Consider the following 68160-nt stretch of genomic DNA (forward strand, 5'->3'; position numbering starts at 1 on the left):
TTTATCTTCCATTAGTTTCCCTCATATATTCACCTTTCCACAGTCTACCACCCCGAAGTCCAAACCCCTTTTACTTCGTCTTGTCATTTCTCAATAATTTATCACCCTTGGGGCACCTGGGTGGCTCAGTGGGTTAAAGCCTCTGCCTTCAGCTCAGGTCATGATCCCGGAGACCTGGGATCGAGCCCTACATCAGGCTCTCTGCTCGGCAGAGAGCCTGCTTTCCCCCCCTCTCTCTGCCTGCCTCTCTGCCTGCCTCTCTGCCTACTTGTAATCTCTGTCTGTTAAATAAATAAATAAATAAATAAAATCTTAAAAAAAAAAAGAATAATTTATCACCCTTTGTTAAGACAGTATGTAAGCCCCCAAGTTCAACCACTTCTTTCAGTTTTTACTTCATATTTATGAAGGCATCCGTGCACATAAAAATTAATAATAAATACAATTTGTATTCCTTTTCTCTTGTCAATCTATCTTTCTTTCAGTTGGATTCACAGGTCCCAATTAATGAACCTAAGAGGGTAGAGTATAATTTTTTTCTTCCCCTACACATACAAAAAGAAGCCAAAACCTCCACAAAGCATCCATTTATTTGCTCATTCAAGAAACATTTACTGATTCCATACTATGTACCATGCATCTCATCAGATACAGGAGAGAGCGAGCTAGACAGGTTCTGAGTAAGATGGACAAGGCCTTGACCTCAGAGAACTTTGATTTACTGCGGGAAACAAACAGTTGAAAATAACGATGCATCGTAACTGCTGGGGGCAAAAAGAGAGACAAGTCCGTTTGACCTTGGAGTGAAGATGCTCATAAAAATTTCTCTGTAACCTTCCTTATTGTTAAGGGATACTCACAAGACAAAAGAAATAACAATGAACCAGCAGTAGATCTTGTAAGTGTAAGAAGAACCCTAAAGCAAATTTCCTGCAATGATTTTGAGTCACAGGGCAGCTGGCACTATGTTGCTTGACGGTAAACAGATCAGCCAGGGAGTCTTCGCTGGAGGGAATGGTTGGACCAGTTAGAAAGCCCCTTTTCTTTCTGTAAGCTACTAAAAATTCAAGCCCTTCAAGTCATTTACGCAACTCTGAGGGAACAATCAGGCTTTTGCCCACTTCACGGAAACCATGTTACAGAGAAGCATTCTGTTGGGGGAAGAGAGGAAATGACATACTGATGAGGTTATTTATAAAGATGCAAGACAATGACGACTCCAGTCACTCAGTCTGAGAGGCACATTCATGGTAAAATCTTAATGGTGGGGCACCTGTCCTCTTGTAGTGTGGAAGTTCTGGAAGCCAGAGTGGAGAGAGCTGCTGGGAAGGCCACACCACCTGTAACCAGTGTGGCTCTGTGTTTTCTATAAGCAAGAATACTACAAAATCCCTCAAGGAGAAATAGAGGCCGTGTGATCGTGAGAAAGTCATAGTAAAACGTGTAGAGGTCAAAAAATACAAATGGGGAATGAGGCTGGGAGGCTCTCGGCTTACCTGAGCTCACAGAAAATACTAGAATGATCTGTCATTTACTTGGCAGCCGAGAATGGCAGAGGGAGGCAGAGTTGGGAAAATGTGTTATGTTGTCCGACTCCTTGCATGGAGCAAACTATGAGACTAAAAATTCAAGTCATTTGATGTAGAATCTACAGCCTACAGATTATAGAAATGTCCTGATACTTTTTCTTTAAAGATTCTTTTCCATCTCAGGAGATTAAAATCATTCGATCAGTCTTTGGGTATCTAGAGTCAGGATTTAAAACACCACAGAAACACCACAATGATTATGCCTAATTTTTTAAGTTAGAACAGGTCATTACTTCAAGGCAAGAAAATAACTTTTCAGTTAATCATCTTATTTCTAAAATAGTTTGCCATATTTTAAAATTAAAGCTATTAATACTCAGGAATATAATATAAAATGAAAGACTGATTCTCCAAGCTGCAGTACAAAATACAACAAGATGCATCCACGGGACGCGGTCCCCTTCATACTATCCCCAGAAAAGGCAATGTGACACTTCGGCTCTGAAAAAGGACAGAGGCAAGGCTTCTCTCACATGCACGGTCTGAGTTTGTGAGCAAACCTCATCCTCCTGGCTCACAGCGGAATGTTCTCAGGTTGACCACACATTCAGATGACACACTGTGAAATACAAAATATCTCCTCATTCCACACAGGAAATTTTCACAGCTAAAAGCCAACCAAGTGCATATGCGTCCACCACCTCAAACCAGGTCAGGAGCAGACGACCAGTTCTATGGCTACTTGGCTCAACGTCAGGAGTTCAAGCCACACTCCTTGGGCTGCCGCGCCCATCGTGGCAGCTCTGGAGATACTAACACAATGCCATTCCCCAGCCTAAGGTGTTTCTGGCTATACACCTGAGACATGCTCATGTTCTTCTCTATCTTCTCAGACAGGTAACTACTCTGAAGACCAGGTCCTGAACCTGAAAGAGAGGGCCCCAGCCCGTCCAGACCATGCCCTCTCTCCTAGATCCTATCTGCTGCAGGAATGACCTTTCAATCAAGGTGACCCCGTCTTAACTAAATCCAGGCCCCTGGGTCCACCCAGGCCTAGATGAATTCCACACAGAATGTACAGAGTTCTACCATGTCTATCAATATCATCTATTAGACGTTGTACACACAATTTGCCTACTTGATGGTGCATTTGTATTTCATGATAGTGTTGGGAAAAGCAGCCTGAAAGGAAAATTGTGCCCATTTTACAGAAGATAGTGAGTCCTAGAAGAGATGTGGAATCAACTCTAGCCCTTCTGAAAGCCCCATTGTGACGGATTATGAATCCACTGAGCCCCAGAGCAGAAAATGGAGCAAAGAGGCCACACTAGTGGAAGCTCATGTCCTGGTTCCTGGGTTCCCTTCTATTTCCTACTCCTCTTTTACCAGCACCACCTTCTCCCAGGGTTTGCTCTTTCTCTTCAGCCTGGTGTTCCCACAGGGTTTCCCACCCACCTCTGCCAACCCTGGTCCCAGCGTCCGACCTGTCCAGGCTTCTCTGTTCCACCTTCTGCTCTTTCCTAACCAACTTCGAAAGTTCCCTCATCAGCTGCTTTGAGAAGCTCACCCCCTCCATTTCCTACTAAAGGATAAAGGATGGAAAGCCCTCAGTGATGAAGACAGAATCTAAATGTGTTCTTAATTGGCAGATTACCCACATAAAGCAGCAAAATGACATGCGACAGAGAATATTCCAGACAGTAGGCAGAGGGGAGTCTTTTCATAAACACGGAGTTGGAAGGCGTAATTTTCCAATATCCCTTCTGTCCTCTCAACATAACGCCATACCCACGTTTTGACTGGCTATCTGGGTCCCGAGAATAAAGGTCTGGGGGCGCCTGGCCGTCTGAGTCAGTAGAGCGTGCAACCTTTGATCTCAGGGTGGTGAGTTAAAGCATAGTGATTACTTCGAGGAAAAAAAAAAGAATTAAAGGTTTCTCAACCTCTCATTGGTTGTGTCTGCTGTGTGATTAGGTTCTATGTCTGTAATGTGAGTGGAGAGGACATGTGCAGTTTCTGGGTCACACGCTTCAACAGAAGGGCGCCTTCCTTACCCTAACGAGCTGAGATGTGGGGTGGCAATGACCCACCTTTCACTACGTGGAACAACAAAGAAGCCTAAGGCCTGGACCCTGTGGGTCACTGACCCACCCTGGACTATTTACACCTGAACTCTTAAATCAGAGAAAACTATTCTGTTTAGCCTTTCCTCTCTGTAGTCTCTGCTCAAGTAGCTAAAATAACATTCTTAATAATGCCAGGGTCCTGCCTTAAGTCTAGGTAAGCTTCTCACTCTTGGTGGAAAAGCTGTGCTTAGCCAAGGGCTTTTTGAAGCATGCTTAATTCATCAGAGCTGAAAGAATAAAGCCACTGAGGCCCTGGGTGGGAAGAAAACGTGTGAAGCTGGGTAAGATCACGGTTGTGGCCAACCGCGGTGAATTAGAGTGCACCACCTATGCTTCCAAAAAATTTTAATTTGAGTTTTATAAAAGCTAAATTCCAAACAGGGGTGCCTGGGTGGCTCAGCAGTTAAGCCGCTGCCTTTGGCTCAGGTCATGATCTCAGGGTCCTGGGATCCAGCCCCGCGTCGGGCTCTCTGCTCAGCGGGGAGCCTGCTTCCTTCCCCTCTCTCTGCCTGCCTCTCTGCCTACTTGTGATCTCTGTCAAATAAATTAAAAAAAAAAAAATCTTTAAATTCCAAACAAAACAGGCACTGGGCCAATTCTGGCCCACAAGGCACTATTTTCCAGCCTATTCACTTCACACGCAAGAGTTAGGGCCAGAGAGATCAGGGGATTCCTCAGAGCCTTCACCCCACTAGAAACAGAGCTGTCCCTAGACATGGACCTTCCACTTCCAGAGCTTACTTCCCTATTCGTCCAGCTGAAGCCCCAGGCATCTCTGCTCCCTGGCAGGCAGGCAGGGTGGGGGGCACCTAAATACCATTTGGAATTAGACTCGAAACTGCCCATTTAAGAAGAGGTCAGGTCCTCTTTGTCTCTCTTCCTCAACAGTGCAATCCTAAAGCCATTCGATGGGTAAGAAGGATGTCCTTATGTGGGAGGTAGCTGTGGACAGGTGTCTCAGGCTGAGCTGGGTGAGGGCAAGTCCAGTGCCCTGAGAACCAGGATGAGGTGAGCAGGATGTCCTTGGGGGAAGAGGGGATTGGTGAAATCAACCAGAACAAGGATCGAGGGTCCTAGGAAGCAGGTTTCTAACTATCAGAGACAAAAGCAGCAAATCCTGGAAGGGCAAAAACTGAACAAGCACTGATGTTGGACTGGATTTGTGAAGTTCTGATGTGACCCCATGGTTGTCCAGATGTAGAAATGTTGTACGTCCGTGTATGTCCCATCTCTGTCCACTGTGAGGACCTGACAGCACTGAAATCTTCATGCTGATACGTCTTGGCTTCTAAATAGGATTCTTGACTAAATGGCTTGAAAAAATGGCTGATTCCAGGGCTGGGGCAGGTAAGTATAAGAACCACCCAGAACATCTTGCTTCAAAAAGGCAGGCAGGGGGGCACCTGGGTGGCTCAGTGGATTAAGCCGCTGGGATCAAGTCCCACATTGGGCTCTCTGCTCAGCGGGGAGCCTGCCTCCCCCACCCTCTCTGCTTGCCTCTCTGCCTACTTGTGATCTCTCTCTGTCAAATAAATAAATAAAATCTTGAAAAAAAAAAAAAAGCAGGCAGGGACTGAAGAAGAATGAGAACACATCAAGAGGACACAGAAGCCAGTGTCACGGGTATCCTGCTGGCCAAATCAGATATCAAAATTTATTCTGAGCATGTAACTTATTGGCTAAAAGAGGAAAACATAAAAACATACAAATGTAAGTAAATAAACATAAAGTCTGAGGGAAAAACAGGCTGTGTACGTAGTTTCAAAGTACCTCCTCACAAAAGACATTCATGTACAAAGGATAAAACAAATGTCTTACAATGGAGAATGCCAGCAGGCAACACCCTGAGAGCTACATGAACATCCTCTGTAATGAATAAATGGCAACCACACCCCACCTATTAAGATGTAGGGAGGTCACTACTGGGTATTTACCCCAAGATACAAATGTAGTGATCCGAAAGGGCACGTGCACCCAAATGTTTACAGCAGCAATGTCCACAATAGCTAAACTATGGAAAGAACCTAGATGTCCATCAACAGATGAATGGATAAAGAAGATATGGTATATATATACTAATGGAATACTATGCAGCCATCAAAAGAAATGAAATCTTGCCATTCCCAACGGCGTGGATGAACTAGAAGGTATTATTTTGAGCAAAATAAGTCAATCAGAGAAACTAATTGACTATCAACTATTATATGATCTCCCTGATATCAGGAATTTGAGAGGCAGGGCAGCGGGTAGTGGGGGTTAGGGAAGGAAAAAAATGAAATAAGATGGGATTGGGAGGGAGACAACCGTAAGAGACTCTTAATCCCACAAAACAGAGAGTTGCTGGGGCGAGGTGGGTATGGAGAGGGTGGCTGGGTTATGGACATTGGGGAAGGTATGTTATATGGTGAGTGCTGTGAAATGTGTAAGCCTGACAATTCACAGACCTGTAACCCTGGGGCAAATAATACATTACATGTTAATAAAAGTAATTTAAAAAGAAAGATGCAGTGAGGCAAACATAGTATCACTTCTGTGATTGTGCTGCTCTACCACAGTTTTTTTGTATGATTTTATTTATTTGTGCGTAAGAGAGAGAGTGCATGAGCAGGGGGAGAGGCAGAGGGAGAAGCAGACGCCCTGCTGAGCAAGGAGCCCAATGTGGGGCTTAATTCCAGGACCCTGAGATCATGATCTGAGCCAAAGCAAATGCTTAACCCACTGAGCCACCTAGGTGCCCCTTACAACACAAACCTTAAACCCGAATATTCTCATAAGCAAACATTAAGTTCAGGGGCATTCTACCAGGTAAGTTGTAACTTCTTTTTTTTTTTTTTTTTTTTTTTTTTTTAAAGATTTTTATTTATTTGACAGAGAGAGAGAGATCACAAGTAGGCAGAGAGGCAGGCAGAGAGAGGAGGAAGCATGCTCCCCGCGGAGCAGAGAGCCCGATGCGGGGCTCGATCCCAGGACCCTGAGATCATGACCTGAGCCGAAGGCAGCGGCTTAATCCACTGAGCCACCCAGGCGCCCCTAAGTTGTAACTTCTAAAGTGTCATGGTTGAGGCGGCTGGGTGGCTCAGTCAGTCAAGTGCCTATCTTCAGCTCCAGTCATAATCTCAGGGTCCCACAATTGAGCCCCATGTGGGGCTCTCTGCTCAATGGGAATCTGCTTCTCCTTCTGTGCTCTTCCTCTCAAATAAATAAAATCTTTAGGGGCATCTGAGTGGCTCAGTGGGTTAAGCCTCTGCCTTCAGCTCAGGTCATGATCCCAGGGTCCTGGGATTGAGCCCCGTATCGGGCTCTCTGCTCAGTGGGGAGCCTGCTTCCTCTCTCTCTCTACCTGTCTCTCGGCCTACTTGTGATCTCTGGCTGTCAAATAAATTAAAAATAAATAAATAAATAAATAAAATCTTAAAAAAAAAAAGTCATGGTTATAACGGCCAAAAAAAAAAAAAAAAAAAAAACCCAAGGAAAAGTAGATAGAATAACACAGTTCCTTTGGGTACAAAGGAGATTACTGATACAACGGGCTAAAGCTGAATAGTATCTGAGAACAAGATGTAATATATCAGTAGTTCCCTGATTTTGATGGTATGTAACAGTTACATAGGAAAATGTCATTTGTAAGAAATGTACATTCAAGGATTTGGGGCAATGGGAGGGGTCAACTACATAGTCTCAAATAGTGAAGGGGAAAAAAGTTCTTTGTATTGTACGCCAATTTTGAAGTTTGTGATAATGTCAAAATAAAAAATAAAGAAAATCATAGAAGAAAAAAATGAAGGGACAGCGATTAAAAAGAGGTAGGTAAGGAAGGAGAGCATTAATTTTAGATGACTCGTTACTAGAGCACTAACTCTGGAGCCAGACTGCTTGGGTTCAAATTTCACCCCCACCATTTATCAACTGGTAGAGTTGGGGAAAAGTTACTCAACCCCCCTGTTCCTCCATTTCCATGTTAATAAAATGTGGATTATCAGAGTACCTATTTCATGACTTGTTATGAGAATTAAACCGGTTTCTATTTGTTAAGTGCTTTGAAAAGTGCCTGGAACATAGTAAGTATCATAAAAGTTCATAAAAGTGTAAGTAAAAGAAATAAAATGTCCCCTGGAGTAGTTCAAACTGGAGTAACTTTACACGTAGGCTCCACGAGGGACAGCGGGGGAGTGGATGGAAAATGAAATTTAATAATGTTTCTTAACTTAAAACAAAAGATACTCTTGTGCAATTACAGCCCAAATACTATTTTTTCACTGACATTCTGGTGCTTAGATTTTACCCCAAGTCAATCACCCACGGAAGCTCAGGTGATCTGCGTCGTTAGCCGACCAGAGGTAGGAAATGCGGGTTACCAATGGTGCTGGAATGTAAAGCATCTCATACAAGCAGGGCATGGTGCTTAGCACATCTGTCTTCAGAATACAAAACCTTTTCCATGGTGACCTCCTGGATCGACAGTCAACACAACTTCCTTCCCTGCCAAACTTGGGCATTTGCTCTGAGCAGCAGCACCACCTACAGCTCAACACCGTAAAGACAACTCCATAGTATGAATCCTGGTCAAACCTCCCCAACTCTAGAGTTAAGGGGCTAAAGACCTTCACCAGCCAAGAGCAAATGTAAAGTACTGACAGGATCTGTGTTTCCATTTTTTAAAATAAAGACTTAATTTATCTGACACAGAGAGAGAGCGAGCGCGCGCACACGCACAAGCAGGGGAAGGACAGAGAGAGGGAGCAGCAGACTCCCCACTGAGCAGGAAGCCCCATGTGGGGCTCGATCCCAGGACCCTGGAATCACAACCCGAGCTGAAGGCAGACGCTTAACGGACTGAGCCACCCAGGTGCCCCCGTGTTTACATTTTCAAACCTAATCCACCTTAGAAAGTCAATTCTATGTAATAACTTACACATAAGCAAAGGGAAATCTCACCTACAACTGGAATCTTAAAATATATAGGAATAAACTTAAAAAAGACAGATGAAATGCACTGCAAAATTTTGTGAGGAGTCATAAATATTTGAACAAACATATACATAAGAAGATTGCCTGGGTGGCTCAGTGGGTTAAAGCCTCTGCCTTCGGCTCAGGTCATGATCTCAGGGTCCTGGGATCAAGCCCTGCATCGGGCTCTCTGCTCAGCAGGGAACCTGCTTCCTCCTCTCTCTCTCTCTCTGCCTGCCTCTTTCCCAATTGTGATTTCTGTCAAATAAATAAATAAAATCATAAAAAAAAGACAAGATCAATAAAATCTGAGTACTATGAAGTTGCTCTCTATTTTATTGATAAATTTAGTTCCAACGAAAAGCCCCCCAGAACATCCTTTTTCAAAAACATGAAATATCCTTCTACATTTCTTTTAGGAAAATATGGAAAACACTCTAATAACAGCAGTCAATATCTATGGAGCCCTCACCATGTGCCAGGCAGTGTTACTTCTGTAATTTTTTTTCCTTAAAAATTATGGCAGGTATTATTACCGCCCTGTTGAGTAGAACATATTATTTTAGCAGACCATCACTCACATTTCATTCCAGGATAATATCATTATTTCCAAATCCTGGGAATTACACGTCCTTGATTTCAGCATTCAATTAACACAGTGATTATGCTCTTCCTCAAAACGATGAGCAGGTCACATACCTGACAGGCAAAGGATCCACGCCAGCCCAACCGCCTGCTGCTTCAAGATTTTAATTTTTTTTTAAAGATTTTTTTTATTTGACAGACAGAGATCACAAGTAGGCAGAGAGGCAGGCAGAGAGAGAGGGGGAAGCTGGCACCCTGTTGAGCCAAGAGCCCGATGTGGGGCTCGATCCCAGGACCCTGAGATCATGACTTAACAGTTGAAGTTCATTCATTTTGGCAGAATGACAAGATAGTTCATTATTATCTGCTTCCCAGCTATGTCTGGGGAATAAGGAACTGAGGAAGATGACAAACCCAGGAAGCACCAACACAATGCCATTTGCACCCGGAGAACGAAGGACAAGAAATAGGCACGGTGTTGCCAGAATCCTGTGTCACCACAGCAGAGGGGACACGACAAGGTCTGTAGTCACAGAAATAGGATTAAAACCACTGAGAATAACTACCAAAGGCTGGCAGAGAGTGGGGAAATGGATACTCTGACCTCTAAGCTTTGATTTTCTACCACTGGCCAAACAGTCAAAAACCAGAACACAAAGAAAGCCCAGGTGAAGGAGTCCAGAGGTCAGCCCTGAAAGACACACTGCCAGGACAATGTTGGAAAATGAATCTGCAGGAGCAAAGTGAGTGTGACCACCGTCCTTTCTAATTTTTGCTAAAGGCAAAATTGTTTTCTGCAGCTTATAACAAAGCAGCCAAACTGGCAGACCCCAGATTATAGTTAAGAAAATTAAGTTCAAATAGGTTAGCTGCTTGCTGAAGGTCACACAGGTCATCTGTATGGGACTCTACAAATAAAACAAAAAAACCTTTAATAACAGGAATTTAAAGGCCTGGCCACAGCCAGAATTGGGCACCTGGATGGCTCAGTTGATTAAGCAACCGACTCTTGATTTCAACTCAGATCATGCGTAGATCTCAGCGTAGAGATCAAGCCTGACCTTGGTCTCTGCACTCGGTGGGCTCAGGGGCCTGCTTGAGATTCTCTCCCTTTGCCCCTCTCTCTCCTCCTCTAAAAGTAGATAAAGGCCATAAGAATTAAACGTATCCTGTTATAAAAGGCAACAGTGAGGAAAGGGAAATTCGTTCATCAAATCTGGGGGGAGTATTAAATATCTGAAGGGGAAATCAATTTTGATCAAGTCATAACATACACCCTAAGGCCAATGGGTTAAACGCCAATAGGCCAATCCCACAAAAACATTTATGGGCCTTTTCCAACGGAAAAAAAAAAAGTCTCTGTATTTTTAATCCAAGACACTAGACTGAACCTTCCATTCAACATGGGGAATGCCCTAATGCCCTTCCCAAGACTCTGCAAAAACTACCTCCAAGGGACGCCTGGCTGGCTCAGTGGGTTAAGCTTCTGCCTTTGGCCCAGGTCATGATCCCAGGTCCTGGGATTAAGCCTGGCACTGGGGGGTGGGTGTCGGTCCCTGCTCAGCAGGGAGTCTGCTTCTCCTTCTCCTTGCCCCTCCCCCCACTCATGCTCTTGCTCAAATAAATAAAAATCTTAAAAAAAAAAAAAAATTCTCTTGGGGAACCTGGGTGACTTAGTGGATAAAGCCTATGCCTTTGGCTCAGGTCATGGTCTCAGGGTCCTGGGAACAAGCCCCGCATTGGGAATCTGTGCTTAGCAGATTGCTCCCCCCACCCCCTGCCTGCATCTCTGCCTACTTGTGATCTGTCAAATAAATAAATAAAATCTTAAAAAAAAAAATTCTCCTCTCTAAAAACAAAAACAAAACAAAACAAAAAACCATCTCCAAAACTACCAGTTGGGAAGTTTCCACAGGATGTGCTCCAGCAAGACTAGAGTATAAAGCAATCAGACAAAATACATGGGAGCCAGGAAGATGGAGAGTCTCTAATGCAGAAGAGCAGCAAAGGAAGGGGAAATCTGCAGATGTCACTTGTATGCTAGCCAAGAGCAGCCCATGTCACTGAAGAGGAGAACAAAGAGCACTGGGACAGGGGATCCCAGGAAGAATAAAAACAGCTTCCTGAGTAACTGGAAAATATTAACAGGCATGTGACAGAATCCAGGCATTTTGAAATAACTAGTAATGGTCTATTTTTATGAAATATCCAGAATAGGCAAACCCAGAGACAAAAGCAGACTGGTTGACAAAAGGGACTGGACAATAGGGTGAAAGAAAAGGGGAGAGTACTGGTCAATGGGTAATGGGGTTTCCTCTGGGGACGATGAAAATGTTCTGGAACCAGTCAGTGGTGACTGCTGCACCAATGAATGAATGTACCAAATGCCACTGAGCTGCACACTTCAAAAATGGTTATGCCGTAGTTTAACACAATTAGAAAAACAAAACAAAACAGATGCAGAGCACGTTAAGCAGTAAGGGCAATTACAAACTCCAGGAAAAAGACAACAAGAAAGCAGGCATGATCTGTTGCCTTTTGCACAGTTGTAATTAAGTCATGACTATAGACTATGACTACAGACTTCACATACACATGTATGTATGAAGAGATGAGAGGAATGCAGGGAAAGCAGCTTTATGTCTGGGGAAATGCTAATAAAAAAGTTAATCCTCACCTACTGCACTGAGAACTCTGCATTTAATATCTGAACTGATTTACTGAAAAATCACAGTAGGGGCTTATTACTTAGGAATAAGCAACAGCAAAAAAGGTGAGGATGGTCGTTCCAGTAAAGCATGGGGGGAGAAGAAGAGGGAAGAAGAGGGAATATTCTAGGCTCATTGTATTTTTAACTGTGTACAAGTATTTAAAATACACTTAACAACAACAAAAAAAAAACAAAAAAAACAAAAAAGAGGAAAAATTTATAACCTAACTTTGTAAACTTAAAGTAGGAAAAGATCAAGAGATTTGGGGCATCTAGCTGACTCCGTCAGTAGAGCATGTCTCTTGTTCTTGGAGTTATGAAGTTTGAGCCCCACCTTGGGTACACAGACTACTTAAAATTATTTTTAAAAATTCAACAGATTTGATTGCATGAGAACTCCAAAACTTCAGTACATCAGAACGTATCAACACTTTCTGGGACTCAAATGCTGTGGCACCTAATGTCTTCATACATCCCCTTAAAAACCTTGAAGGCCAACAAACACCTAGAAGAAAACCAAACATGAGTAATTAAGTGCAAGACAAGAGAAGTGTGAAAAGGGTAGAAATTGCCAACAGTTACCCATGCAAATGTCTACAGCAAATAGGCAGATAAATAAAATTACAGCAAAGCCAACAGGAGAAAAGATCTGAAGTGCTAGGGAAGGGGAGAAGAGCAATCACATGGATTCCTCAGTCCCTTCAGCATTACCAGGGACAAAGAATGCCATTAAGAATATTATGTAGTTGCACAGCATGGAAGAGAGAAGTGAAAAAAGTAACAGTACCCCTATTTCCTTTGAGAAAACTGCCTCATCTCTATTGTGTGAGGTCTTCATCATGAGTGCTTGCCTCCCAAAATGGAGGCCAGGACAATCAAGTATTCCAATGCCTGCCTATGGAACTCCAAGAGTCAGGATCCTAGGGTCAGCCATTGGGATGCTCTCTCCAGAGACTGGAGAAGTACAGGAAGATGCCAAGACACTTAGGGTTCACTGTAGCAGTGAAGCTGGCATGCTGACCGCAGCTCCCAACGGGGGGCTGGGAAATGGCAGTATGGCTACAGTACCAGATGCAAGCAGTCAGGAGGGGCTCGACGGAAACAGTGATCACAAGAAGCAGTACAGGACCCCTAGTGTCTTAAAATACACGACCTTAACATCACCCACAAATGTGCATTTCAACTTCCTTGGTTAAAAAGACTAACAAGCGATGTTCATTTTTTGATTCACTAAAAAAGAAGAGAGGGACAACTGTAGCACAAAATTTTTTAATTAAGCATTATGACAAAAATAGGTCCTCATAATTGTTAGAAACACGTAGAAAAATTATGAATTAGTCTCAAAAAAAAAAAAAGGGCAATCAGAATCAATTTTACTCGATTTCTGTATTTAAGACTAGATCTGCCAGTCACCCCAGCATGCTCGATAACTGGCCACTGTATCATGGCATTACCAGATACACAGAAGGATGGAGAGCCTCCTTAAAAACCTAAAAGAAAGAAATTACAAATGTAAAAAACTTTAAGTTAAAATAAACACAGTGATATAGCTTATGTCTTAGAACATTTGTTTAAAAATAAGATGCTAGCAAAACCCAGGATATAAGAAAATATTTCAATCCAAAATTACTTTGCACGATTTCACAAATAATGGCCTATCAGTATGTGATTCCTAAAGTGTTTTAAATGGTGCTTTACTTTCTCTAGATAGGAATATAGTGCCTAAGATAGGGCTAAAATACTTAAACAATGAGACCTTAAAAAAAAAAGGGCAAAACAAAGCCATAGCAAGATTTTTAAAGTTAATGTGCAAATTCCATGATTTTCTTAAGTAACCACTTATTTTAAAAGGAAAAATATCTCAATATGGCATAATCCAGTCTATGATAAACTTTAAAAAACGGAGAAAACTTGGTCTTCAGCAGGACCATTTCATGAGATGTTTCAAGGTGACCTAGGTCAATAGAGAGTATACAAGTGTGTGTGTGTGCTCTAGGCATGGCGATGGAGGAAAAAGGTCTGGAAATGAATGATTCCAAGCACCTCATTCTCCAACATCATTTTTTTTTTTTTTGGTGGGTTTTAATTTTTATCAAAGTTATATATTTTCTTGACTTGAAGAATCAAACAGTTCTCTAAGACATGTTCTGAGAAACAGCCATCCCTCCTATCTCCACACCTGACCTCCCACTTACCCTTCTGAGACAATGTTTCTTTCAGAATTTACCTCCCTACCTCCGTCAACCTTTGTTACTATTTCTTACTTCCAGGACATATTATGAATACCTTTCCCACCCTGATAAATTTTCAACTGCTTCATTTTTTTCATTTGCTTACTTCTTTGTCATAACTCAACCCAGTCTTGACCAGTTGTCCAAATCTCTCCACACATCCGATTATCTACAAATACAGTCTTCTTGGAAGGCTTCTGCCCAGGTCTAACCCAGCCAGGCAGTATAGATGGCCAGGAAGACAGGAGACCTTCAAGAGCCAATGTGGGCTCAACAGGCAACCTTGGGCTGAAATGAACCACTCCAAAGGGCTCAGTTTCCCAAGAGAAGGAAGCAGATTCTCCTTTCAAGTTCTACATGTGAACTTTCTTTCCTCCTTTCACAAAAACCACATGCTGCCACATACATAGTGGTCATTCTCCCAGAACAAATCCAAGGGCAACCGCACAAATAAAATAATTATAAAGAAAATGCCCTAAGATTGTATAAGAAACCCAGAAGACACTCTCCATAAACACAGGCAGTGCAAAACCCATGTCCACCGTACTGTATCTTTTTTGTGGTGACACAAAGCCAGTACGAGCAAGAGAAGTCATAATGGTGATGAACACCCTTAGTCATTTCAAACACAGCAAGTCATACCACATCGATGCTGTTCTATGCTCATTTACAGGCAAGGAACACAAACACACTCCCTGCAAACACGTGCTAGAGGCTAATGTCAGTCAATACTAAAGCAATCTCTACTCACACTCAGATGTTCCTGCATCTACCGAGACTTCCATTTTTTTCCTTTTTCTATTCTGTTTTTCCAATTTCCTCCTATTGCATCTACTCCTTTTTAAAAAAAGCTGTAATAAAAAATTCTCAAACTCATGAACTACTAGTAAAAAATTCATCCTACCTTTTACTAAATATGGCTATATCATGACAATTTAGTTTTATTTTTTAAAAAATTAAGTCTCGGGTGCCTGGGTGGCTCAGTGGGTTAAACCGCTGCCTTCGGCTCAGGTCATGATCTCAGGGTCCTGGGATCGAGTCCCGCATCGGGCTCTCTGCTCAGCAGCGAGCCTGCTTCTCTCTCTCTCTCTCTGCCTGCCTCTCTGCCTACTTGTGATCTCTCTCTGCCAAATAAATAAATAAAAATCTTTAAAAAAAAAAAAAAAAAAAAAAAAATTAAGTCTCTTGTGCTTGCTTCGGCAGCACATATACTAAAAAATTAAGTCTCTTGATTTAAGTGGGAACTCAGGGTTAAGAGACTAGCCACCGTCATAATCAAAATGATGCATTTATTCAGGACAAATCTTAACTTTCTTCATCTTCTTCAGAAGAAAGAGGTCCAAGAATACCTGTATGATCTGAAGTAATATCAATTTACTGTCACCTTTACTGAAACTTGATTCCTTGAGCCAGAGGAAGGTCCTTACTGTAGTTGATGGTACTAGAAGGGAAAAAAAAAAAATTCAATGAAGGGCAGTATATACATAATATAGAATATTTAATGTCATTAAGAAAACCTAGCGCATCTGTGATATAACAAGGTGAAATGTCCCAAGATACAAGTTAATAAAGAAAAAAAGTTAAGATACAAAACAAGGTTAGTACAGATCCAGTTTCATGAGAGAGAAAAGACAAAGGAGAGAAGAGAATCCGGAAAAACACCTTTCAAATACATTATTCATAGTCTTTGGGGCACAATATGGGGATCCACTCTAAATCTCAGGTGCACAAGAAAAGTAAAAGGTACATAACTGACTTTGAAGAACAGGTACCAGGGAACAAACAAAACCCACAACAAAGAATGGGAACCAGGGGGCGCCTGGGTGGCTCAGTGGGTTAAAGCCTGCCTTCGGCTCAGGTCATGATCCCAGGGTCCTGGGATCGAGCCCCGCATCGGGCTCTCTGCTCTGCCGGGAGCCTGTTTCCTCCTCTCTCTCTCTCTGCGATCTCTGTCAAATAAATAAATAAAATCTTAAAAAAAAAAAAAAAAAAAAGAATGGGAACCAGGAGAGGGTGCACGTGTCTGAGACTTAAAGCACAGTCGAAAGCTCCTCAGAATTTCCAGACAGACATCAAGTCACTGAGGCTCTAAGGGACTAAGGTTGAGAATCCACCTGAGGTTACAGGGCTAGTGAGAAGCAATAAATGAGACCAAGATGAGCATCCTGGGATCCTCAACCTTTGCTCTGTGATATCACATGGGCCTGACCCACATATTGTTTTAATACACTTGGTAAAATCATTTCTATCTAAGGGGGAGAAAAAACAGCATACAAGCAGGGCGCTTGTGGCTCAGTTGGTCAAGTGTCCGACTCTTGATTTCGGCTCAGGTCGGGATCTCGGGGTCATGAGATCCAGCCCCACATTGGGCTCTGTGCTCAGCTGGAGTCTGCTGGAGACTCTCTCTCTCCTTCTCTCTCTGCTCCTCCCCCAGCTCGTGTACCCTCTGCCCCCCAAGTAAGTATTTTTTTTAAAAACATACAAAAAAATAAAAAATAGCATACAAGTAGAAGAACCAACTCCTAGTAAAATCCTCCCTGAAGGAGGCTCTGGCACCAGCCACCAGTGTGTGCTGGGTAAACAAGCTAAGGTACCGTCAAGAGCCATGCTCACTATTCTGGCCTGCAAGGGCCCTACACACTTCCCCTCTGCTGCTGCCCCTACCACCTGCAGGGGTGGTGGTCATACCCAAGGAGAAAACCGCAAGTACAGCTTCTCCCACTTTCTCCTACTGGCTGACCCCCCAATGTCCTGCTCCTCTGGTGTCTCCAGACAGAAACCACAACTGAGATGGTTTCACGGTCGAGCCCTGGGCACTAGCTGAGGGGGGACAACAAAGGGAGAAAAGTAACAGTACAGGACAGATGCCCTGGGAGGGGACAGCTGCGCTTCATTACAAAACCAAACTGAAGTGAAGCAGTACGAAGAAAGAGCATACGGGAGAAAAGCAGAAAAGCCTGTATCAATGGCGTAAAGCTCAAGTCCACCCTCCCAAAGCCTTTTTTTACCAAGTGGATCTTCTCATGTACTGTTTCCAGGCATCGCTACCGGACTCCCGGCCACCTCCAGTGTGCTTTTCTCCTCCTAGAGAGATACACAAGAAGCTCAGTTTTTCTGGGTGCAGCACCAGCTTGGTAGCATGGAGAGAAATACACCAAAATGAGACTAGAGCTACCAGACCAATGAGTTCACATTTAGCTCAGAGTATACGCCTCCTCTAGAAAAAAAGACAAGAGGGGCACCTGGGTGGCTCAGTGGGTTAAGCCCCTGCCTTCAACTCAGGTTGTGATCCCAGGGTCCTGGGATTGAGCCCTGAGCAGGGAGCCTGCTTCCCCTCTCTCTCTCTCTGCCTGCCTCTCTGCCTACTTGTGATCTCTCTCTCTCTGTCAAATACATAAATAAAATCTTAAAAAATAAAAAATAAAAAAAGACAAGAGACCAAATAAACAGCAAAAAAGAACTAAGGTGGCGGGGGGGATGACACACAAAAGGCATATAGAGGCAACAAATCTGCCAGAAGCAAAAGAAAACCAACCTTACCACTGGATCAGATATTAAGATGGAAAATTTCTGGACAGTGGAAATATAATTTCACACTAAAGCTCAGCTATATGTAATTTTCAATAACAACTATACATGTCTTTGACAATATTCTGAAATGTTACATTAATGTCCTTATAACATAAGAAGGTAATGATCCCATAAAATAAGAGAAGGGTATTATGTACAAGTGTGCTATCAAAGCACAAGAAGTAAGTCTTGGTAGTGTTTTTAGTAACAGCAGAGGAGAAAACACTTAGCAGAAGAGCTACAAGAAAGATCTGAGCGGGTGCCCAGCTGGCTCAGTCGGTGGAGTGTTTGATTCCTGATCTCAGGATTATGAGTTCAAGACCCGTGCTGGGGATAAAGATTACTGGGTGGCTCAGTGGTTTAAGCTGCTGCCTTCGACTCAGGTCATGATCTCAGGGTCCTAGGATCGAGTCCCACATCGGGCTCTCTGCTCGGCGGGGGGCCTGCTTCCCTCTCACTCTCTCTGCCTGCCTCTCTGCCTGTGATCTCTCTCTGTCAAATAAATAAATAAAATCTTTAAAAAAGAATAAAATAAAATTCTATGGGCACCTGGATAGACCTGCCAGTTAAGCATCTAACTCTTGATTTTTGGCTCAGATCATGATCTCAAGGTGTTGAGATCAAGCCCTGTGTTGGGCTCTGTGCTCAGCGGGGAGTCTCCTTGAGTCTCTCTCTCTCCCTCTCCCTCTGCCCTTCACCCAGTACACATATACTCTCTAAAATAAATAGATATTTTTATAAAAATTAAAATATGTGAAAATCTGTGGAAATCGCCCATATTAAAAAAAAAGATGGAAAATAGAAGGGAAAAGATAACAAAATTAGATGATTCTTAAAGAGATAAGATATTATTAAAATAATAGTTCTAGTCATTAGAAAAAGAGAATAGGCGCGCCTGGGTAGCTCAGTGGGTTAAAGCCTCTGCCTTCGGCCCAGGTCATGATCCCAGGTCCTGGGATCGAGCCCCGCATCGGGCTCTCTGCTCAGCAGGGAGCCTGCTTCCTCCTCCTCTCTCTCTCTCTCTCTCTGCCTACTTGTGATCTCTCTCTGTCAAATAAATCAATAAAATCTTTAAAAAAAAAAAGAAAAAGAAAAAGAGAATAACTGCGGCACCTGGCTGGCTCAGTCCACAGAGCACGTGACTCCTGATCTCAGGACTTTAAGTTTAAGCCGCATACTGGGTACAAAGAGTACTTTAAAAAAAGGTGGGGGAGGGTACCTCACTGGCTCAGTCAGTTAAGCATCTGACTCTTGGTTTTGGCTCAGGTCATGATCTCCAGATTGTGAGACTAAGTCCCGAGTCAGGCTCAGCATGGAGTAGAGATTCTCCCTCTCCCTCTCCCTAACTCCCTCCACACACACTAAGTAAATAAAACCTTAAAAAGAGAGAGAGAAAGGGAAAATTATAAGCCCCAATACTCTAAAGCTAATCAGTGGCCCAATGTCTAAGAAAATTTTTTACAAAGATCTCAAACCTAGGAAACCTCGTATTTTTTGAAATAGGGAAAAAAAGAGATCGGAAAACGAAGTGGACTGGGCTCTTCAATCACGACACCAGAAGACGCCATAATGCAAATGAATTAGTAACTTCAAAAGTCTGAGGAAAAACTGCTGCAAACTGTGCAGGACAGGCACAGAAGGTCTGCCGGCAACACTGCAGCATGTAGGAACCCAGCTGCTGAAGAGTGCCCTCCATGGATAGCAAACTGCCCCTCAATAATTAAACTGTCTTACTGGGCCTCAGCTGTTCTGGTACAGTGTGGTTTATGCGAAACCCCTCCTTTCCTTCAGGGAGTCTGGAGTTTCAGTATGTGCCAGGGAAAGGAGGCCTCAGCGACCAGCCTCCAACAAAAGCCTGGGATGCAGAGTCTCTCTCCTGAGTTTTCCTAGTAGATGACATTTCATGTTTGTCATCCCAACCCACTGCTGGAAGAAGGAAGCACATCCTGTGTGACAGTGAGGGGGAGAACACAGAAGTGTGGTTGCTTCCTCTGGTTTCCTCCTGACCTCCCCCACCATAACCTCACACCACACACACAGAAGAGGGAGGCTTAAGAATGTTCATCTATGCTAACAGAAGATCAACAAACAATGTCTAAAACGGAGAAGAGTAAGCAGCTGAAGCACACTACTTTGAAAGACTGAAGGAGGGGCGCCTGGCTGGCTCAGTCAGGGAATCACGAGGCATGGGGCACAGGGCTATGAATTCCAGCCCCATGGTGGATGGAGACTATTTAAAACTAATTAAAAAAAAAAAAAAAAAAACTACAGTAAATTCAAAGGTAAATTTCCTTTTAGTAATTTCCAAGTAGCTGCCTCTGGGAATGAAGCCAGAAGAGAAAAGTGGGAGAACCCCCTTTCCCATTTAAAAATTAACTTGTGGGGCGCCTGGGTGGCTCAGTGTGTTAAGCCTCTGCCTTCGGCTCAGGTCATGATCTCAGGGTCCTGGGATCGAGCCCCACGTTGGGCTCTCTGCTCGACGGGGAGCCTGCTTCCCTCTCTCTCTCTTCTCTCTCTTTGCCTGCCTCTCTGCCTACTTGTGATCTCTGTCTGTCAAATAAATAAATAAAAATAAAATCTTTGAAGAAAATTTAAAAAATAAAAATTAACTTGTGTGGGCTTGTTCTGGTACAGTGTGCTGTACCAAACAGGCACTAAAGCCCTGCAGGGGGAGAGCTGGACATGGGGCACACAGCCTACTCAAGAGCACAGCGCGGGGGTGAGCCTGAAGGAAAGCAGGAACCTCTCCTCAAAATTGATGCAATGAATAGTAAGCGCAGCAAACACTGGTATGAAAACACTAAAATGTGCCGCAAATTATTTACAATGTTGGAGGTATTAACACATGTGTGTTCTACTCTATACATACACAGATGTTTATGTAAGTATAAACAAGGTAATCTGTTTTTACTATACTTCCGCTCATTTTTAGTTGAAATGCTTAAAACACAACTGCTGGTGGGGATGACTTTAGGAAAAAAACAAAACTACTACTTAATTTAAGCATTAAGAACTCAAGGCTTATTAAGAGAAAATACAAGCAGAACCCAGTGGAAGAAAACACATTAGTGCTTTATCTAAAATAAAAACTAATGTTTAACACCATACCCCTTTGCAACTAAAAACCAGAATTTTTTGTGTGACAAAATCTGGCTTATCTCTAAAGCCAGGGGTTCTTAAATGTTCTTTGGGTCACTGACCGTCTTCCCAAAAAAAGAGAGTCACTGCTTCAAGGGATCACATATCCTAGGCTAAGGGCCCTGGCTCCAACGTAATGCAGCGTTTGAGAATCTTAAAGAGTCAGATTCTGGATCATCACTCTGAATACGGCAGTAAGCTCCTCTCAAGCACATTAGACCAGACTCTTACCAGGTTCTATTATTTGGTTTCTTGGTCACACTTTTCTAACAGCTACTACTCCTTTTCCTTTGCTGCCTGAACTGCGTCCCCAAATACCTATGTTGAAAACCTAACTTCCAATACTTAGAATGTGGCTGTATTTGGCAAAAGATCCTTTTAAAGAGGTAATTAAGGTTGAATGAAGTCATAAGCCAAAGAAAGATGTCACAAAGGTGCAGGCCTGTAACAAAAGGACTGGTGTCCTAGGAAAGGAAGAGGCACCAGGCATGTACAGGCAGGCATGGAGAAAAGGCCATGGAAGGACTCTAAGTCATGAAAGAGGGGCCTCAGGAGAAACCAGCACTGCCAACACCTTAATCTTGGACTTGCAGCCTCCACAACTGTGAGAACATCAATTTCTGTTGTTCAAGCCACCCACACCATGGCGTTTGTTATGGTACCCCAACCATCTAACTGCCCCTGACGTAGAAAAGGGATTCTCTACATACCAAATGCACCTCCAATCTCAGCCCCGCTTGTGGGGATGTTGACATTCACAATCCCACAGTCTGATCCTTTCGGTCTGTGTGTAGAAAGGGAAGCAAGGTTGAGAGCAACAGATAGGAATTAAGAAATAAAACAAACTAAAAAAAATCCAAACAAAACCTCTAAGTCTCTTCATGTTCAAAAACGGGATTTTCGGGCTCCTGGGTGGCTCAGTGGGTTAAGCCACTGCCTTGGGCTCAGGTCATGATCTCAGGGTCCTGGGATCGAGTCCCACATCAGGCTCTCTGCTCGGCAGGGAGCCTGCTTCCTCCTCTCTCTCTGCCTGCCTCTCTGCCTGCTTGTGATCTTTCTCTGTCAAATAAATAAATAAAATCTTTAAAAAACAAAAACAAAAACAAAAACGGGATTTTCAACTACAATGGTTTTTCTTTCTTTCTTTCTTTCTTTCTTTTTAAGCCCATTCAGAACACAAACTAGGCTTATGTAAATTCTCAGAACAGAAAAAGTTATACCCAAGCCAGCGGAAGATTCTGCCCAAATCCTTGGTAAAGATGCTACTGGAAAGTCCCTGTTTTACTTCGTTATTCCAGGCGAAGACTTCCTCTTCATTCTAAAAGGACAGTGGAAGCTGTTAGAGGATGCAGCAGAATTGCGTCAGAATTCACGAGAATTCACGAGAGTCCATTTCATGAGCTGTACCAATGTAATTTCCATGCACAGAAGTTAACTAAAGCCTCGGTGTCTTACTAATTCTGTTTCTCGGGTGCCTGGGTGGCTCAGTGGTTTAAGCCGCTGCCTTCGGCTCAGGTCATGATCTCAGGGTCCTGGGATCGAGTCCCACGTCAGGCTCTCTGCTCTGAAGGGAGCCTGCTTCCCTCTCACTCTCTCTGCCTGCCTCTTTACCTACTTGTGATCTCTGTCTGTCAAATAAATAAATAAAATCTTTAAAAAAAAAAAAAAACTAACTAATTCTGTTTCTCTCATGCACAGCTTTGTGGGGGTTTTCCCTGAATTGTACTCTGAGAAACAGAGATGAGGACATGCTTCCATTCAAGCTGCTACATCTAAGACCTATTACTTACTGAGCTCCTCTTATATGCAACCCACTGACCGAAGCACTTGGCACACATTTAAGTATCTAATCCTCATCCAACGATACAGGTTTTGTATTACCCCCAATTTACAGATTAGGCAAGACACACTAAATAATTTACTCAAGAATTCACTCACATACACAAAATACAAAACATGAAATTATCCTCTGTCACAAGGCATGAAACTAGATGACGATTTAAATCAAGATTTTTGAAAAGCAATCCTTTAAGGGGCACCTGGGTGGCTCAGTCAGTTAAGCATCTGTTTAGGCTCAGGTCACGATCCCAGAGTCCTGGGATCAAACCCTGCATCAGGCTCCCTGCTAAGGGGGAAGCCTGCTTCTCCCTCTCCCACTCCCCCTGCTTGTGTTTCCTCTCTCACTGTCTCTCTCTGTGTCAAATAAATAAAATCTTTAAAATAAGTAAGCAAAAATAAAAAGTAATCCTTTAACTGCAGTAAGATACAATTCTTGTTAATATTTTCTTAAACTGTTAATCATGGCATATTCAAACCTTGATTTGATCACTAAGTATTGGCTGGCATGGCTCCGGTCTGTCTCATGGTGGGAAAGGAGACCCTCCAGCTCTTACCATCTGCTAAAACCTCCACAGACTGTCCACAGATACAGGTTACAACTGTACGTCTTAAGACTGCACGCGGCTTCTCGCTTGTCTGCTGATGCTCAGCACTGAGGCTATAGGACTAACTGGTCCCTTCCATGTGGAAGCTAACCACAAGGCCTACACAGCTCAGAGCAGATGACACACTAAGGCAGCCATTCTCCATCAATTCCAATCTGGTCCTCAGCCTGCCTTAGTTGTCCTGCAGCGAGCCTGACAGGCTCTATAGTATAAAATGCTCATGTCTCCATGGTTTAGCCTTCACCTTCAAACTCCTACTAACAGAGTGACTTTCCAGGACCTCCCAAAAGGCTAATAGAGTATAAATCTTGTATACCCTCATTTGCTTTAGATAGATCAGAGGTGTTTCAACATCAAACTCGAGAAATGGGAAACAGAATCCATTTTTACCTTGAATTTAAAGACATAAAGAATCGGAGCAAACGTCTCTGTGTGTGCAATGGACGCGTTGTGCCCCAGACCTGTCACAATTGTTGGTTCTACATAATTGCCAGGGCGATCCATGACCTTCAGTAGAGAAATAAAGTAGAATGAGGTGTTTTGTTTTTTGGTACTTCGGGTCAGAGGACACAACCTTTCCCTATACTTTGGAGAAAAAAAACAAACACCATTTATACAGATGAATCATTTCCCCAAAGTAACTTCCCATCATGAACAAAAATAACCTCTGTCTCCTGCTGACACTAACTTAGGTGGTCAGAAAAAAACAGAAAAGGAAGTGAAGGAGCAAAACCTGTCACAGGTGACACAACCAAGTGACACTGAAAAAAAGCAGTTATAGGTGGCTTTTTAAAAAGTTTATAGGGGTGCCTGGATGGCTCAGTGGGTTAAAGCCTCTGCCTTCAGCTCAGGTCATGATCCCAGGGTCCTGGGATCGAGTCCCGCGTCAGGCTCTCTGCTCAGCAGGGAGCCTGCTTCCTCCTCTCTCTCTCTGCCTGCCTCTCTGCCTCCTTGTGGTCTCTGTCAAATAAATAAATAAAATCTTTTAAAAAATAATAATAATAAAAGGTTTATATAATGTAAAAATAGGACTATACTGTGTTTGAAGACTACATCATATCCCCATCCCCAAATTCCTACGTGGAAGCCTTAACCCCCACCAGTGTGATTAAAACTGGAAACAGAAGGGGCGTCTGGGTGGCTCAGTGGATTGGGCCGCTGCCTTCGGCTCGGGTCATGATCTCAGGGTCCTGGGATCGAGCCCCACATCCGGCTCTCTGCTCCGCAGGGAGCCTGCTTCCTCCTCTCTCTCTGCCTGCCTCTCTGCCTACTTGTGATCTCTCTCTCTGTGTCAAATAAATAAATAAAATCTAAAAAAAAAAAAAAAAAAAAAAAAAAAACTGGAAACAGAAGCTTTTAGTAAGTAATTAAGTTAAAAGAGGTTACACAGGTGGGGCCTAAATCTGGAAGAACTGAAGACCTTACAAAAAGAGGAAGAGATACCAGAGACCTACTTTCTCCACACTCAAGGCAAAGGCTGTATGAGGACACTGAGAAGGTGGGCGTCTGCGTGGTCTATGTGCCAGCAACAGAGGCCTCACCAGAAACCAATCCTGCCAGCACCTTACTTTAGACTCAGAACCAAGAACTGCGAGCAAAGTAAATTTCTATTGTTTAAATGACCCAGTGGGGCGCCTGGGTGGCTCAGTTGGTTAAGTATCTGCCTTAGGCTCAGGTTATGATCTTGGTCCTGGGAGCGTGGGGCTCCCTGCTCAGTGAGGAGTCTGCTTCTCCCTCTCCTGCACCTCTCTCTGCTTGTGCTCTTTTTCTCCCTCTCTGAAAAAAACAAAATCTTAAAAAAAAAAAAACCAAAAAAGGAAAAAAAAAACCTGTAGGTTAGTCAATTCTGTTCAAATACTTGTGGATTGTACCTAATTACTTGTTTTCAAAATCTCTCATTTATAGTATTACACATTTTCTTGCTTGTTGATTTGACTCCTTGACATCATACTTTTTCTTTTTTTGCTACAATTTCTTCCTTTGTTAAGAGAGGCATCAGTTTCCAAACACTAGGATGCATATTTCTAACTGAGCTTTGTACTACACTGTGAAGGCCTCTGCCTTGTTTGCGCTTAGCATGTTCTCACACGTCTGTTGACAGACATTTCAAGGTTCTGTGGGAAATGCAAAGTCCACAGTTCTGTGGGAAATGAGTTCAAAACTCTGCACCACTGCACAGACCATCATGAGGGCTAAGATTTACATAGTATAAAAATGGGAAACTACATCAATGGAGAAATGAAACCTAACAGTCAACCCAATGATTAGGCCAACACAGTGACCGACCAACCAGCCAACCAGTTATGTTCATTATTTTCATTATTCTTTATGCCAAAATTGCCTTTATAACCAATCAGTTAAGCAACAATAATGTTTCTGGTGAAAATGCTAGCAGCAAAGATGCCTATTATGGCATCCTAGTATCCCATTTTGATACCCTGTCTTTTAAAAATAGCCACTAAATACGGATTCTGACTGTTCTAAGTACAAAGTCTTATACTCTCCCAGGAAAAGAAGGTGTCCCTTCCATACAAATTCCCAGGGACTCAATTCAAAAGCAACCATGGCCCTGAGTTTCCTGTGTGTCCTCCAGAAGTGTTCCATGCATTTTACTTTGTCACTCACCAAAACACTGATTTCCCCCTTATAAAAGTATGATGGAGTAGTAGACCCTTCTGGTAGTAGTAGTAGACCCGTCCCACAAAGCAGTAGGAGACCCTTCGCCCATCTGCCCAGAGCCCTGCTTATGCTAAGGAAGCAAAATGTGTCACACTGAGCTCAGTGTCATTACCTTGCCACCATAGACCACGGTGCCACCTTCTTTCTTTGCTTCTTCCACTGCTCCCAGAAACATGCTCACAGCCTGTTTGGTGTGGAGTGGCCCATAGAGAACATTAGCTGCAGAGAAAAAGGAATGCTCTCAATCTCACCCTGAATGGCATCATTTTCTTGTTAGAAGAGCCCTTCCAATGAACAGTCCCATGTCTTCATACAGGCCCCCAGTGAGGAGCAGGAGTCTGCCTCCTCTCCCACTGAAAGGACAGGAAATAGGAATGCTCTGCAGGACACGGGGACGACACCACCACCACTCGTCTCTGTGAGGGGAGTGAAAGTAGCCACAGAAGACACAGACACCAGCAGGTGGGACTGTGTCCTGACAAAGCTGCTCTCTGTGAACAGGGGGAAGGCCAAATCTGTCAACCCCTGGGTTAAAGGAACGGCTATCAATGAATCAGAGCACTGCATTAAAAATGTAAGATCCATTTATTCATGACCATGGAATCATTCTCTAGAAACTTCACAGGCTTGGGAGCTGGTGTGGAATCTAATCGGCAGAGGTGGATGCTGCTGGAATCCAGAGCCTTAAAGGTGACCAGGAGGCAGAAGAAGAAGGGAGATTCAGGTACGCCTAAGGGAGGAGGTGGCACCTTACAGCGCCAGGCATGAGGAAAGGGGGGTAACGAGAATTTCCAATGAAAAGGGTAGCAGGACGGAGCCTGGGACACTGGAGCTCAGTGAGAAGGATGCAGAAGCTGGAGCTCAGGGAGTAGGTCCACGGGGGGGGGAGGGTAAACAGAGGAGGCAGAAGCCACATCATGAAAGAGCATGAGCCGGATCCAGAAGGACTGGGAAGGAATCCAGGTTTTAGCTGAAGAGCAATTAGCAGTCACTGGAGTGCAGGAAGCAGGCATGTGATTTATTTGTCATCTAATTACATCTTTAAAAAAAAAATCACTCTGGCTTCTCTGGAAGGCAGAAGTGAAAGCAGGAAAGTCAGCCAGGTGCCTCCTGCAGCCTTCCACGAGGATGGTGGTAGCTTCCATGAGCGTCTTAAGAGTGAAGAGAGAAAAGCTCATCCAAGTCATCCCACCTGAACACCACGACCTAAGCTCACCCACCAGCTGCCTTCAAGCACTTACAATCCTAAACTAGGAGCACTCACAATCCTAAGCCCAAGTGCCCAGTAACCCTGCTTCTTATGCCCTCAGGCCTCTCAGGAAAGGAAAAACAGAAAATGTAAGATCAGAAACACTGTTAAGACCAGTTGTTAAAAGCAAACATCTTTGAAATAAACCAGATACTCACAGTCCCATGGGTTCCCCACACGGATCTGTGCATAGGCCTTTTTAAGTCTATTTACAACTTCATCATGGATGCTTTCGTGTAAAAACTAAGTGAAAAAAAGAAACGTTCAAGGGGACAGCAAAATGTACAAATTAACAATGTGTAATTTTCCTTAATAGTACTGACTTACAACTCATAATGGTTTTTAAACACTGTAACCCTGAAAACATACGCAAATTATTAATTTCTAATTTTAATATTAACTAGATTAAGGCAGTAATTTCCACTCAGTGGATGTTAGAAAAAAAATTTTAAGCCATGTGTTTATCAAGATTCTAAGGACTTATTTGGCCAAGCTTCACACATCAATTAAAGCCTGTTTTTGTTCTAGAGCACTAGACATCTTAATTACCAGAGAACCTCAAATTTATCTATGCCAATCATGGTGAACACACAAACACCATAGCTGTGCGGTCAGCCTGGGGCTGCTGCTGTGTCACATGCCCATAGCTCTCAGGCCAAGTAGGGCTCCAGAGGGAGACCTCAACCAGGAGGACGGCCCTTGGGCTCATTCGGGTAGGATGTAAGCTCTGTGTTACGCTGCCACTGATAGAGATGAACTTGTCAAGCCATCCACTCTCTGGGTTGGTCTCCATGTAGCAAATGGACTGGCAGTCATGGAGAGCTGTGGGATGGATTTTTTCTATATACCACTAACTGTCCCTACGGAAACCAATCTGGGCAGTGACTAATAGCATCCTCTAACATTTAACACTAAATACAAAGCCTGATTATGTACACTTGCCCCAACACACAAAGGAAAAATAAAACTCAGCTGAATAGACAAATGCTTGACTTCCATCACATTTTTTGGAGTACTGATTTCTTCTCAGCATTAGAGTAGTAAATGTTTAAAGCAAACAAATTCAATAAATTGTTAATTATTTCATGAACATCACATCTCAGATTTTTTTTTTTGAGAACTTCAACTATGGAACAACTGATTACAAATAATCAATTGTTATATACAGAGGGAAAAATGAATACGAAAGTTACAGAAAAAGGAGATTTACTTTCTAGGTATCTTTTAGTCTAATTAATTTATATTATGTCAACCTTATAAAGAATTGGTTCATACTCACCATGGGTGAAAATAAAAACACAAAGCCAATTCCTCTAATTCAACTGCAAAATTTTCTTAAAGGAGGAAAACTCAGTAATTTTTAAAAATGTCAAATGTACAAGCACCTGGGTGGCTCATTCAGTTAAGGGACCAACTCCTGATTTCAGCTCAGGTCATGATCTCGAGCCCTACATCAGGCTCCACAATGGGTGTGGAACCTGCCTTGGTTAAGATTCTCTTTCTCCCTCTCCCTCTGCCCCTGCCTGCTCTGTTCTTTCTCGCTATCAAAAAAAAAAAAAAAAAAAAAAAAAAAAAAAAAAAAAAATGGGGCGCCTGGGTGGCTCAGTGGGTTAAGGCCTCTGCCTTAGGCTCAGGTCATGATCCCAGGGTCCTGGGATCAAGCCCCACATCGAGCTCTCTGCTCTGCAGGGAGCCTGCTTCCTCCTCTCTTTCTGCCTGCCTCTCTGCCTAGTTGTGATTTCTCTCTGTCAAATAAATAAAATATTAAAAAAAAAAAAAAAAAGAAGTCAATAATGCAGCCAGATCTTGCACCTCTTCAAAACTTGTTTGGTAGTAGCAGAGCTTTCAGCACCATGAAAATCAGGGTTGTATCCCACACAAAAGTGAAATCTAGCTAAAATCTAAGTATGGAGATTAAAACGTCCAAACTCCACACACGGATGCTAACCCGTAACTCCATATATGCACTTAATACTAACCTGGTCTATATATTTGTAGGCAGACTATATATTCATCCAGAGACAAAAAAACGAAGTCATTTACTTTTCAATAAACCATGCAGAATCAAGTCTAGATCTAATACCAGACTTAAAGGCCCCAAATTAAAATCTTTGTAACAGTTTATTACTTAAAGTATTTTTATGAAAAAAACTAAAGCTATCTTTTAGCAAATGATTTCCGAATTCTCCGAACTCTGACCTGACTTTACTCTCTAAGTGACACTGGACTCTGTCCAGATTGTTCTAGGTTTAAGACTGACAACAGTCTGGGGCACCTGGGTGGCTCAGTGGGTTAAAGCCTCTGCCTTCAGCTCAGGTCATGATCCCAGGGTCCTGGGATCGAGCCCCGCATCGGGCTCTCTGCTTGGCAGGGAGCCTGCTTCCTCCTCTCTCTCTCTGCTTGCCTCTCTCCCTACATGTGATCTCTCTGTCAAATAAATAAAATCTTTAAAAAAAAGACTGAAAACAGTCCAAGTCAAACTCTAATCAATGAGCATGAGTCTGCTTTTAGTTTGGGTGGAGGGTGAGGCTGAGACCCTGGTTGATCAGCACCACCACCTTGAGCAAGGACCACAGATGTGCCAACCATGTCTGCAGAATACAGTTCTCTACCAGTACTTTCACAATGTGTCCTAAGAGTACAATGTGATACTAAGTGGGACTGAATGTCATTCAACGTCATGTGCCCTCATGGACACACTCACCAGGCGCCTCGCAGTGGTACACCTCTGGCCAGCTGTCCCCACAGCAGCAAAGAGGGCTGATGGAACGACTAAGCTGAGGTCTGCATCTTCAAAGGCTTAGAGAGACAAAACAGATAGCCATCAGTGTCACCAAGGAGACGTGCTAACTGGGACTAAATGATGCCCTCAGAAAGCTCTGTAAGAGAGCACCAGCATTTCCTCTGCGACAGAAGCATGCTCACATCACAAGGCAACTTTTCTTCCAGGGAGGATTACATAAAAGCAGAATTATGAGCTCTAAGGTCTTTAACCCAGTACAGATGTCAAAGGAGATTGATAATGGTATCTACCTCATGGGATTACTGTGGGGATTAAAGGAAGTAACTCGGATGAAACAGCTGTACACAGCATCTGTGAATACCCTGTGCTCACTAAATGTTAACTGCATTTTTGAATGAGCGCTCTTTAACTAGATGGGTTCAACCAGAATAAAGCCATCACCACAAACTTTAAATTTCTGGTATACACCACAAATATACAGGCATTTACATATGATGATAATGATGGCAATATACAAATTACCAAATTTGATTTTTATCAGAAAATCCATGTTTCTAGCAAGCAATCATCCTCCTAATGTTCATTATCCAGAACAGGCTGGTGCCCTATTTCCTTTTGTGGCCAAAACAAAAAAAAAGAATCACATCAACTCCAAGCCTACGGGTAAACGATACACAATGCTTTAAGGGCAGGCTCTTTCCCAGTATCAAAGTACTCAGTCTCTCTCCATCAAATAAATAAATTAGAAAGAAAGAAAGAAAGAGAAAGAGAAAATAAATGAAAGGCAACCTTACCAATAATGGCATTGTTTCCTCCAAGTTCTAACAAACTTCTCCCTTTAAAAACACAAACACACTTTAAAGCCCATTTCAGTATTTAATACACATTGCAAGAAAGCCTGAAATCACAGCCTATTTCAATTATGTCTTAATTTATTTTCAGATTCCAAATGTAGTATGAGCATTGCATCCAGGTCAAACATCTTGATTTTCTTAACTGTACCATGGTTTTATGGCACAATGTCTGTACTCGTAAGATATATACCAAAATATTTAGTGGTAAAGAAACACAATGTTTTCAACATATCTTCAAAGGTTTAAAAAAAAACGAATATGCACTCACAGTTTATGTGCATGCAAGCATGTTGCTAGAGAGAAAATGATAAATGGGCCAACACGTAAATCACTGGGTGAATTTCTTTAAGGGCGTATAGGAATCCCTGTGTTAGTTTTGTAACTTTTCTCTCAATGCAAAAGCTCTACCCCTTGAAACTCTTTTTAAAAGTCTGGGAAATTTTGTCATCTGCCAAGATATGAAACAATGAATTACCATATGATCTAACAATCCACTTCTGGGTCCTTCACCAACAGCTAAAAGGTGGAAAACAACCCAAGGGTCCATCAAAAAATGAGAAAAATAAACAAATTATTATCCAGCTCTAAAAAGGAAGGTGGTTCTGACACATGCCACCACCTTTAAGACGTGCTACGTGAGGTCAGCAGGGACTGAGTGGTAATGCTACTCACAGGAAGTTCTTGGACTGGTCAAACCCGTGAAGAAAGCGAGCAGAATAATGGTAGCCAAGAGCTGGAGGATAGCAGAAATGGGGAGCTCGCTTTTAATGGGGATACAACTGGGAAAACAAAGTTCTGGATAGGGATGGTGATGATGGTTGCACAGCAATGAAAATGTGCTTAGTGACACAGAAGTGTACACTTAAATGATTAAAATGATAAATTTTGTTATACACACACACACACACAGATACACACATTTCTTTTACCACAATAAAAAAAAAGAAACTGAACAACAAAAATCTTTTTTAAAATCAGAAAGTGTATCAAATGGGCAAAAAGCTATGGCTCATAAGTCACCATGAATCTCTCCTCATAATCTGATACAGTGCCTTCAAATCTCTTTCCTGTTCATTTGTACTTTCTTGACATCACAGGAACTAATGTGCTCTTACACCTCTTCCCTAAGTTGTTAAGAGCTGCTTGAAAAATCACTGCACACCATTTCAACATGATGATGGAACAAATTTTACTTAGCTCCTACTCTAGTGCTGAATAATCTACTGATTATCTACCTCCTGACTATCTACTTCAGTCAAGGCCACAGGGTAAGTCTATTAGAGCTCCTGATACACACTGCCAACTTACATTCCAGGAAAGTCACACAGCAGGCTACAAACACCCCTCTTACCTTGCACACCTCAGCAATAAAGAACAGGGATTTGCCTCGATTTCAGAGCTGTGTTTATGGCTGATCTTCTGAGTATGTTTCCTTAAATGCCCTTTAAAATCAGCTTCTAGTAAATAAATACTACTTATTTGTGCTATCAGGAGCACATGGGCCAGCAGGAGACGTTCTCTCCAATGCTAACAGTTAAGCACCCAGGGGACATTAGAAGGAGATGGGGCTGTTATAACCGGAAGTCCCTGTTACTATTAGCCGTAGTCTCTGCTACAACAGAGGATTTAATGATAACCTGGTCGGCAACAGCAGAGGACAATGCTACCTGCTGAGAAAAGGAAAGCAACTGCAGATTCTACACCTAACATGGGCTCCCACTGCCCAGCTTCAAGGGACACACTGCAGAGAAGGGACCCACACATTCCGGATCCTCCTAATTCTCTCTGTGCTCTCTAACTCTACTCATAACCACCAACCCTGTCCAAGAAAAGAACCTGCAACTGACGGCAGATGGATACGTGTTTCTAAAAAGACTGTGATTCTACGAAACAGTACTACTTAAGAGACAGTAACAAACTATGGCTTTAAAGTAATAAAGGGAAAGGAAAAGGAAGAGATCAATCTGCTCATGGAAGCAGTAGCGTTAATAATATTGAGCATCCCGGCTATAAGCTTCTTGGGGTCATGGTGAATATTCAAACAAGTATCTATTCAAAAGCTTTGCCCATTTTTAAACTGGGTTGTGTTTTATATTGTTGAACTTCAAGAATTCTTTGTTTATTCTAGATACAAATCTCTCATCAGAAAAAGGATTTGCAAATACCTTCTCCCATTCTGCGGGTTTTTCTTTCCACTTTTCTGTTAAGTTTCTTTGGAAGCACAGAAGTTTTATTTTTGATGAAGTCTTCTTAATCTTTTATTGTTTCTGCTTTAGGTATCATGTTGAAGAAAGCACTGCCTAGTCCACAGTAACAAAAACCTATTCCTATGTTTTCTTCTCCAAGTTTGACGGTTTTCCAGCTCCTATATCCACGTCACCAGAACATTTATTTTTTGTGTACAAGATAAAGTAGGGGGTCTAATTTCTTACCACGTACATGGATATCTAGTTGTCCCAACACCCTCTGCCCTTTGTTTAAAAGACTACTCTTTCTCCATTGAAATGTCTTGGCACCCTCATCAAAAATCAAATGACCTAACTGTAAGGGTTTATTTCAGGACTCTCACTGTTATTACACTGATTCTGACATCTATCCTTAGGCCAGTACATCATCTTGATTACTATATTTTTGTACGAAGTTGTGTTATCAGGAAGTATGGGTCCTCGAAATTTGTTCTTTTTCAAGACTGTTTGAGCTGCTTGCGGTCCTCCACAGTTCATCTAAATTTAGCGATCAGCCTGTCGATTTCTGCAAAGAAGCCACGTAACATTATGAAAGGGACCACAATCTCTGTAGACTACTTGGGCAGTATTGCTCTTAGGCTCTAACAGTATAAACTTTTCCAAAAAGTGAAAATGGGACATCTTTACATTTACTTAGATCTTCTTTACTTTCTTTCAAAGGTATTCTGTAGTATTTTGTGTGAAGACTTCAACTCCTTTTGTTAATTTTTTTTTTTTGAAGATTTTATTTTTAAAAGACCTCCACACCAATGTGGGGCTCCACCTCACAACCCAGAGATGAAGAGTTACACACTCTACCCACTGAGCCAGCCAGGTGCCCCTGTTTAATTTACTATTAAGTATTTTATTGTTTTAGGGGTGCCTGGGTGGCTCAGTCTGTTAAGCATTTACCTTGGGCTCAAGTCCTGATCTCAGGGTCCTGGGATCAAGCCTTGAGTTGGGCTCCCTACTCAGTGGGGAATCTGCTTCTCCCTCTGTTCCTGCCCCTTGCTTGTGCTCTTTCTCTCAAAGAAGTAAATAAAATTTTTTCCAAAAAAAAGTATTTTGCTCTTTTTGACACTACTGTGAATGGAACTGTCTTCAGAATTCCATTTTCAGGTTGTTCATTGTTAAGGTATAGGAATACAAGTGATTTCTGTATAGTAATCTTGTATCCTGCAACCTGACCTTACTTATTAGCTCTAATGGTTTGTAAGCCTCCTGTTTAAAAGCAACACCCTGGGGTGCCTGGGTGGCTCTGGCGGTTAAGTATCTGACTCTTGATCTTAGGGTTTTGAGTTTAAGCCCTGCGCTGGGCTCCATACTGGGAGGGGAGCCTACTTTAAAAAAAAAAAAAAAAAAAGGCCACGCCTTCAGGATGGGGGAAAATAAGTAAAAGCAATGCGTTTATAGCAAAACAACTGGCAGATTTAGTAGTCAAGTCTCACTTTAGGCTAGGGTTTGTCAAAATTCAGCAAAACCACCAAAAATTGAAAGTCACTATTATTCTTGAAAACGTAACTCTAAGAAGCCGTCCAGTGAAGCACAGAACACTGTGTATACAACTCTTGTCAGTTGTGTATACGTAAAATGTAAAAGGAGAACAGACTTAAGTGTTCCATTCCTATATTCACTCCATGTCCTGTCAATCCCTACACCTATTTAAAGTATGACTTTTCGGGTGCCTGGGTGGCTCAGTGGGTTAAGCCGCTGCCTTCAGCTCAGGTCATGATCCCGGGGTGCTGGGATCGAGTCCCGCATCGGGCTCTCTGCTCAGCGGGAGCCTGCTTTCCTCTCTCTCTCTCTCTCTCTCTCTCTCTCTGCCTGCCTATCTACTTGTGATCTCTCTTCTCTGTCAAATAAATAAATAAAATCTTAAAAAAAAAAAAAGTATGACTTTTCTGTTTTTATTTGCCAAACACTTCTGATGGAAATCAAGAAATGTATTTGATAGGATTTCGCTCTGGTCATTTAGGGGGAAAATGACACACTTTTCCAAGTTACATTCTTAAATGTGCCATCTCCCCATTGATATCTGCATCCCTTCTCTTTCACTTGGACAGTCAAATAAACATGGCTGGTGTCCCCACAGAAACAATCCAAGAAAAAAACCCAACTTTGAGATTCCCCATCCATCACACTGCTTATGAGAAAGTCAACACTTACCAAACCTCTCCTGCACCATAAGGGCCACCTGTTTTCCCACCTGTGTGCTCCCGGTGAAGGACAGCAGGTTTACCCGCTCATCTTTGGCCATTGCTGTGCTGCAAGGGAACAAACAAGGTCACCCAGGCAGAGAAGTCCAGCAATGGCACCACCTACTCGCACCAAGCCAGAGCATGACATGCTTCCTCACCACAGAATGGCTCTCAGTCAAAGATACACGTCAGTCTATCCCAAGAGCGCAAAGGAAGGTCTTCACGAAAATGAACTAGATTTTCACAAGCAAACCCATACAGTCCAACAGGCTAATCTGATTTGGGAGCTCTCAATAAATGGCAATCACCTTGAGGACATTATTAAGGATCAAAGTCCTGGGGCGCCTGAGTGGCTCAGTCCGTTAAGCTGCCAACTCTTGGTTTCAGCTCAGGTCATGATCTCAAGAGTCCTGGGATTCAGGTCAGGTCATGATCTCAGAGTCCCACACTGGGATCCACACTCAGCAGGGTGTCTGCTTCAGGATTCTCTCTTCCTCTGCCCCTCCTCCCACTCACTCTTGAGTGCTCTCTCAAATATTTTTTTTAAAAAGGAGGATACACATTATAACCTTAGCATTTCCTCTATGATCATCCCAATTACGTTGCAGACTCCTAAACTATTAATTCTTCTAAGAATTAAAAGTCTGGGGGCGCCTGGGTGGCTCAGTGGGTTGAAGCTTCTGCCTTCGGATCAGGTCATGATCCCAGGGTCCTGGGATGGAGCCCCGCATCGGGGTCTCCACTCGGTGGGGAGCCTGCTTCCTCCTCTCTCTCTGCCTGCCTCTCTGCCTATTTGTGATCTCTGTCTGTCAAATAAATAAAATCTTTAAAAAAAAAAAAAAAAAAAAGAATTAAACGTTTGGGGGCCCCTGGGTGGCTCAGTTGGTTGGGCAATTGCCTTCAGCTCAGGTCATGATCTTGGGAGTCCCAGGATCGAGTCCACTTCTCCCTCCGACCTCTCCCCTTTCATGTTTTCTTTCTCTCATTCTCTCTCTCTCTCAAATAAATAAAATCTTAAAAAAAAAAAAAAAATTAAAAGTCTGAGGGACACCTAGGTAGCTCAGCTGGTTAAGCACCAGCCTTTGGAAGATGCTAGGGTCATGATCCCAGGGTCTTGGGACAGAGTCCCGTGTCCAGCTCTGCTCAGCAGGGAATTTGTCCCTCTCCCTCTGCCAGCTGCTAACCTCGCTTGTGCTGACAAATAAATAAAATCTTAAGGAAAAAAAAGAATTAAGGGGCACCTGGGTGGCTCAGTGGGTTAAAGCCTCTGCCTTCGGCTCAGGTCATGATCCCAGGGTCCTGGGATCGAGCCCCACATTGGGCTCTCTGCTCCGTGGGGAGCCTGCTTCCTCCTCTCTCTCTGCCTGCCTCTCTGCCTACTTGTGATTTCTCTCTGTCAAATAAATAAAAATATTAAAAAAAAAAAAATTAAAAGTCTGAAGACTATAAGGAAACATTCTAAGTATCTCTCATGGAAGCTCACTTAATGAAGACTGTGCTAGGATTTCCAGTTATCTCTAAGAAACATAGACCAGACACTACAGATGCAAATCTCTTGGCTCTTGGTTCAGGGCGCTAAAGGGCTTGGTAGTAGACTAGCAGATCAACCAGCACAAGAGATAAACTGTAAGGCTAGAACTGCTTGATGGGATTACACACAGAGATGTCCCCAGGTTTGGCCCAGCAAACCTGAGCACCGATACTCTAAGTACTGTTACCTAATGCACAAGTAGCTGTTACTTAATGCATGCCTGCAAACACTCCTCCCTCTGAGCCAGTCCAAGACCAATATGAAGGATGGATGCTCAAAGAGCACAAATGTTGTAATGTTATAAATGACACGTAGATAATATTTCACTAGGTACTCTACATGTGGAAGTTGTATTTCCTGCTATTTTCTCATTCTTATCAAAAGACGAATGTATTATTCCTTTCCGAAATGGACAAGTGGAGCAGTAGGATAAGTGAAGGAGGGAGACCAACGTTTCACACAAGCCAGGGTGGGCTGTAAGGCCTGACTCTCATGGGCCTCTGGGGAAAACACACCTAATCAACATCAAAGCCAGCAGTAGTTAACTTCAGCTTTCATCTCGGATCAGGGCAATTACAGCTCCCGGCTTAGGAAAAGGCTCTGATAGGATGCTGAGTTAAAGAAAGCACAAAGCCTGCATGTTGTAGGATTCCACTTATATGAAAGGTTCCCAAAAGGCACATGTACAGAGACAGAGAGTAGAGGAGTGATTGTGGGGGGTGGTGGGAGTTGCGGGGGGCATGCCAAGTGACTGCTAATGGGGATGAAGATTCCTTTTTGATCTAATGAAAATGTTCTGGAAGACAATAACGGTAATGGTTGCACAACATGAATATTCCAAAAACCCCTCAACTATACCTTTTTAAAGAGCGAATTCTACAGTATGTGAATTATACGGCAATTTTCTAAAAACAACACATTTTTTAAAAGAGGCTACATTCCCAGAGGTCCCTTTTATTGGTCAGCTGAAGAACCTAGACAACAGGACCGGTTCTCAGCTGAAGGAGACACCAGACTCCAATTCCACAGCTTTGGTTTTTCTAAGTAAGCACCTCTATGAACTAAATGGCAGAAAGCCATAGACTTCTCAATGTTACAGGAGTTTTTCTTTTTCTTTTATTTTTTTTTATTTTAAAGATTCTATTTGACACAGAGAGAGAACTAGCAAGAGAAAGAGAACACAAGCAGGGGGAATGGCAGACAGAGACAGAGTGAGAAGCAGGCTCCCCGCTGACCAAGGAGCCCAACATAGGGCTCCATCCCAGGACTTCGGGATCACCACCCCGAGTGGAAGGCAGATGCTTAACTGACTGAATCACCCAGGCACCCCAGGAGTTTCTTATTTTAGACTATAAACACCTCACAAAACTAGCTCTGGGCAATTAAAAAGATAATCTTATTCATCCTCCAACAAAGGCTATGTCCTAACAAAGGCAAAGCCCAATGAGGTATGGGATAATAATTATTCCCCAAAACCCCTCCCTTCTCCTCAGCTGTCCTGGGTTTCATTACTCTAATAAAGAAGAGTCTAACCAATGGACCTGAAGTCCTTCAACAAAAAGCTGCTCTGGGCCCAATGACTTACCCGATGTCCGCTCCACCACAGGTCAAAGAACAGATCGCACCAGGCAGCTGGTTATCCTCCAGAACCTTGGCTATTATTCTAGAAATGGAAAAACAATTACAGAGAAAGGGGACAATTTAGTTTTTCTCTTTCTTCCTTTTTTTAAGATTTTATTTATCTATTTGACAGAGAGATCAAAATTAGACATAGAGGCAGGCAAGGTCGGGGAGGGGGGGAAGCAGGCTCCCTGCTGAGCAGAGAGCCCGATGTGGGGCTCCATCCCAGAACCCTGAGATCATGACCCAAGCCAAAGGCAGAGGCTTAACCCACTGAGCCATCCAGGCACCCCAACAACTTATTGTCCAGAAGTTTTTTTTAAACTAGGAATAATTTTGCACCACCTGACTTTCCTGTTTGAATTCTTTTAACCTCTTAGCCCGAATCCCGTTTTCAAAGATTTTCTGCCCAGCTATGAACATATGGTTGGGTTCAAGACGACACCCTGGTTGGAAGGCATTTGTTTGGTCTCTTGCCCCAAGTCCATTAAAATGAAGGAAAGGAATAAAAAGGAATAAGGACTATAACCTAGAAAAATGAAGAAAAAGAAAGGTAGTTTCGAGCAGCAAATGAGAAGTTCAACCCATCTCTGCAAAGAGACACCAGCCAGGGAAGTGTCAAGGATGAAATGGGGAACAGGCTCCAAACTTAGTGCTGCTAAGAAGACAGGAAGAGGGAGCTGGACCTGCCAGCAGAATCTAAGAAAGTTTGAGACTAGTGTCCACTGGTGTCGCACCAAATCCTTGAGTCCAGAAGTCTCAGCACCCTCCACCTTAGGGCACTGTGGGCCAACAGAGCATTTTCTAAAACATTATCCTACGACTTATGTTATTCTAGTTAAGATCATAAATACAGTTCAGGGCCACGATGGGATGTAAAAAAGGGCTCCAGTGATCCTGGTTTCTCTGATGCTGAGCTCTTTCATTCATTGAGCATCCTAGGGCACTCAGGCCCAAAGAGAGCCAAGGCTCTTTTCATCCATCACCCTAACCTTCTAGCCACTTCCTAAATTTAAAAAAAAAAAAAAAAAAAAAAAAAGAAGTCCAGGGGTGCCTGGATGGCTCATTGGGTTAAGCCTCTGCCTCCAGCTCAGGTCATGATCTCAGGGTCCTGGGATCGAGCCCCACATCGGGCTCTCTGCTCAGCGGGGATCCTGCCCCCTCCTTCCTCTACCTGCCTCTCTTGTCTACTTGTGATCTGTCAAACAAATAAATAAAACCTTTAAAAAAAAAAAAAGTCCAAATTCTATACCTACTTCCATGAAAAACATACTGTTGTTATATTCTCCAGTTGTCCCCCAAAATGTCCTTTTTATCGGTTTTCTTTTTTCCTGTCCATCAAGGATCACAGGTGTAGCTGTCATGTCTGTGACCAGGCATCAGGTTGTACAATTTCTTCCAGGGACTGAGGGCGTATCTACTGTCTGCACAAGGAGACAGACAATTCTTCAAGGGTGGGGATTCTGGTTTGTGCCTAGGAGCTCACCAAACCCTTTCCTGTACTCATAAGCCCCTGACACTGGATTAACTCTCCCGTTCTCCTGCCCTGGTTGCCTGGTAAATGATGGAGCATCAACAAGTCTACAGAGACACAGCATGACTTACGCTAGAAATGACCCGAGCTGGTCAACGTTGAAACCTGGAAATGGGAACCTCACGCGTTTTGGTCATCCCTGAGCACAGAGACTCTTGGAATTTCATGTTCCTTGTGGGTAGCTAAGAGTTCTGCCTAAGGAACTGTTCCAAGACATTTTGGGTCCTGAGGGTCAGGAGGCTTTTACACCAGCGCACCCCCCCAAATCTGTCCAAAGCAACTCTCATCTCCCTACTCCTACATGAGCTGCTACAGAGACACAAAATGGAAAGAAATACTGGACGTTATCCTCCCGGCAAACTAGAATCTTTCCAACATCCTTCTGAAGAGAAAGAGGGCAACGTGTGGCCTTGTTGTCATGTAAATCTGAACATTTAGCTCAATTTATAAGAACTCAATTTATAAGAACTACTCAATTTATACAAATATTACTGCACCCTTGGTGAATTTCAGCAAAACCTAGCATCATTTTACTTACTATCTTGTGACAAAAACAGGTAACATCCTCAATTATGTAAAGAACAGGCCATGTTCCCCTATGAACATTTCAAATCCTTCAGTCTATTTAGAGCAAATATATAAATAAGCTCAAAACAGCAATTACCTAGAACATTTGAAACTACTGTCAAAATAGGTATTTTAAACCAGCTGCTTAATAACAACTGGCAAGTCTGGTTCACTATGGTGAGAGAACTGTCTTGGGTTGTTTTTTTTTAAACTCCCTGGGAGGCAGCTCTTTCTGCCTGCAGGTCCTATCCCTGTGCTTTAATAAAACCAAATTTTTACACAAACAAAACAAAACAAAACAAAACCCCAAAACAAAAAACCCAACAACAAAAAACAAACCAAAAAACCCTAAAAAACAAAAAAACAACTGCCTGGGAACCTCATCATTTTTATAGGTATGCTGTCTCATGTTTTGCAGATTATCGCTGTCTATAACACTTAATTATAATTTAAGTATAATTACAACCAAATTTTAATTATGGTAAGCCAATAATTATTTAATTACTCCATTTAATTATTTTGTCTTGGAGGATAAAGTTTCCTCAATATCACCACACATTCCTTTCAAGTAAGCCGCTGTCCCTAAATGAACTTTTCACATTAAGGACCCTCTTCCATAGAGACTCCACATGCTTTCTCTGAGCAATTCTTCTATCAGAGAAGGCAGACCATGTAACCAATGGAACATCAGGGACAGTCAACAACCACTACTCTACATGGGAAGGCATCCTCTTCTATATAGTCTCCAAATTCCACAATGACAGATTAGTAGCACTAATTTTTTTTTTTTTTTTTTTAAAGATTTATTTATTTGACAGATAGAGATTACAAGTAGGCAAGTAGGCAGAGAGGCAGGCAGAGAGAGAGGAGAAAGCAGGCTCCCAGCCAAGCAGAGAGCCCGATGCGGGGCTCGATCCCAGGACCCCGGGATCATGACCTGAGCCGAAGGCAGCGGCTTAACCCACTGAGCCACCCAGGCGCCCGGATTACAGATTTTTTTTATTCAGTTTTGAGAACTTGACAATTCTGAGTAGCACTAATTTTATAACCTAATCAGAATTGTCAAGTTCTCAAAACTGAATAAAAAAAATCTGTAATCCGGGCGCCTGGGTGGCTCAGTGGGTTAAGCCGCTGCCTTCGGCTCAGGTCATGATCTCAGGGTCCTGGGATCGAGTCCCACATCGGGCTCTCTGCTCAGCGGGGAGCCTGCTTCCCTCTCTCTCTCTCTCTGCCTGCCTCTCTATCTACTTGTGATCTCTATCAAATAAATAAATAAAATCTTTAAAAAAAAAATCCGTAATCCAAAGATGAAACACATTTTAGACACTGTAAGTATCAGTAGAACAGTATTATCATTTCTGTTTTGCGAATCACTTATTAAACAAAAGCAATAAAGTATTAACTGGGTAGAAATCAAAAACCAAGAACATGTTCAGCAGTTACTAAATACCACACCTAAATTGCACGACTTCCTTTCCACAGGATTTGTTTGTATTTCCCGAGTGACATAAAGGTTTGTAAGAGCTCAGTTTCAGTATGTTAATCAATATCTGGCATGTTTCCAAAGAGCTATGAAAGAGCTCCATATACTGTAAAATGATTTTCAAAATGTTATTACAATCAAAGAAGAAAAAGGTTATACAAATTTCCTGCTTAAGTGAATGTGACTCTTCCATGCTGAATTAAAAATCAGTGCCACCCGGGCGCCTGGGTGGGTGGCTCAGTGCGTTAATAAGGCCTCTGCCTTCGGCTCTGGTCATGATCTCGGGGTCCTGGGATGGAGTCCCGCATCGGGCTCTCTGCTCAGCGGGGAGCCTGCTTCCCTCTCTCTCTCTGCCTGCCTCTCTGCTACTTGTGATCTCTGTCAGATAAATAAAATCTTTTAAAAAATTTTTTTTAAAAATAAATAAAAAAAAATCAGTGCCACTCTTTGAGATTATGCAACACAGGAAAAAGCAAGCCACACATACTTACTTTGTGACAGCTACACTAATGAGCGAAGTTGTTGGAGCTCCTTTCCTTGAGAGGGTTAAAAAAAAGAGAAAGGCAACTTAATTTGGTGGAAATCATAAATACCTTTTACTGTCAAGCAGAACCAAAAGTCTGTGTGACAAATTCTGTCCCAATCAGACCATAGAACCTGGTAACTGAAATCAAAATCTGTCCTTCTTCAGCTTTGTGTCTCTGGGACCCAAGGGACTATAAAACTTTGAAAAACATAAAATGGCAATTCTGAACCTGCCCGCTGCACTGAACACAGAGACTGTTATATTAACCTTTGTCAATTATGGAAATGGAACTCTATCAACATGAACTTCAGCAGTTCCCCAGAAGGCATGCAGAGTTGAGAAAAACCATACAACTAGTCTTTATGGACTCAAACACCGGAAAGTGGGTCTCTTTGGTAAGATGGTATCAAATCATTAATCTCCCAGCGATGCCTGGCTATTGTAGACAGTCTGTGAATATAGTAAACCAAACACAACATTACAGTTAAGTAAATAACTAGTGGAACAGATGCCAAACAGGCCAAGACAACTCTCTTGGCTTTCCTGATCTCACCATGGAAGCTAAAAACAAGAAAGTGTTTTCCCATCTGCAAAATAGGCATTTCCCAACTAACTTCTACTATCACATATTTTATAAAGATGTAAAAATTAACGTATCAATGGGAACACTGGCCAAGGACCGCAGAATCACTTGGGAATTCACTATGAAATTTTTATGGAAAGAGGGGGGAAAAAGTCAAAATTTCATAAAGAAGGTTGTGATCTTCCCAAGTTCTTTTTTTCTCCAACTTTTTAACTTAGTTTTGTTCTTAGAGGGTGGTATAAAGGCTACATCCGGGGGACACCTGGATGGCTCAGTGAGTTAAAGCCTCTGCCTTCCGCTCAGGTCATGATCCCGGGATCCTGGGATCGAGCCCGCATCTCCCGCATTGGGCTCTCTGCTCAGCAGGGAGCCTGCCTCCCCCGCCCCTCTTCTGCCTGCCTCTCAGCCTCCTTGTGATCTCTGTCTGTCAAATAAATAAAATCTAAAAAAATAAAAAAAAAATAAAGGCTACATCCGGGTCTTTGTTTCCAGTTTCTGACAAGGCAACAGAATCCCCTGGAATTACCCCCAGGGTATGTGTTGTGCTAATAGGGAGTTATGTTAACAAGGTGATTTGGGGAGAGGGCAGTGCTAGACTAGGGCCCGATGGGGGCTTGTCACTGGTCACCATAAAATCCAAGGCCATAATCGGAACTATCGGCCCTCCGGAACTCCATCTACAGGGACGGGAGGAGGGCTGAGAGAGTCCAATCACATGTCCAACGATTTAATCAACTGTGACTTTGTAAGGAAACCCCAAAAGAAACTGCAGACACCAGAGATCAGTGCGGCTTCCTGGTAGGTAGGGTGCCGTGCCCCAGCTCAATTGGGAGAAGGCACAGAAGCTCTGCATCTGGGACCTTTCTACACCGTACCCTAGGTGTATCCTTTAAAATCAAACTATAATTAAGTGTCTGGCTAGCTTAGTCGGTAGAGGATGAGACTTTTAAAATCAAACTGTAATCATTATTAAATATAGCATTTTCTTGAGCTCTGTGGATCATTCTAGTGAATTACTGCAACTGAGGATTCATGGGTACCTCCTAATTTATACAAGACTGGCCAGAACTGCAGATGTCCTGGGTGACCTGGGACACTTGTGGCTTACACCTAAGCCTTGTGGAGGACTGAGCCCATAAACCTGTAGAGCCTGTAACTAACTCTTACAGTATATCCACTTGGGGTGGAAAGAGCTGAAAGCAAGAGTGGGGATAAGCCATTTGCCAAAAAATGAGGCAAAAAAAATCAGTCTTACCGATGGCAAAATACGTACTAATAAAAAAATCAGCACCATACAACTAGCAGGTGTGACTTATATGTCCATTAAAGAGTAGGATATTAGAAAACATTTCAATACATTTAAAATCCTTCAGGCAGTACCTGAAAATGGCTATTTTTATCATCTTACTACCACGTTAAGAAGGTGAAGTCTTACCAAAGGCAGACATTCCCACAGATCATTGCGATGGCATTGTTCCAGCCATATACTGCCACAGGGAAGTTGAACGCAGTGATGATGCCAACCAGGCCTACAGGATTCCACTGTTCAATGAGTGCGTGGCCAGGTCCTGAGGACACGGGATGGGGCAGAACACTTAAGCTAGTATCTTAATGCATTTGATGGTACTAAGAGTCTGAAATCATTCATTCTGAGAAAGAAGGTGAACGAGACCCAGGGCGAGACCCAGGGCGGACCCCGGGTGCCTTGCAGTGGCTCACTTTACACAGGCACATTAATTAGCATACAATAAAGCTGTTATTACTACACTAGGTTATACAGGGTACTGATCATTGTGCCTCTGATCTTACAGGAGCTCTGTATGGAGCAGGGCAGCATCAGCACCATCTGGAAGACAAAGAAACGCCCAAGAGGTGATAAGAGGTGCCTTGGGGGATGTGAATGCCAAGGGCATGACCTTGGAGCTGTGATTCCTGTTCTTTACTTTGTCTGTCAAGTCCTGGCTGACCTCTTCAAAGAGAGAAAAGGTGGCTCATTTATATGAAAAAAAAAAAAAAAAGAACAGCTCTAAGAATTACATGTATGGTAAATGAATGAAGTGCACAAGTCTTTGAGTTCATATAAGAAAAATGATAAAAACAAAGAAATATATCTATTCTATATACAAATTTTAAATATACCATCACCCACAGTCCCACAAAGGGTGTGTTTTATTTTTATTTTTTTTTAAGATTTTATTTATTCATTTAACAGAGAGAGATAGCTAGAGCAGGAACACAAGCAGGGGAAAAGGCAGAGGGAGAAGCAGGCTCCCCACTGAGCAGGGAACCTGATCTGTGCTTGGTCCCAGGACCCCAAGATCATGACCTGAGCCGAAGGCAATCGCTTACCAACTGAGCCACCCAGGCGCCCCAAGCAGCACATTTTAATCAAAGGAAGCCAGAGCAGTGAACTGAAGCAAGAAAGGTCACAAACTGAGTTAAAACCACAGACCGACTAGGAAGGTGGGGCTCCCAGCCGTCCATCTTTCTGGCCAAATTCACTGTAGAACATGGAATCCAGCAGTGGCTATCCTCCCTCCCTTACCCTCCTTTAGTTGAGCTCAATATCTCTGGAAATGATGCACTGACACAGCCTCTGGCCCCTCCCCTCGTTGTCATCCTCCCCAGGGAGGCTAGTGCAGCCCTGATGACCTCTGTCCTCTGCTTACAAGCCTGCGGTGTCTGGATGGCTACTGCAGCTGCCCTCAGGACAAAGTCCGAGCTCCTCGCCAGGACAGGTCTCTCCTCTCACACGATGCCCTCAAGCTACACTGAAGCAAGGCAGCTACCCAAATAAACCAGGTCCTCTAACGTTAACTAACCGACTTCTTCCCAAGGTCAGAGCACCCCTGCCCCAGCACTCCACCCCTCTCCGCCTTGAGGCCTGACCTTGGATTACTGTCTCCTAGGGGCATTTCCAGATTGCCCCACGAGGCTGGCTCAGGGTCACCACCCTCCCCCGCACCCCCCGCACCCCATCACAGTACCCACCATGCACTTTTACAATTATCCCATTACTTGTCTCCAACTTTCCTCCCACTCTAAAATGTCAGATATCTTTAAGCTTTGAACTCCTTCAGGACAGGGTGCCTGGTGACTCAGTTGCTTAAGCCTCTGACTTGATTTCAGCTCAGGTCAAGACCTCAGGGTCATGAGATCGAGCCCTGTATGGGGCTCTTGCTGGGCATGGAGTCTGCTTAAGATTCTCTCACTCCCTGTCCCCCTACCCCTGTCTCACTACTATGCACACTCACTTGCTCAATCAATCAATCCCTTCAGGACAGGATAATGCCTGACTGATCAAGTATCACTATCAGTTCACCTGGTACCCAGTACACACTCAGTAAGCATTTACTACATTAATGAAATCAAAGTCGCCCAAAAGCCTCTGCATAGACAGACTAATAACCTACTCTTCTAAAAAATGTGCCTACAGGGGTGCCTGGGTGGCTCAGTCATTAAGCCTCTGCCTTTGGCTCAGATCATGATCCCAGCGTCCTGGGTTCAAGTCCCACATCAGGCTCCTTGCTCAGCAGAGAGTGTGTGCATCTCTTTCTGCCTCTGCTTGCCACTCTGCCTGCTTGTGCTCTGACAAATAAATAAATAAAATCTTTAAAAAAATGTGCCTACAACTATAAAAAAATTTTAACTGGTGAGGCAGACCTCTCAGTAGGTATATATCAAAGAAATTCCTTGTTTGCACAAATATGCTTCTCCAAACTGGCAATTTATTTTTTTAACTAGAAAAGCCTATTGGAAATTATCAGTAACGGGGCACCTGGGTGGCTTAGTCAGCTGGACATCTGCCTTTGGCTCAGGTCATGATCCCAGGGTCCTGGGATGGAACATGGGGCTTCCTGCTCATTGGGGAGCCTGCTTCTCCCTCTCCCTCCATCCCTCCTCCCCACTTATGCTCTCTTTCTCTCTCAAATAAATAAATAATAAAAAAAAAAGAAAATGATCAGTAACATAAAACATAAAATGCATCTTGGCTAATGAGAATCATTGCTATATACCTAATTAAGGATAGTAAAAAACCAAAAACAAACAAAAAAAACCTCCCAATTCTTTCTACCAATAGGAAATTTACCAAATATGCCAAGAAAAACAGGAAAATTTGCTCTTTAAAAAAACACATTCCTGGGGCACCTGGGTGGCTCAGTCAGTTAAGCATCTGCCTTTGGCTCAGGTCATGATCCCGGGATCGAGCCCTGCATCAGGCTCCTTGCTCAGCGAGGAGCCTGCTTCTCCCTCTGCCTCTCCCTCTCCCACTCCCCCTGTTTGTGCTCTGTCAAATACATAAAATCTTTAAAAAAAAAAAAAAGGGCGCCTGGGTGGCTCAGTGGGTTAAGCCGCTGCCTTCGGCTCGGGTCATGATCTCGGGGTCCTGGGATCAAGTCCCGCATCGGGCTCTCTGCTCAGCAGGGGCCTGCTTCCCTCTCTCTCTCTCTGCCTGCCTCTCTATCTACTTGTGATCTCTCTCTGTCAAATAAATAAAAAAAAAAATTAAAAAAAAATACATAAAATCTTTAAAAAATAAAAAAAAAACAACAAAGTGCGGGATTAGGGGAGAGCAATCTCCGTTAAGTATGACTTTCAAAATATGTTACGAGACTACCAAAATTAGATTAACATTTGTCATATGATACGGGATTTAGGTCATTTCAGATTTTTCCTAGTGATACTACAGCGAACACCTTTATATATAAACCTTTGTCATATTTCATATTACTCAAATTAGAGTCTTGAAACTGGTATTAAACATTTTGGGCCCTCTGGATTTATTTTCATATTGTTTTAGTTATGGACTGGTGATTCATGTTGCCAAAAGTCCCCATAAAAGAGTGGCTATCTCACCTACAGACTTGCCAAAACAGAGCTTTGGCTTTAAAAATACAAAATTTTAACAAGGATCTTGATCTGATACTTTCACCTATTTTAATTTACGTTTGTTAGTACAGAGATTAAAGACATTTTCATGTGTTTACATGCTACGTGCAATTCTTGTTCTGCAAACTAGTCATAGCCAGGGCATTTTTTTTGGAGTACGGCCTAAAAGCACAGAACTCTAAGTTTAACTGACTTCACTGCTTACTTTCAGAAGGCAAGATGGGTCCTCCAATCATCCGTGATAAGCCAACAGCATAATCACAAATATCCACGTACTCTTGAACTTCTCCCACACCTTCCACTAAGATCTTCCCCATCTCCAGTGACACCTAAAAGCCAAGAAGCATTCTTACAACACAATTCATGTTTTAACTACTAAATTTATGGGGTGGGAGGGGGAAATTTATGGGGTGGAGGGGGCAGGGGGAAGCAAATGGCATTTCGTGTCTATTTTATGAGGGTATAAACTTCAGAAAGTCTATTATTATCTTAATTTAAAAACCCACGAATTTTCTTTACTCTTCCCTGTTCATCTTGTTCATCTTTCCTCTAAAGACATTTTTTATATGTAGGAACTATTCTCCTTAAGCACCACAATCCTAACATCTTAAACAAAAACACTCAACAGCCGTAATCCCCAACTCAAAGGAATGTCTAATTACTATGAAAATACTTTACCAAACTTCCTAGTATTTGGATCTTCTCCCGCAAAGCATCCCCAATCTGTCTTACTACTTCTCCTCGCTTCGGAGCAGGAACCTAAGAAGAGAATAGAATCTTAGCAACTGATTCAATGTGTAAACTTGAGTCTGTAACACAGTATTAGACAAACATGCTCTAAGAGAACTAAATACAAACCCATCAGATGACTTTGATCACTCCAAACTGTATTATGGCACATCCCTAACACAGATACCACAGAGTCCCAGAAAACATCAACCAGATGATAGATTTTTGGAGAGTAAGGTTCTGTGCCAAGAACAGAGATAAAATATAAGACTGGGGTGCCTGGGTGGCTCAGTGGTTAAGCCTCTGCCTTCGGCTCAGGTCATGATCTCAGGATCCTGGGATCAAGTCCTGCATCGGGCTCTCTGCTCCGCGGGGAGCCTGCTTCCTCCTCTCTCTCTCTGCCTGCCTTTCTGCCTACTTGTGATCTCTGTCTGTCAAATAAATAAATTAAAAAATATATATTAAAAATAAAAAAAATATATAAAACTGAATACGATGATTCTTAAAAAGCTTCAAATACCTTAAATACCAATAAACCTTTGTGATTCCCACTGACATTTTCTCATGGGTCAAAATGACTACATACCCAAATCCTAGATTCAGCTAATAAAACAGTATTCCATAACCCATTCAAATTATGATCCGCTATTTTCTGAGCACCTACTTACTATGTGACAGGCATCATTCCAGGCACTGGGGCAAAAAATAAACAAGGCATTCATAGAACTAATAATTTTACTGAATCTTACTGTAAGTGCAATGTGAAGTCTTTAATAGTTTTTAAGGAAATGACTTGCTTCACTTTTTTTTTTCTCCAAAGATTTTATTTTTTAATTAAGCAAGCATTATGCCCAAACTGGGGCTTGCAGTCAACACCCCAACACCCCAAGATCAAAAGTTGCATGCTCTACTGACTGAGCCAGCCAGGTGCCCCTGCTTTGCCTTTTATAAGACCACCATGCAGAGGGCACCTGGGTGGCTCAGTCAATTAACCGTCCAAGTGTCCGAGTCCAGCTCTTGATTTTGGCTCAAGTCATGGGAACGAGCCCAGCGCCAGGCTCTGCACTCAGCACAGAGTCTACCTATCCTATTTCCTCTGTTCCTCTCCCCACTCTCTCTCTAAAAAAATAAAATAAAATAAACAGAATCTTTTAAAAAATCAATGTGTATAGGTGGAGCATATATTGGAGGGGAAAGAGAAGTAGGGAGGCCAATTAAGAACATACTCTAATGCCCTAGGCCAAAGATTACAGTAACTTAGTTGTAAAAACTAAAGCAAGGGACACAAAGCAGATTCAGGATTAATCTGGAAACAGAACTGACAGGACACCCTAATGGAATAGGTATGGGAAATGAGGGAGGTGCAAGAACCACGGATAGAGCCCAGGTCTGTGGCTTGAACAGCTGGGTGGACAGAAGTACAATTCCTGAGACAAGACAAAAGTGTCAGTGGTTTATGGAGGCAAAGAGTACATGCTGGGTCGCGTGAAGTTTGCGACGTGCTTCACCTATGGAGACACGACTTCCTCAACTGTGAGCACCACTCCTTTCTTCTCTCCCCTCCAGCTCTTCCCAATTAACTCAGCCTCTCCTTCAGAGGCAACTGTAAGGATGGCTTCCCTCAGGCTGGGGCCTGCCCGCACCCCCTCTTAGAGAGGGCTATTACAGCACTGCTCAAAGGCCGCCACCTCCCAGAGCCTGACCCAGAACTCAGGGTTCATCTTCGTGCTCTTCTTCCTGGACAGATCACCGGGCCATGAGAGAGATTTTCCGGAAGGTAACCTGGCATCCTACTAACATTTAAACCATTCCTCCCCTTTGACTAGGTAATTCCATTCCCAGATACGAAGCACACACATAAGTGTACAGAGGGATAGGTACCACACTTAACCACAATGCCATTTCTAGCAGAGACAAACCAACCACCCTAATGTCCATCAACACATGACTAGTTAATATCACAACAGCTATAAAATTGGACACTCACACTCTACAAATAGGAAGATAGACTCATAAGGAAAAACCTTCAAGAGTTGTAACAGGATAACAGAAAATAGCAAAATAATATACACAATAACTAAACTTTTGCTTATATTTGAAGAAATATACAGTAAGATGTTAATGGTCATTTCTGGAGAATAGGATTTTTTTGGCAGGGTGGGGGGGAGATGCAATTCTAACAGACTACCATTCCCCACATTTTCTATGTCTACAGCATTTGCCATTTTTATAATACATGCAACTCTCTGAAAACAATAAACAAAATTTGCAATGTTACATGAATCAGCACAGATCTACATACTTTCTAGAACATGGGATAGGCTCATTAATGTTTCAAATGAATTTAGCCTACAGGCTTCTAAGTTCAGCAAACTGATTAATATCAACCCAGAAAGGCTAATACATATTTACATTATATTCTGTGTATATATTATTCGGTCTCTAACCAGTAATTACTGCACACTTTCTATGTGCCAGATATTCTGATCTTACCCAGGGATACCAGGAAGACAGCTACAATTCAAGCCCACTAGAACCAACACCCCAATGGGGTGGTGGAAACAACAAACAGATGATTTCAATCTCATGTGGTGAGCGCTGTTCTGGAGAAGCCAGACTGTACAAGGAGAGAACCTAGCAGTGTTAACTGAGTGTTGCTTGGGATTAGCCAGCGCGGAAGAAGGCGGCTTTCCGAAGAAGTTTAAAGTAGAGACCTAAGACCTCAAGCATGATTGTTGCTTGCCAGGTAAAGAGGTAAAGAAAGTAGAGGGAAATTATGGGCAACAGGAAACAAAGCATATGCAAAGGCCAAAAGTCGAGAGGATATGGAGGATTTGGGGAAAATTTAGAAGGTTTAAAGGAACCAGGAGAGAAAATTAGGGGCCACAGTGCAAAGAACCTTATAAAGGATGCTCCAAAAAACCGTGGGAAAATCAGCAGAGGGCATTAAATGGTAGGGGGAAATTACAGCACCTTTTAAAATATCATTCCAGTAGCGCCTGGTGGGCCCAGTCTGTAGAGTATACAACTCTTGATCATGGGGTCATGAGTTCGAGTTCCACATTGGTCTCTTGGACGCGAAAACTCGGGTGCAACATAGGAAACCAATGGTTTTTTAAAATTATGCAGTAAACTTGGGCTGGTATGCAGTGCCACCGTAAGTCACAAAATTTTACACACGCCTTGTATAATAATTACAACTATGAAACACATAAAGATGAAGGAAATGCACAAAATCTAATAACTATTCTGTATAGAAGAGGACGAGGTAAGAGGATTCAATGTCATTATCTTAGTGCCTCATCCAATTTTTAGTAAAGATGTATTACTTTTTTTAAGATTGTATTTATTTGATACAGAGTGCACGAGGGTGTGTGGGGTGGAAACAGAGGGAGAAGCAGACTCCCCGGAAGAGCAGGGAGACACCAGCACCACCACCACCCCCGCACCCCCCCACCCGCCCACCGCATCATGACCTGAGGTGAAGGTAGCCACTTTACAGACTGAGCCACCCAGGTACCTCAAATATGTATTACTTTTACATCAAAAAGAAAACAAAAATTATTTTGCAAATAAACGACACTGCTCCAGGTACCTTTCTCTATGCAGGGTGAACTTAGCACACCGTTTACTTTTGGAAGTGGCCTTTTACTGTTCAAGGACATTTTTCATTGCGCATAATGGAACCCTACACCAACTTACAGCCAGATTTGGTTAAAGTACAAGAAAGATGTTTTTCCTGCTTTGCACTGAGGCGACCTCCTGCCTGACAACTAAGGGGCATCCAACTCAGGGCTCTCTGGGAAAACCTGCCCCTTCCCCAAGTCACCCTAGCAATACTGGATTCAGAGAAAACTGGCTCAGCAATCCCAAACCCAGCAGCACTGGGCGTTTGTAGCTCAGGCAGACATTTACAAAGGCAGGGTCCTGCAGCAAGCAATTCCAATGATTAACTCATTTAACCCTTACCATAACCCCAGGAGGGAGGCAGGCCCAGTCTCCTCTATTTACAAGACAAAGCACACAGAAAGTCATTGACCCTGTTGAGCTGGCTTAAACCTTCCACTACTATCTTTTAGGCTCAGGCCTATAATCTTCAGAGGGACAGCAAATGGGATATTCAGAGTGGGGGGAAAGGAGGGAGAAAGTCTAACTTCACACACAAAAATTCCTTTGGAAACTTCCTTTATCTCTAAACCCTCCAAGACACGTGTTGGCAACCATCCCCCAAGCATATATGGCCCACCGATATACACCTGAAGGGTCTCATGACTAAGGTTTTATTAGATGGTAATAGATAACTTTGTGCTCAGAATAGTTAGTCCCCTCAAGATCCTAGAAACCTTGCTTCCAAAATTCCTTAGAGACTTACAGTCTCCCTAATTCCCTCCCAACTTGAAAGTCCTCATGACCCCACTGCAGCTTTCTGCCCACCAGTACCATCCCCATGTTTTAACAAAACAACCTTTTCGCACCAAAGACGTCTCAAGAATTCTTTCTTGGTTGTCAGCTTCAAACCCTAATGTTCTTTCCTACATCACAGATAGATGGAGGAGGAACCACCAGCTTGACCAGACTGCGGGAACTCAAGTGAACCCTGTGAACTGGGACTATCAACCAACTGCAGAGATGCTCCCTCCCACACCCCAGCCCCCACCCCTGCATGAAGCTGACTGGAAGGAATGGGGAGAAGCAGGAAAGGGGGTGTTTGTAACATAGACGGTCCTTTCTTTTTCTCCAGTGAGAAACTTCAATTGGAAATAGTGTTCACAGCTGAGGTATATGCTTGAAATCCACTTAAAATCACCATTTACTGAAGCCAGATACCGAAAAGGCATTATCCTGGGACTACAGCAGAGGGAGATTATCACAGCCCCAGAGCAACTCCCACTGCAGGGAGCACCGACTGCTTGGAAGATTTTTCTCTTATCTCCCTGCAGTCACCAGAGGTCATTGTGCTATGATCTTCACACTCACCTCTGCCCAGACTCTCCATGCTTCCCTCGCTTTCTTCACCGTTTCTTCATAGTCGGCCATGCTAGCCTAAATTACCAATTAGGGGGAGACAAAGAGAAAAACAAAGGGAAGTGATGATTCCCCTTCTGAGAACACCCAAGATTTCTGGAGAAGAACTGGAGTATTTCTAAGTGACCCTCAGATCTGTAGCTTAAAATGAATTTCGCAGCCTGTGCTTCCCAACACTTGTGATAACCCAGTAAGACAGCTTAGAATCCAGCTATACTTTTTAAAACATTGCTTCTAGAGGCAAGGTCCATTAGCCTCATCTGGGGACAACACCTGTGATGTCAGAAATTCAGAACCATGGGCTCCAACAAAGACTTCACAAGAACAGGTATTTCAGAAATGTGGTGATTCAGAAACGTGGCCTTAAATGGAAACCCCCCCACAACTTTTCTTTCACCTTTCCTAGGATACCCCAACCCAAAGAGTGGGCAGTCTCTCCCAGACATTTTTCAACGTCCTATGAAAAAGAAACACTTTATTCTTGGACTGTGAGACTCCATACTGCTCTTCCACTGGCACAAACCCCATGGGCAGTTTGTATTAGTAAAAGCAAAACCAAAAAACTTACCTGTCGGACTCTTGCTATAGGTTCATTGTTAGCAGGACAATAGGTGGTGATAACCTTAAAACAAAACAAACAAAAAAATGAATGCTATCTACAGAAAATGTAATCCCTTCCAAAATCGGGGAACAGATCCAATGGGGGTTGTAAGGGAAAGAAGAAACTGAACTTGGACACCATATCCAAACTTGGAAGTTTTACATTAACTTTTACTACAAATAGGTCACTTAACAGAGCTTTTTCATTTCTGACCTAAACATGCAGAATCATTTTGCAAAACCCTGCATTGCCATCTAAACACTCAGTATAAAAGCAACAGTCTAACGTTACCCGTTACTTCACCTCTTTTTCCACAAATAACAGACCAATCTAACGAGATTTACTTACTCTTCTCTTACTCTGCCCTAGTCAGAAGGTCAAAGAACCAACAGTGGACAAATATGGGAAAGCCTATCTCCACACAAATGGCAGAGATTAGTAAGAAAAAAAAAAAAATCAAAGCATATCGAAAAGATTTTCAGTAAAGAGTAATTTATCCAGGAACCTAGTAACATGCCACAGGAAAAACAGGATCAAAGTGAAAACAGAAAAGGATTCAGAGGATAATTAAAAGCACCTGAATCTCCTACAGTCACAGGTAACCTTGAGGACTGTTCCCTCTAACAAAGCAAGTTCATTATATCACACTCGACAAACTTTGTGGCATGTTATGTAACATTTCCTTTTTGGGTTTTTTGGTAACATCTTATAAAAGCTTTCTTTTGTATGCAGCTTTCAAAAAAATCTGAGCGGTAATAACCTTACCTTTCCATGGTATTCTGTAAAACAACTTAATTGAGCTTTCACTGAGTGCTAGTCATGTTGCCTGGCTCTGGAAATAAAGAAATGCTTAAAATCCTGTCCTCCAGGAAGCTCAGCGCTCAATAATTTTAACAGGATTTCAGCAAATCCGGACTTGCAAACTCCAACAAAGGATTTCAGAAAAGACAGTATAAAACTAAGGCAGAACACAGACAGACCTGTGGAGCCAGAGTCAAGCACAAAACTGAGATAATTTCCCAATGCTAAGCGTGTGGCCTGTCTCTCTACCCATCGAGAACTCTGCCATAAGGTTGTAAGCCTGCGTTAAAGTTCAAGCTCTACCAGCTCCAAAATGACGCCGATTTCTCCAAAACACACAAAGACCTAATAATCTAAACGCATTTTTAAGGCACCCTACACAAGCACACGTTTACTCTGTGGCTTCCAAACTTGCCCCTCAGTACAACCGTCCACAGCGGCAGCGGAGGGGAGTGGAAAGGGGGAGTCGGATACCCGGTTGGGCAGGGACCGCACTGAGGCCGCACAGATTTCCCGCACACCCGCATACCTCTCCCCGGCCTCCCCAGCTTCCATTGTATACGCCCTCGTTTTCCTCGCGGAGCCCAAGCTCCTTCAGCCAAGCGTACTGGGCCTGATTGATGAGCAAAGTGGACATGAAGGCGGCAGGCCTATTCCAAGGACCAGAGAGCCTGCTTCCCCTCGCAAAGTGCAGGCACAGCTGGCCAGGAACGCGCCACATACTGAGCCCCGGACGCGCGGCGCGCCCGCGCCCCGCGAGAGCGGCTGAAATAGCGCCCCGCCCCCTGCCCGGGAGAGCCCATTGGACAAGCCGGGCCCCGCCCCCCGGAGCACGCTCCCGCCGCCGCCACCACCGCCTCGGCGGAGGCCGTCTGGGTCTTCCGGAAGCGCGCGGAGCGCGCCCTCGCCTGGCACAGTGGGGTGCCGCTAGGAGGAAGTGGGCGGGCTGCTGCCATCTGGTGCAAGACTCGGCGAATTGCGGCTGCAGCCAGAAATGCTTTTCAGCAAAATATTGGTTCTATAGCACCCTAGCTTAGAGCGGGGCTTCTGGGGCTGTCTCGTGCATGGAATCACCTGAACATCACGTTAAGTGCACATTCTGAGTCAGCGACTCTGGCCTGGGGTCTGAGAAGCGCCGGTTCTAACTAGCCCCCAGGTGATGGTGACGCGGCTGCTACCTGGAGTAGCCAAAGAAGGTTTCTTGGTGGAGGGAGAGAGGATTGTGTTCACTGCTTGTTGAATTACAAATTCGAGTTTTCTAATTAATGAAAAATGTGAAATGATGATACTGCCTTCTCAATATCCTGCCAGGGATATTGCTTTTGAAGAATAAAGAGAGTTTTGATAATTCCCTTCATTCTCCATTATTTCAATTTTCCTGCAATAGCCTTTCCACTCACTCCCCACCCACCCACCATGCTTAAGCATGCCATCTCCCATCTTATTCCACAGTAACTAGGCCTACCCTATAAAAGGGAAATACATCTCTTATTAGCATGATTTGGATGTGGGTTAAAAATATATATGCACTCTTGGAGCAGCTCGGTAGCTCAGTCTGTTGAGCATCCGACTCTTGATTTCGCCTCATGTTCTGAGCCCAAGATGGAGACCAATGTGGGGCTCCCCGCTGGTGGGGGGGTGTCTGCTTGGGATTCTCTCTCCCTCTGCCCCTTCCCCTTCATGAGTATTCTCTCTCTCTCTCTCTCTCTCAGATAAATAAATAATTTAATATATATATATATATATATACACATTCTCTCTCTCTCTCTCTCTCTCTCTCTCTCTCTCTCGGGCTCCACTAAACCTCGGGCTCTTGGTTTTGGGATCTGGGGTTGTGGGATGGAGCCCCATGTCTGGCTCTGTACTGAGCATGGAGTTGACCTGGGACTCTCTCTCCCTCTCCCTCTGCCCCTCCTCCCCCCTCAAATAAATAAATCTTAAAATACATATATGCATACCCATACGCACACCCCACTTGGAGTCAATTGAGTTAGGACTCTCAGCAATTACCAATAAACCTTTTGAAAATATTCCTCCTAACTGCTGCTGGATTTCTAAATTGCAGCCAGACACACTAAGTCACTTTGTTTCTATGCAAAGCCTGTTTTCTTCCCACTGTGCTTTTGTCCTTTACTATTCTCTTTACCTGTGAAACTTCCATCTCTGTATTCAAACTTGAGCTTTATCTATTCCATCCTTATAGCTCAAATAATTTCAAAAAATAATCTGGCATTTCAAACACCTACAAGAAAGTATAGTAAGCACTGGATATGCAGGAATGATGCCTCTGTTTGTAAACATTACATTTTCTGTTCATCCTTGTATGGCTCCATGATTCCCAGCATTCTACCACGCTCATGTGCACTTACATGAATGAATGAACAAATGAAACTATGAATACATCTGAGGAGCAGTAGGCACAGACACCTTGTCCAGCACTGATAATCCTCCAACAGCCAGCTACTATCTTCATCTACCCTCCGACTGAAGCCCCAGTTTCCTTCATTCTAAATCTCAGACTCTTTTTTTCCCCCTCAGACACTTAACTGAGAATTTAATTCTTCTCGCTTTCTGGTGGCTAGCAAGATTCCTTATACATATATCCTAATAACACAGTCTTCCTTCTCTTCTCCTCCATTTAATTCAGAAGACACTTACAGACGCAATAAATTTTAGGAGTGACACATAATGCCCTTAAGGAATGGAAGATTCTCTTCACTGTGTCAAGCAGAGAAGTTCAGGACTGTCTCTCTAAACCAGTTGTAGCAAAAATAGACACCAGCAATTGCCTACGTTGAAAATGGAGATTACAGGGGCGCCTGGGTGTCTCAGTGGGTTAAAGCCTCTACCTTCGGCTCAGGTCGTGATCCCGGGGTCCTGGGATCGAGCCCCGCGTCGGGCTCTCTGCTCCATGGAGAGCCTGCTTCCTCCTCTCTCTATGCCTGCCTCTCTGCCTAGTTGTGATTTCTCTCTGCCAAATAAATAAAATATTTAAAAAAAAAATTTTAATTAAAAAAAAAAAGAAAAGAAAATGGAGATTACATCTCTCGCTTCTACCTCCAGTTTTCAAAACTACTTATCCCTGCCCAACAGGAGGTCAGGAAAAAATTATAAACAATGAATTCTGATGGGGCAGAGTAGGAGAGCACATTTCATATATGAAAGAGAATTAAGTGAATCATATATAAAAACATATAAAAACTGCAAAGCCTGACAGAAATGTCAATGTACTGACTCCGAGCACCTTGAAAGTATTGTGCATCAGAAGTGGGAGAGTCTGCAAATAGCCAATCCTGCTTTCCAAATAACTTATCAAAGGCATCACAGTATGGTGATCAAAGCAAGGACTCTGGAATCACAGCATTATAACAAATGAACAGTGCTTATGATGTGATGTCCTCAGTGAATGCTAGAAGTCTTCATTCTTCAAAGATAGCTACCAGGAGCAGAGGCATGTGATCTGAACATGCATGCTTGCCCCAAGGCTGCAATACATTAAAGAAATCACCACCACCCAGGATACAATTTCATTTTTGCAAAAGCAAAACATGATTTATCAGAGCATAGGTAAGTGACCCTGTTGCTCTGGGCAAACTCATTAATCAAGCTCACAAAGAAATGATGCTACAACTACAATGCTGGAATATTATTTTATAGGGAAAATTATCTTCAGAAAGGACCAAAAACTCACATCCTATAATCACTGCATTCTCTCCCAGGACACAAACTACCCATCTAAGTGTTTAATGAGTCCAGAATCAGAAGAGTTATTCATTAATAATATATGGCTCCAGCTTTTTTAAAAAATTTTTAAGGGCTTTATTTATTTGTGAAAGAGAGAGAGAGAAGGAACAGAGGGAGAGTAAGAATCCCAAGCTGACTTCACGCTGAGCACAGAACCCATCACAGGGCTCGATACCAGGACTGTGATATCATGATGTGAGCTGCAACTAAGAGGTGGTCGCTCAACTGACTGAGCCACCAAAGAGCCCCCAATTCCGACTTTTAATAGCATCAGCTAAGATAGTCTCCTCACTGTCTGAATTAAATGATAGATTCAATGCAATCCCAATCAAATACCAGAATTAGCTAGGGGATCTCAAGTTTAAATGGAAATGCAAAGGATCTAGAATAGCCAAAACAATTTTGGGAAGAATGAACAAATTTACATTACCTAATTTTAACAATTATTATACAATTGCACCATTATTATAAACCTAAGTAATCAAGACAGTGTCACATTGGTGTAAAGACAGACATAAAGAGTAATGGAACAGAACAGAGAACCCAGAAATAGATTCACACATACATAGTCAATTTTCAATAACGGTGCAAGGAAATTCAATGGGGAAAGTATAGCCTTTTCAACAAAAGGTACTATATTAACTGGATATTCACATGCCAAAAACAAATGAACATTGATGTTCTTCATTATATATTACACTTCACATTATATAGAATAATTTACTCGAAATGGACCATGAACCTAAAAGTAAGAACAAAATCTCTAAAACTTTTAGAGGAAAACAGTAGAGAAATTCTTTAGGATGGGGAGCTGTTCTCTGTATTTTATAATATTTAGCTGCATTCCATACCACATAGTAAAATGTTAATTATAGCATGAAATTTGACTCCTACCTCATGCCATACAGGATCAACTCCAAGGGGATTGCAATTCTCTGCAGGAAAGATAAAACAATGAAGTTGTCTAAGTTAGGAGACCTGGAGTCAAGAGTCAGTTTAAATAGCTTAGCTGTGTCATCTCTTTTCGTTGTCAAAAGGGATTGGACTAGGTCTTAGGTCTTAAATTCACATTTCAAAAATCTATATTCATTCTTTTCCATGCAGTCTAGAAACTTATCCCAAGGAAATTATAAAAGAAGTTTGTAAAAACACGTATTAACTGCAAAATTGGCTACAGCCTAAATGGACACCGTCGGAGATGAAATAAGTGCTGGTATCTCTATGCAACTGAATTCTAGTCATCAAAAAGGAGCTAGATCTTTCTACTTTGGTACAAAAAGGTGTCCAGGATAAATTGTTAAGATTTTTTAAGACTTTTTTTTTTTAAATAAGTACAATCTACCCCCACAAAGTGGGGTCAGAACTCACAATTTCAAGACCCAGTCATATATGCTCTGTGGATTGAGCCAGCTAGGCACCCCTATTGTTTTCTTTCTTTCTTTTGTTTAAATTAGATTACAGGGGCACCTGGGTGGCTCAGTTGGTTAAGTGTGTGCCTTCAGCTCACCTCCTGATCCCAGTATCCTAGGATCCAGCCACCCCATTGGGCTCCCTGCTCAGTGGGGAGTCCGCTTCTCTCTCTCTCCCTCTGCCCCTCCCCCTGCTTATCCCCACACTCTCTGCTCTCTCTCTCTCTCTCTGATAAATAAATACAATCTTTTAAAAAATCAGATTATAAAATAGTAAAAGGTACAAATAGTAATATTTCCTTCATGTAAAAAAAATCCATAAATATTTCTTGATCACCTATCATATACAATAGGTCATTGAGCTGAACACTGGGGAGAAACAACAGTCAATAAAAACAGGCATTCCATGGGTCACCTGGGTGGCTCAGTCATTAAGCGTCTGCCTTCAGTTCAGGTCATGATCCTCGATCCTGGGATGGAGCCCCACATCGGGCTCCCTGCTCTGCAAGGAGCCTGCTTCTCCCTCTCCCACTCCCCTTGCTTGTGTTCCCTCTCTTAATCTCCCCCTCTGTCAAATAAATAAATAAAATCTTTTTAAAAAATAAATAAAATAAAACAGGCAGTCCAGAGGAGAACGAAGACTGAATAAATAAATAAAACAAATACACATAGGGGGCGCCTGGGTGGCTCAGTGGGTTAAAGCCTCTGCCTTCAGCTCAGGTCATGATCCCAGAGTCCTAGGATGGAGCCCCACATTGGGCTCTCCGCTCAGCAGGGAGCCTGCTTCCCTTCCTTTCTCTCTGCCTGCTTCTCTGCCAACTTGCGATCTGTCAAAATAAATATCTTTTTTAATTAAAAAAAATACACACAGGACTATTGATGTCATGACGAAAAATAAGCGCTCAAGAGTGGCAGTAGAGGATCTTGTTTTAGTTAGGGTGGTCGAAGAAGGACTCTCCGTGAAGGTGGCCCTCGATGGCAAAACCTAATCATGGAGGAGAACCACCTACGCAAAGAACCCGGTGTCAGGGCTCCTCCAGGCAGAAGCAACGGCAACTGCAAAGGCCTTGAACCCCTGAAGAACAAAGGATACCTGAGGGACAGCGAGGGCAGCGCCAGCACGGCTTCGGAGCTGGACACAACACAGACGGCTGCGTGTGCCGGGCGGAGAACTCAGAACTTACTGCGCGGAGCGAAGTCTCTGGAAGGTCTGAGGAGGATAATGACCTCAAGTGCTGTCTGAAAGGCTCTGCAAGGAGCTATAAGAAGAGTGGGTCATTGGGGCGCCTAGGTGGCTCAGTGGGTTAAAGCCTCTGCCTTCAGCTCAGGTCACGATCCCAGAGTCCTAGGATTGAGCCCCACATCAGGCTCTCTGCTCAGCAGGGAGCCTGCTTCCTCCTCTCTCTCTGTCCGCCTCTCTGCCTACTTGTGATCTCTGTCTGTCAAATAAATAAATAAAATAAAAAATAAAATAAAATAAAATAAAGAGTGGGTCAGGCAGGAGCAAGAGTGAGAGCGAGAAGACCTGCGCAGAGCATCTTGGTGAGGAAGTCGAGGCCAAAGGAGGAATCCCCGAGCCGCTGTCCGGGCACAACCTTAGGATGTCAAGAAAAGAAAGTTGTGGAGAAAACGCGCAGAAGTGCTGGGGAAACGGGAGGTTCATTTCCCCCGGAGCGGTGCAAGCGGTGCACAGTTTGTCATGATTATGCGTATTCGTCAATGCTGACCCAGGCATGAGGAAAAAGCCCCGCGCGGGCCTTCGCGGCGGGAGCGGGTCCCCTCGCGGGGGCGCCCGACCAGCCGCAGCCCGCCGGACCTTCCCGCCGCCGCGCCGGAAGTGTTCTCCTGACCCGCCGCGCCACGCCGCGGGAAGATGGCGCAGGACGCCGGTGATATGGAAGATGGGCAGCTTTCTGACTCGGATTCCGACATGACGGTCGCACCCAGCGACAGGCCGCTGCAGGTGCCGGTGAGTGTAAATGGCAGGCGGGTCGTTCGGAGCCGGGAGCGCGCAGGCCGGGCTGCGAGGAGGGGCGGGCGGCGGGGTGGGTGAGGGGCTGGCGTGCAGAGCCGTGACTGCGGAAAGGGGCGGGCGGCTCTATGGATGAGCTGCGGCCGGGCGACCCCGGCCGGGAGTCCCCCGCTGGCCCCGACGGCGGGGGTAGGCGCCGGGCGGGGACGCCACGGCTGGCGGTCCGAACCGTGACCCGGCATCTCGTTGCCAAGCCGGGCGGCGAGGCTTGCGGCCTCCTGCTGGCTGGCGTGCGGCCGGCTCTTCTACGCCTGCAGGGTGCCTCTCTGGGTTTTCTAAATTTGCGGAGTATCCCCCCACGGTAGCCTGGTTAGGTTGTCCCGGCCCGGCAGATGATGCCGAAAATGTAGAACCAGGGGACAGCGGGCAGAAACATCCTCTGGCGCTCCTTTTCTCCCTGATCAGAGAGGGAAGCTGAAAACAGGGAATGAAGTCCATCATTTGCTAAAGGCCTGGTTTTCCATATTCCCATCAGATTTAGTTTCGCCACGCAATAATGTGGCACCGGGTTTTGCATTAATCTCTCCGTTTTCTAAATGGGAGTTTGTCTTGATTGCCTGCTAAGTCGCAGACACTTTGAGCAGGCTTTGTGCCAGGCTGCCTGCATTCGAAAACTGGCGCCTCCGCTGTGTGACCAGTGGCAGGGTTTTTAGCCTAGTGCCCCAATTTGTATAATGAGAATTATAAAAGTACGCCACTGATAGGGTGTCTCTAAGGATTCAGTGAGTCACAGTGAACAGTAATGACTGATAAATCTTAAATGCTGTGGTTATTTGAAGATGGGAAGATTGCCTCTTTATTGACTTAAATCACCCCCTCCTGCCGCCATTTCTAGCACATAATAGCGCAAATAATAAGATCCCCATTTTTATAAAATAAATAAATATTTCTTGATCACCTATCATATGTAATAAGCCATCGTGCTGAACACTGGGGAGCTCAGCAAATCCTTCGTTTAGTACAAAACACAAATGTGGTTTTTTAAAATAAGATTTTATTTATTTTAAGGAGAGAGATGGGGAAGGGGCGGAGAGAATCCCAAGCTGAGTGCTGAGGTTCTGAGGTGGAGCCCAAGGTGAGGCTTGATTTCACGACTCTGAGATCATAACCTGGGCCCAAATCAGGAGTCCTATACTTAACTGACTGAGCCACCCAGAAGCCTCAAGGTGTTCCCTTTTGCGTATAGATGTCTTAGGAAATTGATATGAAGGTTTCAGTTTAGGTTTTCAGTCTTTTCCAGGTGGTTTTTCATAGATTGACCCATGACTTGGTAAACTTAATGCCATGGACTGTGCAGTTTTAATAGTGTGGCGGGAATTCTTATCCATAGGAGTTTACTATCTGATCTCAAAAGAATGTGGTCACTAAACTGTAAAGGAAGTTGGTTGTGTCCAAATGCAAGAAATACATGTTTGGAAAGAAAGAGAACATACTCTATTAACAACTGCGTTATTAACTGCGTTAACCTTTAAAATAAAACCTTACCCCAAAAAAGGGTTTATTCTGGAACAGCAGAGAATCACAACTGAACAGGCAAGCTAGGGCAAAACCATAGACAAGTGGGAAACAAAGGAATGCTGTTTTATAGAGGAAGGGGAGAAGTTGAGAAGGGCTGTAAAAAAGTCCACTGGAGTAAACTGGGAGTTAAAAGTAGTAGTTTTTTGGGTTGCCTGGGTGGCTCCGTCGGTTAAGCATTTGCCTTCAGCTCAGGTCATGATCCCAGGGTTCTGGGATCAAGTCCTGCTTTGGGCTTCCTGCTGCACAGGGAGTCTGCTGCTGTCTCTGCCCTTCCCCCTGCTTCTCTCTCTCTGTCTCTCTCTCTCTCTCTTTTTCTTTCTAATAAATAAATAAAATCTTTAAAAAGAAAAAAAAAGTATATGGCTTTTCATTGGCTGAGTTGGGACAATCTTATTGGCTGGACTGTTGCCAGGCAAGAAGAAAATCTTACTCCTGCTGTGTTAGTAAGATATAGGCTTCTTCCTGTGGGAGATGAAACCTCAGGTCTTTTCCTCTGATAGGACATGAGAACTCCCCCTTCAAGCTTCCTGACTCCAGTTTAGTGAGGTTTCCTTTTAATTTTCACAACTGTTATGAAGTTATTGTGCATGCCATTTTAAACAGTCTGACAATAACTGCAAATACTGAAAATCTTCTGATGTGGGAATTAAATAGCTTTTTAGAAAGAGACTTTAGAACTAAGTTCTGTATTAGCTTTAGAAATGCAAATTTGTAATGGTTTTTAAATTGACAAATTCCATGTGGAACTTTAGAAAAGAGGGGACTGGGTTGGTTTCAGAGATTCATTGAGGATTGTTCTGCTTCAGTGGTTTGGCTGAATTCTGAAATAATTTTCTTTTTAAATAGGACATGGTGGGTGGATTTAATGTGTTTGGTGGAATTGATTGTATTTCCTTTCACTTGCAGAAAACACTAGGTGGGGACAGTGCAGTGAGGCCCTTCCAGGGTACTGCAACACCGTGTGCGCCAGTATCGCATTATCGGACTGTTAAAAGTGTGGATTCAAGTGAAGAGAGTTTTTCTGATTCAGATGATGATAGCTCCCTTTGGAAACGCAAGCGACAGAAATGTTTTAACCCACTTCCAAAGCCAGAGCCTTTTCAGTTTGGCCAGAGCAGTCAGAAACCACCTGTTCCTGGAGGAAAGAAGGTTAACAACATATGGGGTGCTGTGCTTCAAGAACAGAATCAAGATGCAGTGGCCACTGAACTTGGTATCTTGGGAATGGAGGGTACTATTGACAAAAGCAGACAATCAGAGACTTACAATTATTTACTTGCTAAGAAACTTAAGAGGGAATCTCAAGAACATACAAAAGAATTAGACAAAGAGCTAGATGAATATATGCATGGAGGCAAAAAAATGGGATCAAAGGAAGAGGAAAATGGGCAAGGTCATCTCAAACGGAAACGACCTGTCAAAGACAGACTCGGGGACAGACTAGAAATGGACTATAAAGGCCGATATGAGATCACAGAGGACGATTCGCAAGAGAAAGTGGCTGATGAAATTTCTTTCAGGTGAGCATTAAAATTTGGCCTGCAAATGAGCACTTGACCAACTATCTTCCATTTATAGGAAATAATTCCAAATGCATTGAGGATGGTGTTTCTTTTTTTTTTTTTTTTTTTTTTAAGATTTTATTTTATTTATTTGACAGTGAGAGAGAGAGATCACAAGTAGGCAGAGAGGCAGGCAGAGAGAGGAGGAAGCAGGCTCCCTGCGGAGCAGAGAGCCAGATGCGGGGCTCGATCCCAGGACCCTGAGATCATGACCTGAGCCGAAGGCAGCGGCTTAATCCACTGAGCCACCCAGGCGCCCCGAGGATGGTGTTTCTTTGTGTTTGTGTTTCCTAAGTTCGGACAGGCCTGATAAAAATAATGAATTTTATAAACTTTTATGATTTTTTTTTTTTGCTTTTATGAACGCTTAGTGATTTTTGTCATTTAGTGCTTTGGAGCTCTTTAGATCAAAGAATATGTTTTTAAATCATGGGTGTTTGGTTTTTCCTTTGCTTTTGCTTATTTTTAGTGTTTCCAAATATTCATAACCTTTTATAACTTCATTGAGGCATATTGTACACATGATAAAATCCACCCATCTTGGGTGTTGATTCTTTAGTAAATTTATCAGTTTTATGAATATCACCAAAAATCACTTTTAAAAAAAACATCCTATAAGATCCATCATGACCATGTGCCCATTTAAAGGTTTTGGTCTGGGGTGTTTTGTTTTGTTTTATTTTTAAGGTATTTATTTATTTGTTTATTTGACAGAGCGCTTGTGCACACAAGCAGGGGCAGCGGGAGGGAGAAGCAGGCTCCCTGCTGAGTAAGGAGCCCCCATGTGGGGCTCCATCCCAGGACCCTGGGATCATGACCTGAGCCAAAGGCAAATGCTTAACCGACGGAGCCACCTAGGCTCCCCTAAAATTATTCTTTGTTCCTATCCCAGATAACTGCTAATCTACTTTCTGTTGGCATAAATTTGCATTTTCTGGACATTTCATAATAATGGAGTCATACAGTTTGTGGTCTGATGTGTAATGTTTTTGAGACTTGTCCATTTTGTAGTAGGCATCAATACTTAATTTTTTAATTTCTGTACATATGCAAACCATATTGCTATTTCACTTTTTGACTATCATGCTGTATGAGCATGATATGAAAAAAAAAAGTTTTATGAGCTTTGACATGCAGGTATTAGGGCATGTATTTTAATTTTTCCTGAGTAAATACCTAGAAGTAGAATTTCTTGGTGTATGGTAAATTTATTTTCAAGAAGTTCAAATTTTGTTTAACTTTTTCTTAGCTCTAAGTACTAAGGAACAGTGTCACAAATTTAAAAACAGTTATGGTTCAAGAATAATAATGCTAATACTGGACTTTTAACCTACAGAGTGAGCTTGGAATTTGACTGTTGGAAAAGAATTTAGAGATTTTGTAAACCAAAGCCTTCATTTAACTGATAAGGGAACTGAGACCCAGTAGTTAATATAGCTTGTCCAAAGTCACAGTTTTAAGTGTCAGATTTGGAACTAAACCTTGATTGCTTTGTTCCTAGTCCAGTGCTCTTTCTCCAATAATTCACTGCGTCTTGTTGAGAAGGAACAAGAAAACCAGGACTAGAGAACTGGTAGAACTTCTCATTCATCTCTATGGAGTGTGGACTATGATGTGAGAAGTGTTAGGTTTCCCGTTTTTACCTCTCAGTGGTAAGATGAAAATAAGGACCTAGTTCATAAGGTTGTTGAGGTGATTAACTGAGATAATGCATACAAAAGTTCTAGGATTGTGCTCATCCCATGGTAAGTCATCAGTTAATATTAGCTGTGGCCTTTGTTCTGAAGCAGAGAGACTGAGAGAAAGATCCTATCCACTTTAAAGTTCCCACACATCTCTGGATTTATGAGAACTAACTTGTAGGCATGATAATTGAGAGCATAGTGTATGTTTGTTACTAGTTTTGACAAGAATGGATTTACCTTCTTTTGCTTTTAGGCTTGCATTCCCCTTGCTGGATGTGCACATTTATTATGAAATTCACCATAATCCATTAAGGCAAAATGAAAAGGCCAATTCTGAGACTTGAGATGGATGGAATCTTGAGTTTACTGTCTCTTTGACCCAAGGTAGTAGGGTTGGCATGTCAGTGATTCTGAGGTTAAATATTGAAGATTGTAAAAAGCAGATGTTACCAGAATAGGATTTTGATTCTACTTGGGAATTAAACTGGAGAAAAAGATATATCTCTTCAACTTTATACAGCAAATAAAGAGATTAATATTATTTTATTTTCTTCCTCATCAGGTTGCAGGAACCAAAGAAAGATCTGATAATGCGCGTAGTGAGGATAATTGGGAACAAAAAGGCAATTGAACTTCTGATGGAAACTGCTGAAGTTGAACAAAATGGTGGCCTTTTTATAATGGTAAGACTTACTGCTGTATTGTTACCATTTTATATTGTGTTTCATGTGATTTTTTTTTCTTTTTTTTCTTTTTTAAAGATTTTATTTATTTATTTGACAGAGATCACAAGTAGGCAGAGAGGCAGGCAGAGAGAGAGGAGGAAGCAGGCTTCCTGCTGAGCAGAGAGCCCGATGCTGGACTCTATCCCAGGACCCTGAGACCATGACCTGAGCTGAAGGCAGAGGCTCCAACCCACTGAGCCACCCAGGCGCCCCCTCATGTGATTTTTTTTTTAATAAAATAAACTTGTTTTTGTTTTGTTTTTTTTTTAAGATTTTATTTATTTATTTGACAGATCACAAGTAGGAGAGAGACAAGCAGAGCGAGAGGAAGAAGCAGGCTCCCTGCTGAGCAGAGAGCCCGTTGCAG

The 68160-nt window shown here is 43.0% G+C and overlaps 2 protein-coding genes across 3 annotated transcripts in view; one reads left to right on the forward strand and one right to left on the reverse strand.

The window, feature by feature from the left end:
• Window positions 1-13150: 13150 nt before the first annotated feature.
• ALDH7A1 (aldehyde dehydrogenase 7 family member A1) lies at window positions 13151-55877 on the reverse strand. Of its 2 annotated transcripts, none has more exons than XM_046000624.1 (19): window positions 55648-55877; window positions 54285-54338; window positions 53669-53734; window positions 48641-48721; window positions 48168-48291; window positions 44508-44640; window positions 42455-42499; window positions 38345-38422; window positions 35197-35294; window positions 30746-30787; window positions 29913-30007; window positions 27367-27451; window positions 26072-26178; window positions 23671-23787; window positions 22057-22154; window positions 21547-21620; window positions 17137-17212; window positions 15513-15569; window positions 13151-13387 (listed from the first exon to the last, which is right to left on the reverse strand). In XM_046000624.1, the coding sequence occupies exons 1-18, from the start codon at window positions 55837-55839 to the stop codon at window positions 15515-15517; spliced, it is 1620 nt and encodes a 539-aa protein (XP_045856580.1). In that variant the 5' UTR covers window positions 55840-55877; the 3' UTR covers window positions 13151-13387; window positions 15513-15514. The 2 variants fall into 2 exon arrangements, with proteins under 2 accessions (XP_045856580.1, XP_045856581.1); XM_046000625.1 differs by having other exon boundaries at window positions 15478-15569.
• Window positions 55878-62110: 6233 nt separating this feature from the next.
• PHAX (phosphorylated adaptor for RNA export) overlaps window positions 62111-68160 on the forward strand; it is a 15941-nt gene continuing 9891 nt past the window's right edge. The window contains exons 1-3 of the mRNA XM_046001096.1: window positions 62111-62240; window positions 64728-65341; window positions 67631-67751. Of these exons, the coding sequence (XP_045857052.1) occupies window positions 62145-62240; window positions 64728-65341; window positions 67631-67751 (831 nt within the window). The 5' untranslated portion in view covers window positions 62111-62144. The remainder of the gene's footprint in view (window positions 62241-64727; window positions 65342-67630; window positions 67752-68160) is intronic.

Source organism: Meles meles, chromosome 3 (assembly GCF_922984935.1).
Source record: "Meles meles chromosome 3, mMelMel3.1 paternal haplotype, whole genome shotgun sequence".
NCBI lineage: Eukaryota > Metazoa > Chordata > Mammalia > Carnivora > Mustelidae > Meles > Meles meles.

Excerpts from the sequence above, each read along its gene's own strand:
- ALDH7A1 (XM_046000624.1), bottom strand. The coding sequence starts at position 55,839 with ATGTGGCGCGTTCCTGGCCAGCTGTGCCTGCACTTTGCGAGGGGAAGC. Across the intron at positions 42,500-44,507 it reads TGTGGGAATGTCTGCCTTTG|GAAAGGAGCTCCAACAACTT; the intron begins GTAAGACTTCAC and ends AACCCTCTCAAG. Across the intron at positions 30,008-30,745 it reads AGGAAACAATGCCATTATTG|CCTTTGAAGATGCAGACCTC; the intron begins GTAAGGTTGCCT and ends TGTCTCTCTAAG.